Consider the following 53,628-nt stretch of genomic DNA (forward strand, 5'->3'; position numbering starts at 1 on the left):
AACCTGTTGTTCCCCAAAAATGCCACATTCTCCCTGGCCTGCCTGCCATTTCACTGTTTCCTCCAACTAGAATGCTTTTCTCTATTCCCAATTCTTTACGGCATCGACTTAGGGGTGGAATTGCTAGGGAGATGGTAATTCTATGCTTAAATTTTTGAGGAAACAACAAAATGTTTCTACAGTGGTTGCACCCTTTTACATTCTCACCAGCAAATATACAGGGTTTCAACTTCTCCACATCCTCGCCAACCTAGGCTTATTTTCTGGGCTTTGCTTTCTTTTTTTTTTTTTTTTTTTTTTTTTTAATGGCCGACCTAGGGAGTGTGATGTAGTATTGCATTGTGATTTTGATTTGCGTTTCCCTAATGACTAACCTAGATAACTTTTCAAAATACCTACCTTTCTCCCATCCATGGACTTGTTTTTGACCTATTGTGTTGCAACAGCCTACTTCATAGTGTAATTATTAGGATTAAGGGAGTGAATAGATAAATCCACACAGGAAGATTCAACTGAAGCATCTCCATGTCTTGGAAGACTTCCACAGCCTTCCCAGACAAAGTTCAGTGTTTCCTCCTATGACAAAGGTATATATATATTTTTTTAAGATTTTATTTATTTATTTGACAGAGACACAGCGAGAGAGGGAACACAAGCAGGGGGAGAGAGAGAAGCAGGAATCCCGCTGAGCAGGGAGGCAGTCCTGAGACCCTGAGACCATGACCTGAGCCGAAGGTAGTCGGTTAACCAACTGAGCCACCCAGGCGCCCCGACAAAGGTATATTTTTGTTAACACTTCCCAGGAGGTTCTAATATGCAGTCATGGTTAAAAACCACCAGGCTGGGGCACCATTCCCCAAACTGGACAGATCACGGGAGTCATCTGGGGCACCAATTAAAAGGGTGGATTTCCGGGGCGCCTGGGTGGCTCAGTCGTTAAGCGTCTGCCTTCGGCTCAGGTCATGGTCCCAGGGTCCTGGGATCGAGCCCCGCATCAGGCTCCCCGCTCCGCGGGAAGCCTGCTTCTCCCTCTCCCACTCCCCCTGCTTGTGTTCCCTCTCTCGCTGTGTCTCTCTCTGTCAAATAAATAAATAAAATCTTTGAAAAAAAATAAAAGGGTGGATTTCCTGGCCTGGCACCAGATTCTGGAAACAGTATTTCCAGAAGAGAGGCCTGGAAATCCATATTTTAAAAGAAGTGCCCACAGGTGATTCCTATGACCAGGCCAGTTTAGGAAACACTGGGCTATTGGATAATTAAAGAACAGTAAACACGGAGGGCAGTTTAAAACGATAACCTGGTTTGCAAATTAGGATCCTCTTGCATCCTGGCTCTGGAAAGATAAAGATTACCCATATCTGGCTGATAACCACTGTAGGGTTGCTGCCCTGAGACTAGCTCCCCACCGACATCCACGATGCTGAAAATTGTCCATCTTTAACCCTTCCCAATTAGGAGTGCCCTCAGAGTCTGCAAAGTCTAGACTTCAGTATGCATCCCAGAGAGAGTCTGACCTGCCCCCTCCATATGCCTAATCCTTGATGGTGCCTCTTCCTCTTTGGTGGAATCATAATATTCTTACTATGTGCAGGAAGTGTTCCAAATGCTGGATTATCACTAATCCTCACAGCATCTCTGAAAAAGAGAGTAGTGTCTCCATTTTATAGATATGGCTCGGAGACATGAAGGAGCTTACCCAAGGTCACACACCTAATATGTGGCTAAGCATGGATTCAAACCCATGTGATTACAAAACTGGGGCATGCGCCACTCTGGTGCACTTCTTCTCAAAGATTACTACTATATCCCCAGTTATAGTTCACCAGACAATGTTGCTTGCCCCTGGGGCTTTCCAGCGATACCCAGTGATTTCAGAACTGCAGCTTCGAAATAGTTGGAACCTTCCTGCCCAAAGGAATCCAGAGAGAGTATCCAGGGCACTTTGGGAAAGGGCAGCTCAGTTATAGGGAAGCAAAGGCAGTGGTGAGAACAACCAACCCTGAGCACAGATGGCCACACTTCCCTATCCCACCCCCATCACTACATCCTCCTAGAACTGAATGAAGCCGGAAGGGGATATCACCTCAGCTCTGGGCAGCAGGAAAGAAGTTGACCTCTGGGAAGGAGATAGCAGGGGAGGGGTTATGGCAAGGGGAAAAATGGGAGGGGGCACCCCTTCCCCAGCAGAAACAAAAGACAGAAAAGTTTCCAGCCATGTCAGGCTAGTCTTGTGACTATAACAGGCTGGTTAGGGGATCCAGGATGTGCAGGGCTCTGGAATTTCATGATGTTTCAGGATGAGTATCCAGGTAGTCCATGGAAAAGCCATTAGTAGACTTCAGTTGTCCCTGAAGGAAGGCCGTGGGCCATGGAGGACCTCAGGATTGAGGCTAAATGAACCCCTATTAGGAAAAGTACCAAGCAAGACTGCAGCAGGCTGCCCCCACAGAGATGCTTCCTTCACAGGCTCCTCCACAGGCCCCTGTCGGTGAGCAACACCTCCCCCTTCCCCCAAATCCTTCACCCCCACTGAAAAATCTCATATTCTAAGTGAAAATACTGTGGTTGCTATACAAACACCACTTGATGACACACCATCTAGCTCCTCTCCCACCAGTTTTCTACCCCAAAGTCCTCCTATATAGAAAATTCTGAAGCCACCACTAGCCTCACTGTCTTCTAGGGACCGGGGAGAGGGGTGCTGTGAGTGTGTTAGAGTGTTGCAAGGGAGAAATCCCTCTCCCATAGAGACTTCTGAGCTGACCTGGTGTCTGCTGTGGCTGAAGGAAAAAAAGAAAGGACACTGGGGTGAAAGACAGTGACAGAGAAGTGCTACAGAATGCCACAGGCCTGGGGAAAGACTTCCTGGAGAAGGGACTAGCAATGACGTAATCATCTTCCATCTTCAGGATGGACATTACAGACGACGAGGAAGCCCAGATCTGAAAAAAAGAGTTCCCCTTGTGGAGGTGGGAACGAGACCTGGCAACCAAAGTCTCAAGGCAGCGCCTTCAGAGAGGGAAAAATGTGTCTAAGTGTAGGAGAGCTCTCTCGGCTAACAAGCTTTAGGAGTGGGCACGTCCTGAGGCAGTAGGAGGCCCATGTGAACTTTGGAGATTCTTGTCTGCTGTGATGCTCACCGTCTCCTTGAGAGTCTCTGAGCGTCCACCCCCAGCTGAGTCCCTCCTTCTAAAGCATCTGGCTGGCTTGCTACCTGCTGCTAGTTCCTGTCTTTTCATCTGTGACCTCTGCTCCCTGCATCCGTGCTTCTCTCTTCACAGATTGTAGCTATTTCTGCTCTTTCAGTAGGGAAGGGCTGGGTGTCTTCCCCTTCCCAAGGTCACAGCTGGCTGGGCTGGAAGGAAATCTGCTCCCTCCAGCCCCTCTCGATGCCTGACCCTAGGGATCAGCACAACACACGGCAAACTACCTGGATGAGTCTTATCTATCTCATCCATTACTCATTCAATGTATTTTCTGAGTCCTACTAAGGGCCAGGAACTGAGAATACACGAGTGATCAAAATGGACCCAGAGCTCACAGTCTTGTCCCAGTGGTCCCGGGGCTTCAGAAGACCCCAAAACCAAAGTCTTCTGTATTTATATACTCAGAGAAATACTTGCAATACCTAAAACCAACAAAGGACTCATATTTGAAATATTTAAAGGACTCCTACAAAGCCGTAAGACAGAAAGCCAAATACAAAACGGACCCCAAAAAGTGGACAAAACACTTGAACAGATATCCAAATGACAAAGGATATGAAAAGGTGCTTAATTAACCTCATTGGTTATCAGGGAAATGTAAATTTAAACTGCAATGAGATGCCACTATATACCCACCTGAATGGCTAAAATTTTTAAATCTTTTTTTTTTAAAGATTTTATTTATTTATTTGAGAGAGAGAGAATGAGAGATAGAGAGCACGAGAGGGAAGAGGGTCAGAGGGAGAAGCGGACTCCCTGCCGAGCAGGGAGCCCGATGTGGGACTCGATCCCGGAACTCCAGGATCGTGACCTGAGCCGAAGGCAGTCGCTTAACCAACTGAGCCACCCAGGCGCCCTAAATCTTTTTAGATTGACTAAACAAAGTGTTGCCGAAAATGTGAAGTAATTGGAACTCTAAGACATGCTGGCAGGAGTGTAATTAACATGAGCAGTTGAAAAAATTATTTAGCAGCATTTACTAACACTAAACATAGGATTATTCCATGACCTAGTAATTCTGTTCCTAGGTATATATCCAACAGAAATATGAACAGAAATGTACCAAAGGACACGAACAAAATAGTTACAGCAGCGTTATTCATAATAACTCCAAACTGGAAACAACTCCAATGTCCAACAACCGAATAACAGGGGCAGCTCGGTGGCTCAGTCGGTTAAGCATCTGACTATTGATCTCAGCTCAGGTCTTGAACTCAGGGTCGTGAGTTCAAGCCCGGCGCTGGGCTCCACAAGCATGGAGCCTACTTAAAAAACAAACAAACAAACAAAAACCCCCCACAAAATAACAGATAAATTATAGTATGTTCATTTAATGCCATACAGTAAAGCAATGCAAATGAATGAGCCACTGCTACCACAATGTGTTATGCATGAATTTCACAAATATAATATTGAGGGCATCCAGACACAAAATAATACCTACACAAATGGTTCCATTTATATAAAGTTCAAAACCAGGCAAAACTATTCTATGGTGTTAGAGGTTACCTTTGGTAAAGAAGGTGGGGTAGTGGCTGGGAAGGAAAGTGAGGAGGGCTTCTGGGATTCCAGTAACGATTTAATTCTTGGTTTGGGTCGCAGTTATATGGGTATGTTGACTATCATAATTTGTTGACTTGTACACTTAGGCTTTGTGCATTTTCACACATGTCTGGTATACTTTGATTAAAAACAACAACAAAACCCACAGGAGAAGCGAACTGTTTTCAGGTGGGTAAAAAATGGAAAGTGGGGAGGGAATAGGGGGAGCTCAAGATTTTGCATAGGCGGCTGAGCTGTGGCACCGATTTAAAGCAGCAGAGAAGGCTGTTGAACGGGACAGGATGGGAACTGTCTCCAGCCCCTGACTGAAAAGTCCCCAGATACATCAGCCTTAATTTCCCACCTAATCCTACACCCCCTATTCAAAAAGGGATCCTTTTGTATAGAGCCCACTGTTTCCTAGTCTAGCAGCTACTTTTGTCTCCAGGCAAAGAGACCCAGGGTTTGAAGCCAAAATTGGGGTTCTTTTTTTTTTGAGAGAAAGCGAGCAGGAGCGGGGGAGGGGCAGAGGGACAGGGAGAAGAAAAGTCCCCACTGAGCAGGGAGCCTTCGAGGGGCTCTATCCCAGGACCCTGGGATCATGACCTGAGCTGAAGGCAGACTTTTAACCTAGTGAGCCACCCAGGCGCCCCCAAAATTGGAGTTCTAATACACTAACATTTCCTATAGAGATCCTGTGACACTGCAGGCCCTTGATGCAAATGTCCTAGCAGCTAAACTGAAATAATCCTAAGTACTAGAGTGGGAGGTGGGGGGCCAGGTTGCTCATGTTTGTCCCCCCGTCCAAAGGAATGACCTGCTCAGGTTGCTGCGTGTGTGTTCTTGTGTGTCTGAGAGAGGAAAGGACAGCCAACAGTACTATGTTCTCCTCTCTCCAGGCCCATCTCTGCTCCCAAACCCATCCAGTGGTCTGGAGTCACCTAGAATGACCCCTGAGCCACCTTTCCCGTGGAAAAGGGCAGGAAGGAACCACTGGTCACAGGTTCCACTGACAAGAGGGGAAAACCTGGGGGGTGGCAGTTCCTTTCTGGGGTAGGTCACACCCCCTGCACAAAAACATCCCGAAGAGAGCTGGTACTGAGTTTGCGTTGGAGAGGTGGAGATACCCCAGGGAGGAAGTGGCAAAGGCGAGATGGGAACACCCCTCTTTGATGCCACAAGGTGCGTCAGGGAAAGTTGGATTTCGTTTAGCCCGGGATGGAGACTTCTCTCCCCTGTGCTGCCACCAAGATCAGTGGGTCAGAGGAAGCCACGCTCCCCTCGCCCCCGGCACCTCCCTCAGGTGGTGCCCGTGGGACCCCAGGCGCGAGTCTGACCTCTTTTCCCTCCCGCCCGCCCATCCCCACCCCTTCCAAAACTGGGACGTTATTAAGGCCGGTTCCGTCAGGGCTGAGCCATTTGCTTAGAGGAACGCGGGATCCGGAGGCAGCGCGAGGTGCCGAGCCAACAAGAGAGGGGCTGTGTCCAAGAACGAGGTGGGGACGGTTCTCTCCGGGTGCCGAGCGCGGAAAGGAGCACGGGGATGGCTGCTTGAGCCCGCGGGGTCAGAGCCGGCTGGCTCCGCACCGACGCTTCCCGGTCTTCCCGAAGGCCACAGGCTGGAGAAAACACTCAAGATGCGCGAGGAAACGCGCACAGGCGCACACGCCTTGGAAGGGCGTAGGGGGGCTCCCGGCGGGGCGGCCCCGGAGGAGGTTGCCCTGCGCCGCGAGCGCCGGGCAGCGGGAACCTCGGGTCGCCGGCCGCCGGGCGAGGGGACCCGCGAGCTCGCGGCACCGGCCGCCGGCCCGCAGCTCCCGTCACTCCTCGCACCGCGTTTCGCCGGCGCCCCGCCTCCCGGGCACAAAGCGAAGGAAAGGGGCCGCGCCGAGGCTGAGCCCGCCCCCTGCCCGGCCTCCGATTGGTCGCTGCCGTTGTCCATCCCGAACCTATTTTTGATGGGGGGGGGTGCCACCCAGTCTGCCCCAGATCACGTTTAGCACTAGCAGCCAACCAGTCGGGCCCGAGTCCGCGGGCAAGAAGCGATTGGGGGCGAGTGAGTTCAGCCCCGCGGTCCCCCCGTCCGGGTCCCCCCCCGCCCGGGCCCGAGGCGGTATATCCTGCCCTCCCCGGCCACCTACCCCTCGTGGAAGCGGACCGGCGGCCTCGCTGTAACGCAGAGGCGAAATGTAGCGAGCCGGGGGTCGCGGCTGGACGCTCGCCTTGGCCGGGGGTGCGGGGGAGGGGGGCACGCCGGGGGCCGAGGAGGACTGCCGAGGAGGAGTGATGAGAAGAGGGGGAACCCTGCACCCCCCGAGACCACGGGTCCCTGCTGCCACTCGCCAGGCGCCCCCCTTCCTCCCAAGCGAGAGGCAGGTCAGTCCTGGTGGGTCTGGGGCGGTGGGTGGCGGAGGGCGGGAGCCCTGGCGCGCAGCGCATTTGCTGAGTCTGAATGCGGGAGAGGCGGGGGCGGCCACCCAGTTACTTCTCCCCCTCCCTGGGTTTGCAGATTCTAAAACGGGTCTTTTTTGTTCCCTCCTCAGGGCATCCTGGTTCACTTTTGCTCCTTTCATCCGAGGGCCTTAGGCCCGTCCGAAGTCTCTTTAGTGGAAGGAGTGGGGTGAGGGACTGGCTTCTCTTCCTGGGAGCCCCCCTTCAGTTTAGGTAGCCTGCCAGGAAGACAGGAGGAGGAGGGAGGGTCAAGTTCTAGCACACACTGCTGGCGTAGGAGCAGTGGACTCTCTCCTGCCCTGAGGGCAATTTCTGGATCTCTAGTGAGGGTCTTTGAGGGAACCATGGGACTGTGTTTAAGGAGATTGGAAAAGGGAATCTGGATGTGTGACTTGAGCCCATAGAAAGAGAAAACAATTCCCATGGGTCAGTTACTGGACTTTGAATCACCCTTTCCCAAACTGGAGTTGACTAATTGTGTGTGTCTAGAATACTTAAGTCCTTGGTCATCCTACCTAGGGAAATTCGCTTTGAATTTATTTTTCCTTGTACGAACTGTTTTGGTGAAATGGGATAGAGTGGGATCACGGCCTGGGGATTCCTTAAACAAGAAAAGCGGGGCCCTTGCTGCTAGAGGCTTGCATTTGGGAGCAAGTGCATTTTGGCTTATGCTGCTTTTTATTTTGCTTTGCTTTGTTTTAGTTTTTTTTTTTAGTTGCTGCTTTTGTTGTTTGTTTTTGTTTTTTAGAATTCCACTATATCCAACTCTCAGTAACCCTGGGGAACAGGGCGAACCTAGGGAACTGAAATGTTCTCATAATAACCAATAGTTTTACCTTCTTCTCCTTCAAACTGAGATAACTCTCTTGTCCTATCTGACAAACCCACAGGGCCAAGAGCAGGGGGAGAGAAGTAGAGACAGAAGCCTGGATCCCAGTCAGCGTCTGAGCTTTTTGTAACACTGCTGACTCTCAAGGGCAGGAGTGGGTAGGCCTCTGGCTCTTGGCCTTGGTCTGGCAGCCTTGCCCCATGGCCCAGGGAGTCCTTCTAGTTTTGTTTTGGTTTGTTTTTTTTTCCCCCTCTCGGGGGCTAGGGCATTTGGGGGTCTGGAGACTTTCATTTAATGATCAGATTCTCCCTGTTTATTTGTCTTGCCCAGCTGTCTTGTGACTATAAACAATCACTTTCTGCAGTGGAGTATGAGTGCTGTGTGGCAGGGAGCTTGCGACTGAATTTGTAACTGACCTCACTGGGAGACCACACTTAAATAACCCGGGGTTTTTCATGAGCGTTCAAGAAGGGATCTCCCCCAGGACATCCGTGTCCACCCCTGGTCACTGAGAAGACAACGTCAAGGTCTCCTGCGCCACGTGGTCCCACTCCCCAGGCTGGCCCCATCTCGTGGCTGTTGACTACCGTGGTGATCCCCATGGGGCGGTGAGCTGCCGGGCGGCAGGACGGCAGGGGTCGCGCCTGGTGGGCCTCCAGAGGTCACAGGGCAGGAATGGGCAGTTGTGGTGAAAAGAAGGAGGAAACGAGCAAACCCTTTATGCCTGCCTTGTGGGAAAGTTGTGCCGGTATGAGCTGTCCTTGGCCATGTCATAACATTCTCTTTTTTGTCTTCTTCCTTCCACATCAGGTGTTCCACACAGATTCCCGTGACTTGAAGGACCAGGGATTTGGGGCAGGACAAGGTCTTCCCAGGAAGGAAGGAGATCTCTGGAGGAAAGGGGAAGGACGTCAGACAGTGCGCCGGGACGAGCGCAGCCGGAGGAGCTGTGGGAAGCTGAAGGAGCCCAGCCGGGGGCACAGGCCGGAGCAGCAGCCCTAGGCCGAGGCTGCCTTCCGCAGGATTTGAACTCAAGCTACTTTTCATGAAAGAAGGGCCACCTCAGAGGGCGCCACGGACTTGGCTGGGCACTTCTACTCTGGATGCCCCCTGCTCTGAGGACCCTGCTGCTCAGAACCAAAGAATATTAAGAGGCCAGATACGTTTCCCCCCGGCCCCGAGCTGGCCGGCCGGAGTCAGGCCTCTGCTCGCCTAGTGGCTGGCCGCGGAGTCTGGTGGGGAGTCTCTAGCTTCCCTCCAGCTCGCGGCTTTCGTGCTTGATGGGGCTGCCTGTCGGGGGACCAGCGTTTGCCGCACCTGGTAGGGGCGGAGAGCCGTGGGAAGAGGTCCCGCGGCGCCCAAGCCTGGGTTCACCCCAAGACTAAGTGCTTTCCCGACTTAGAGAGGGAGAGAGAGAAAGCAAGAAGAAAAAAAGAGAGGGAGAGAGAAAGGAAAGTTCCCCTTCCCCTCCTCCCTTCCCGTCATGTCCTCTAAGCCAGAGCCGAAGGACGCCCACCAGCTCAACGGGACTGGCCCTACTCCCTCGCCCTGCTCTTCAGATGGCCCCGGGCGAGAGCCCTTGGCCGGGACCTCAGAGTTCCTGGGGCCTGATGGGGCCGGGGTGGAGGTGGTGGTGATTGAGTCCCGGGCCAACGCCAAGGGGGTCCGGGAGGAGGACGCCCTGCTGGAGAACGGGAGTCAGAGCAATGAAAGTGATGACGTCAGCACGGACCGGGGGCCCGCACCGCCCTCCCCGCTCAAGGAGACCTCCTTTTCCATTGGGCTGCAAGTGCTGTTCCCCTTCCTCCTGGCAGGCTTTGGGACTGTGGCTGCTGGCATGGTGCTGGACATCGTGCAGGTAGGACCTGGGGAGGGCCGCTCTTGACCATGAGCCCGGGGCTACCTTTTCCTCCCGCGAAACCGACTCTTGGAGCTTTCTCTCCACCTCCCTGTGAGAAGCAGCTGCTGCTTCTTAGAACCGTTTCCCTTTGGATCACGTCCTCGACTTCTTCTCGGTCTAGTTACTTTCTATGGAAGCCTCAAGGAAGCCCAGTAGCCCTGAGGAGGTGGTCAGGGCAGCATTGCTTAACAGAAGCAGAATCTGTTCCAGAGCTCAGGCTTGGAGGAGGAGAGATGGAATGAGGTTGTTGCCTGCCATCCCTCCTGGGCGTTCCTCCTGAGCCCAGCTCTGTAGGGGAGACACTTAGATGGGACTCCTCTTTATGCTTTATTTTCCCTTCACTTGGGGTTTGAAGGATACCCACAATAGAAAGCTCAGTTTCAAGTCTCCCCTCCATTCCCCTGCTGGGCAGGAATTTGTTCGGCTGCCAAGAGGGTCTCAAATTAAGTGGGAAGGTTCTTAAAAGCATTCTCTGTTGCTTATCTGCTTGGAACCTTGGCACGATCTCCTTGGGGAACAGGGGTGGGCACCTGCCATCTGATGCATGATTTGGGCAGGAAGTGGGGTGGGGGGTTGGCATGGCAAGACCTGGAAGTGCTGACTATGGGGTGTAAATGGGGACAGAATGTAACCAGGCCTGGGCAGAACTCTTTCTCCTCTTGGCTTCTTACCTGTCTTTCATGAACCTGCGCTGGGCAAAGAGGGCTCTTTGCGAGGCTACTGGGTAGAGTTAAGGATGGGAATTGGCAGGACCTGGAAGCTGAGAGCCAGGGATATGCTATGTAACCTACTGCACGTTAGGACTCACCCAGAACCTTCAGGTCCAAGAGGTCCCAGTCTTGTTTCTTGGGAAAAGTTTTTTGAAGTGCAGGAAGACAAGCCCAGTGGAGTTAGACCGGAGGCGCTAGGTTTATCGAAGTAAATCATTAGCAGGTATCAAAGTCCTGCTGTGTGCTGAGCTCTGTCCTAGGTACTTGGAGAAATACAAAGACCAGAGGAGATCTGGCCTTGGCCCTGGGGACCTCGCAGTTTGTCCCTAACCATGGAATCTCCCAGGAGGACATGGAACTCAGCATCCCCTCCCCAGTGCCAAGCCAGTTCTACAAAGGACGCATGCGGTGATGCAGAGAGGCCTGCTGGTGGGATGGAGGTTACTATGCCAGTGTCCCAGGGAACTGAGGGTGGTCAGTTGTAGGTGGTTCCGTCAGCGGTGTCCACCTGGACCACTTTGACTTGAGCCCTTAGGAGAAGCTTGCTTGCTAATGAGGATGGTGTTTATGTCATGCCAGAGCGCCTTGCACTGCCTTCCCTCTCCCCTACCCTACTGTCTTCTGGGTTGTTCCTCATGGAGGTTGGGAAGCCAGCCTGGAGCTGGGAAGGTAGGCTTTGGACTCCTCCCCCTAGTGGCTGCTTCACCTCTGAGGGCCGTGAGGGGGCCTAGTGACAGGAGGAGAAGTAAGACTCTTCCATCTCTTCCCGGTGGCCTTGATTCTCATTCTTAAGAGTTCTGGGGTTCTGGTTTGGTACTTACAAAGAGGTAGAGAGCCAGGTTCCAGTTGTTTTATTTTCTGGATACTAATAACAGTAATAATAAACAGCATTTGTTGGGCCCTTCTGGAGGTGGGCCCATGAGGTGGAAACCATAATCCTCTCCATTTTGTCGATAGGAAGCCTTTGGCTTAGAGGGATTAGGTAACTTGTCCCTGGTCATCTTGACTCAGAGCCCGTGCCGTTAACCTCTATGGCCTACACCATGTCCATGGTTCACCAGTTGGTTAAAGACTTCGGCAGGAGTCTGCTCTCTCTGTGTCTTCCCTTGAAGAACAGGGTGGATCAGAATCCAGAACAATTGGAGTTATACTCTAAAGTGGACAAGAACAAAGGTCCTTAGCAGTCCCCCACCCCCACCCCTTTCCCCCCATACTCGGAGAATTCCAGAGCTGGAAGAGGCTTCTGACATCTTGCCCCACCCCCACCCCGCACCCCTGAGCCTGAGACATTGGTAGGGACCTTTGGAGCCTGCCCAGCATGCCCACAGAGGGCCAGCAATTGCCCTCTGTGTGGCACTTAGACTCACCCCAGAGCTAGGGTCCACGGATGTGGGTGACAATGGCTGGTTTGTCCTTGTCCCCCTCCCCCAACCTTCCTGCCACAGCTGGGCTGAAGCAGGCCCTGCAGATGGCTACAGAGATACCAGGGTAGGAGGAGGGTGCAGAAAGACCAGGCCATGGGACTGCGGGGAGATTCTGAGTCCACATCCGGGGAAGCAAAGGTCGGGGGGCCGGGGGAGGGGTGGCTGACAGTCTCAGATTCAGGAAGAGCAGGATGATTTCTAGGGCTTCACACTTGCATCCTCCCTCCATAAGCTAAGCGGGCCTTCGGTGGGACAGAATCTGGGAGTGCCTAAAAGACTGGGGCCATCTGGAGGAGATGGCTATAGGGTGTCCCCAGCGTCTCAGAGCAAATGAACAGAAGTCTGAGTTGGTGCGGATGTCTCCTTGGTCCAGGGCCCGCCCCCCCCATCTTTCCCTACTACTGCAGAAGACTCAGTCTCTTTCTGGAAGGTCATTTCTGTTGCCTCTTATCTGCCCTCTCACCCAGTCAACGCACGCAGCCAGCCTCGGCAGTGAGATAAGGGGCTGCTGTACTGGCCAAAAGTAGGAAAAGGATAAAGGGCCAGCCACCTGCTCCGAAATCCCACCGTGGCTGCGAGTTGCCGTGATATTTAGGAAGGCAAGCAGGATTGGGCCCCATGTTGGGACTGGAGGGGGTTGAATATGGTTGGATGGGGATCTGCCACAGGTGCTCTGGGCCCCGCCCCCCCAAGTCTGGTCCTAGGCCATTGCATGCTGGCTGGGAGGGCCCGCCTGCCCCCGAAGTCACTCCCCTTTGCTGTCGGCCTTTTGAGGGATAGGGGAGACAGGAGGTGGTGGACCAACCTTCCCTGGAATTCCCAACTGTGTTAAGACAGGTATTATTTTAACTCACTACTCACTTGCTGAGGATCCCAAGGAAAGGAGACAACCCCCTCACCCAAATACCTCCTCCTCCGGCTTCTCCGCCCTGCTGTGTATATGGAAGAGCCTACCAAGATGAAAGTGTGGGGGAGGGGAAAGAGGCATCCTCCCCGGCTGGCCTGCTCCCAGGGCTGCTGGTGCTCCTGGGCGGGACTCTCGGATCCTGTCCTTGACCACTTCCTTTCTCACACTTCGTACAGCCCTGAATACCCAGGCGCTGCCCTGAGGCCCGACACCTCGGACGCCTGCAGAGGGGGGAAAGGCTCAGACAGGTGATCAGACTCAGTCCTCACCCCGAAAGCTCAACTGCAGCCCAGCTTCTGGGGTCCTCCCACAACCTGGGGCTCAGAGCTTACCTATAGGGATTTTCGTCTTCTTAATGTCTTGATTCCAACTTTTCCTGGCTGTGACTTTCCTCCCTGCTTCTACCGTCTGGAGGCGGGGAGGTGTGGTGGGGAAGGGAGCTCAGGGCAGAATACTTGAAAGCGGGCGGGAGTCAGTCTGTGAGGCTGGAGGAGGTAAGGGATGGAAGAGGCAATAGGGAAGGACGGGGGAGAGGTACCGGCTAGGCCGCTGAGGTACGAGATTTAGGGTGATCGCTTTGAATCAGGATTACTTTGGGGTGTGGGGGGAGCAGTCTCATTTCTCACCTCCCGGGATAGCAGAGCCCAGTGAGCCCCCAACCGCAGCCCCTGTCAAGGACGGAGAAAGACAGGGGAGAGGAGCTGCATTTCTGAAAAGCAGTGCTGTCTGTGGACGCCCTCCCCCTGCCGAGTGGGGCACTGCTTCCCTTTTTTATCCCCAGCAGAGCAGGAAGGCGTGGGTGCAGGCTTGGCTGACAGGTCTGACTTCAGGAGCAGGCGGGCACTCCCAGCCAAGATGAACAGGATGGGCCTGAATTAGGCCAAAGGAAGAAAGAGAGACCGCCTGAGCTGCCTCTTTGAGAAGGTTCTGTGGGTGAAGAAAGTATGTGTGTTAGGAATTGGCTACTCTGAGCCACGTGCCAGCTCAGGGCGTTGCTGGGCTGCTGGTCAGGTGGTGTGAGATCCCAGGCTGAATTCTGTGTGGGCTGGAAAGACTTCTGCACAGGGGCTGGTACTGTGGCGGCTTGCTCCCCTTGCCTGTCTCTCAGCTCATCACCTCTGAAACCCTATACCTTCTCGGTCCTGCTAACGAGTGTGCTGGGAGGCAGAGGGCCCTGGGAGGGCTGAGAGGGGCTTAGCTGCGCTTCCTACATTCTTTTTCTTAAATAATCACAAAGACAAACAGTGTTCCTTACAAACAATTTAGACGGTATTCCATGCATACACTTAACATACCTCTTTCCAGGCTCCTTGACTCCGGGAGCTCATATACATTACCTACGCTGAGCCAAGGGAGGGGCAGATGGTCTGCAGTGAGGAGGGGATATGAGGCTGTGCTCTGAGAGAAGCTTTGAAAGCCCCCAGTCAGCCACCCTCATGAGGGGAGGGGAGCTAAGGGGAAGTCTTCCCCTCCTTGGAGCTGTTTGTCCAGTTTAGGGGAGAAAGGATGAGGCACAGCCCCATATGGCTGGGCCTGCAGGGAACTGGAACCCCAGTGGTAGGCACCAGCCGTGTCCGAGAGGAAAAGTGCCCGAGTTCCTCCAGGCTGGATGGGGCTCGCTGGGGCCGCCTGCTCTCGGGGCACCTCAAGAGTGACAAGGGGTTCGCATCCTTCCAGCGTTTGCGAGGGCCTGCCTCTTCCTGCGGGTACCTCTAAGCTCAGCAACTTGCTAGGAAAGAGGGAGGCAGGGCAGGGGGGACTCTTTCCCATCCGTAGTCTTAGAGAGGGGCTCCCCTAAAGAGAGCCCTGCGCTCTCCGCCTGTGAGGGGCCAGACCAGGAGCTCAGGTAAGCGTGTGCTCTAGCCCTAAGGAGATGCGCCCTTCCCCCAGAGTCCTGGTACGGTCTTCTCCCCACCACACGCGCACACAAACAAAACGCATTTCTCTTTTTCTGACAGGAAAAGAGAAATCCTTACCTTACAGGCCCTCCTGGTGTCCAGCCTCCCCAGGTCTCGGGCCCTAGCCCTGGCCCCCTCTGATACTCCTTGCTCATCTTGTATTACTACTGCTGCTATTATCATTATTATTATTATTATTATGTTAAAAAAACATATAACAAAATTTATCACCTTACCCATTTTTAAATGTACAGTTCAGTAGTGTTAAGTATATTACATTGTTGTGCAACATTTCTGAAACTTTTCATCTTGCAAAACAAACCCTAAGCACGAAATCCCTTTCCAGCCCCTGGCAACCGACCATTCTACTTTTTATTTCTATGAACTGGACTACTTTAGATACCTTATATAAGTGAAATCATACAGTATTTGTCTTCTTGTGACTGGCTTCTTTCACTTTAGTATAATGTCCTTAAGGTTTATCCATGTTGTAGCACAGGTCAGAATGTCCTTCCTTGTGAGGGCCGAGTACTGTTCCACTGGACATATACACCTTTCGTGTGTCCATTCATCCATCAGTGGACACCTCGGTTGCTTATACTTCTCGGCCATTGTGAATAATGCTGCTAGGAACGTGGGTGAGCAAATATCTCTTCAAGACTCTGCTTTCGCTTCTTTGGGATATATACCCAGCAGTGAGATTACTGGCTCATGTGGTAGTTCTATTTTTAGTTTTGGGGGGACCCTCCCCACCGTTTTCCCTAGGCAGTGGAGCATTCCATGGCCCCACCAACAGTGCACAAGGGTTCGGGTGTCTCCACACCCTTTGCCGACACTCGTTGCTTTCTGGGGTATCTCCGCAGTAGCCATCCTGGTGGGCATAAGGTGATAAATCTCACTGCGGGTTTGATTTGCAGCCGTCCTTCTTAACTATGGAATATCAGTGCCGGAACTGCCTTTAGAGACCCTCCGACGTGGCCCCTGAATTGTACATTTTACAGTCGGGAGCTTGAGGCCCCCCGTAGTGTGTCTGGGGTCCCCAGGCAGGTCCGTGTGGGCCGACGCTGGGGAGGTAGCATGAGGCCCATCCCTGTGGTCTCTGTAGGAGACCCAAGGCTCTCGGTCCGGTGTCCTCACACCTACAGCGCTCTGCCTCCTGACCATGACCCTCTGGTCAACCTCCATACGCCCGCCTGGCCGCCTGCCCCCTCCTCCCTCTCCAGACCATTCCTAAAACAAATAAAGAACAAATAAAGGAACCCATGTGGCAGTCAGCACCGGGCAGGGAGACGCAAACCCAGGCTTTTTTTGCCAGTCTTCAATTTCACTTGCAATTAAAGTAGCTTTCACATAGCCAATCCTGGCTCCTTGGTTTTTTCCCCCTTAGCACAAACAAGCATAGTGCCTTCTGAAACTCATTTTCCTCATTCACAAAATGGGGATTAAAAATAGCCCCCATCTGAGTGGACTGTTGATCGGTCGAAATGAGGAACTGTACAACGTAGAGTGCTTATAAGCAGCCTAGCAGGCAGTCGGCACCGAACAGCTCTTGGCTGAAGGAGCTGGTAGGAGAGCCAAGCCTGACAGGCCCGGGACTAGAACCCATGTCTCCTGACTCCTAGTCCAGTGCTCTTCCTGCAGGGAACATATCCTGCAGTGAGTATAGATCCCCCTCGCCTCTCCTGAGAGCTTGGGGGAGGTATGTGGGGTGAGGGACTGCAGAGGAGACATAAAAAGCCTCTTGCGAACCAGCACGCAGAGGTTTGGGGGCCCCAGTGTTAATTCAGAGCCTGTTGAGGAGGAGAGTTGCTGTGGCTGAGGCCCAAAGCCCTTGGACACAGAAACCAAACAAACTAATCTCCTCAGCCCCAGCCCCATGGAGCCCAGCTCTCAACAGCTGAGACAACACCACCCAAGGTTGAGGCCACGGAGAAACTGGACTGAAGGCAGAGAGGTTGGGGTTTGCTATTTGAGGGGGGATCACAAAGGAGTTCTGGCGTGTAAGCCAGCCTGGGGTGACAGCCGTGTGGGCCCTCACCTCCTGTCCCTCACCTCCAGAAAGCGGGCGGGGGAGTGAAGCCAGGCTGAGGTCTCCTGCCTGGATGAGCCCCTCCATGTCTCCCCGTTTCTGGGTGGCAGGAAGGGGGGGCTGTGTTGTTGGAGCACCATGGTCTTGGTTTGGGTCCAGGGTTCTTGGAGAAAAGGCGGCTGGCGTGCTCACACCCTGCTGATTGCACTTCCTCCTCAAGCCTCTGATCCCAGACTCTCTGTTCAACCTGATGCCAGCCGTTTGGGGCACTGAAATTCCTGGGTTCTGTTTTCACCTTGTAGCACTGGGAAGTCTTCCAGAAGGTGACAGAGGTCTTCATCCTGGTGCCTGCGCTGCTGGGGCTTAAGGGGAACCTGGAAATGACCCTGGCATCGAGGCTGTCCACTGCAGTGAGTGTCCTGGCGGGGAAGCATGGGACACACAGAAGACTTGGGGCAGCACAGAGCCGGACTGAGAGATCACTGCAGGCCTTTCCCAAGCGCCCAGGCCTGGAGTGTAGGGCTGGGGTGGGAAGGTGTAGGGAAATCCCAGCCTGGGTGTCCTGCTCCTGGACAGGGGCTCCCTGCCCAGAGTGGTTCCCAGGCTCGGTTTCTGGATGTCCCAGCCGTCCCTGGACCGTTGCCTCACCCCCTGCTCCGCAACCCGCCTCGTGACTGTTTGTGCAGCTTTGACAGGCAAGCATCATGCTGGTCCCTCCACCTGCACAGACGGGGGCCGCCTCTGATCTCCAGCCCTACTCCGCAGCTGGGCAGGAGCAGAGCCAGGCCTTCCCAACCCCCATCCATCCCCTCCCCCTTCCCTCATGGCAGCTTACTCTTCACTAAGGGAATAGACAGCGAGAGGGCTGCTTATCACTCTCCCTGCCCACAGCCCCGTAGATCAGCCATGATGGCCCAGAGACTGAACCGGATATAGGGCCATGGGGTGGGAGGTGGGAAGCAATAAAACTCAGGAGGCCAGGGGAGCCATCCCTATGGCCCGTGTGGCTACAAGTCTAGAGACGGCAGCAGAGGGAGTGGCAGCCTGTCCAGCCTGCCCACCCTGCCTGACTTCCGGCCTACTCCCATGCCACCTCATTCTTCCCAAACCCTTTTGCAGCCTCAGTCCCACACCAGCAGCTGACCTTTCCTGCCCTAGAATGGCAAGCTGGCTTCAGAGCCAGTGATCGGGTCCCTCTGACCCATGTGGAAATGGGCTTCCGCATTTCCGGCACACAGGATGGAATTTGCCTCTGCTCAGCAGTTGTCCTGAGGAGAAGAGAGGGGGCTGGCTTGGGAGCCCCCTTTCTGCCCCCGCCCAGCTGCAGGAGCTCAGGCTCTTTAGCTCCTTCCTTCTTCCGGCCCCCGTGATGCTGCTTCACTTTCCCTGGGGGTTATGTTCCGGTTATGTTCCGGTCCCAGCGTCTTAGACCCCATTCACTGCCTCCTGATCCAGGCAGGGTCCTAACAGATGGAGCCACAGGCCTTTCCCAGCCTGGAGCTCCAGCCCCCGCCTCCCCTCCTTCTCCCAGGCCAACATTGGGCACATGGACACACCCAAGGAGCTCTGGCGGATGATCACTGGGAACATGGCCCTCATCCAGGTAAGAAAGCAGAGACTAGAGAGGGTGGGCTAAGCTTCCCCCTTAGTCAGGAATCTGAAAGGCTGAGTTCAGCCCCAGCCAGCTTGTGAGTGAGGCGCCAGCATCCTGCTGAGCTGGCCTCTCCTGAAGCAGCTCTAGGAGGTAACCAAGTTTCCCAGGCAAGCGGCCAAGACGGGGAGGGCCCCAGCAGGTCCCATGTCAGTTCTCGGCTTGCGGGGGTCCACTGGGCTCGAGTGCCCACAAATCGGACTCGGGAGTGCAGGATTGTCCTCGTCCACCGTTGTCCCATCCCCATGTGAGGCGACACGGGTTCCAGACTGGGAGTCTTCCCCCTCGAGTCCCAGGCCTTGTCTCCTGACTGAAGGCTCAGGCTCTGCTGATTCTCACCCCAGTCCCCAGAGGGGATGACTGGCTCCTTCAGCCAGTAACGTGTCCTGGGCTCCTGCGGGGTGTGCTGCCCAGGACCAGTGTCTGGTGTGAAACTAAATAAATAAAGACATCATTCCAGCCTGGGGGGACTGCACAGTCCAGCGCAGCCTGCCTCCTGGGGCTGCACAGAGCCAGGAAGAGGGCCGGCCCAGCGCTCGGGCCACCCGCGCTAGGAACCCTGCTGCCCCTGGCTCTCTTGAGTTAACCACTCCCGCCTCAGGTGCAGGCCACAGTCGTGGGCTTCCTGGCATCCATCGCAGCCGTTGTCTTTGGCTGGATCCCTGATGGCCACTTCAGTATCCCGCACGCCTTCCTGCTCTGTGCCGGCAGCGTGGCCACGGCCTTCATTGCCTCCCTGGTGTTGGGTAAGGAAGGGAGAGAGGGGCGGGGGAGGAGGGAGGGCCGGGCCTGGCACCTGCAATCTCCTTTTGTTCGTTGATACCCCTTTTATCTCTTCTCGCACCACCTGGCCCCTCCCCTTCCTCCCCAGGTATGATCATGATTGGAGTCATCATTGGCTCTCGAAAGATTGGCATCAACCCAGACAACGTGGCCACGCCCATTGCCGCCAGCCTGGGTGACCTCATCACCTTGGCACTGCTCTCAGGCATCAGCTGGGGACTCTACCTGGAGCGGGGTGAGGCTGAGGCCACTGAGGGTGTGACCAGGGTGGACCCCCGGGTGGGATTTGGGAGAGACAGCAGTGGGTTTGCAAAGGTGTAAGGATTTCCCCTATGTTCTTAACCGTGTGGTTGGAGCGCAGTTTTGTACTAACTCCCCCCTCCCCCCCCCCCCCCCCCCCCCCCCGCCCCATGCCCCGAGCTTGGCTCAAAGTCACGCAAGGCAGCAGGGGCACAGGGGAAAGTATCTGAGAAATATATTCCTGCCTGGTCCTGTGGACTCCTACTTGCCTTGGAGGAGTAAAGGTGAAAGGCTGAAGGAGAGGAGCTGAAGCCTGGAATCTGCTTGCAGCATGGGTGGGGGAGTGGGGGAGACAGGGATTTCTGGGGCTCCAAGCAAGGAACATTAGAAGCTGGTCTCTTGCCCCTGATTAGCCCCAGGCCTGGGAAGCTCTCAGCTTGGTGTCCTCATCTACACAAAGGACAAGGCTGCCCGCCCCCCCTCTCCTGGGCTTGCAGGGAGGATGGATGATCCAGGCACCTGGTGTGGGGTTCCTGCTGATCTACCAGCGCCGTGGCTGGGGCCGAGCCAGGGGAGGCCGGAGCCGGGCGCCGCAGCGCTCACCTTCCTCTCGCCTCTGCCTCCGTCAGATGACTGGCAATACATCTACCCCCTGGTGTGTGCCTTCTTCGTGGCCCTGTTGCCTGTCTGGGTGGTGCTGGCCCGACGGAGCCCAGCCACAAGGGAGGTGTTGTACTCGGGCTGGGAGCCTGTCATCATTGCCATGGCCATCAGCAGGTAGGCTTGGGCTTTTGGGACACACCCTCACCCCCTTCTCACCCCGCCACAGCCTCCCTGTTGAGCCCTGGAGACAGGAAATGTGGTACAGAGCCTAGAAATGCCTTCCAGAGTGTATCGGCTCCATGTCCTTCTGTCACATGTGACAGAAACCATCTGACGTGGGTTTCCTTAAAAAGCAGAGTGCACTGGCTTAGGGCACGAAAATGGCAGAGCTGGATTCAGGGGCATCAGGGCTGCGATGTTCTGTATCTCTCTTTGGCTCTGCCTTTCCCTATGATGGCCTGTGGCTCCAGGTTCATACTAACTCCAGTGGGAAGAAGTTCACAGTTCCACAGAGTCCCACCAGAGAATTTCACTGGCTCTCATCCATTCACAGGGCTATCCCTGACTCACTGTGGCCTCAGGGAAGTGATGCTCTGATTGGACGGGGCTGGGGCCTAGCCATCCTTGGAGCAATGTCACCTGAACCATAGTGACTGAGTTTGAGAGAGGTAGTTCCTGGGGAAGAGGCCGGTGCTGTTACCACAAGGGGAAATAAAAACTGAGTGGGCAGAACAGCGGTCCTCGTGGGCTGCTCACCCTGGGCTCCTCTAGCCAACCTGGGGGGGGCGGGGGTGGGCAGGTACAGGAGGCAGGGGCCTGACCCCGTGCCACCAGCTTGCTCTGGGGGGCGCTGTGCCAAGTCTCAATATTATAAACAGCAACTGGTTCTGGCAAAGGAGGCAAGGACTAGGAGACAAGGGAGCCCTGGGAGCCCCTTGCTCCCCAAGGCCAGATGGGCCTGTCATCCCCGGAACTGAAATACAACCTGTCGGTGATCTTTGTGTCACTTTGTCTTTGCCTGTGTAGTGTGGGAGGCCTCATTTTGGACAAGACTGTCTCAGACCCCAACTTCGCAGGGATGGCTGTCTTCACGCCTGTGATTAATGGTGAGGTCTTGGCATCAGCTGCCGGGGGAAAGGAGAGGGGCAGGAGGAAAGGACGTGGGGCCTTTGTATCAGTCAGGACTCCGGCAGCAAGAGCATCCGGCTCAGACCGTTCAGGACTCTATCAAGGGGGCTGCTCACAGAGCGGGGAGCCGGGGATGGACCCAGAGATTAGCAACAACCAGAAGCCCTTGTCCTCCAGGGTCAAGAGGAGAAAATAATGTTAGAGGAGCCTAGAGAGAACACTCCTCTGCCCCCGACAGGGGCAAGCCACTGCCAAAAAGAGAGGGATAAGGAAAAAAAATACCTGAGCTCTCTCTCCTTCCACCCTCTCTGAGTGTGTCCTGCTGGCTCCTGTTGAAACCCAATGAGAAGCAGCCAGCAACGGAGCGTGGGTGATGCCCAGCCTCTCAGAGCTCAAGGCAAGGCTGAGAAGAGCAGGGAAGAGGCCGGGGGTGGGAGGGTAAACAACAACAAGCACCGTTCCTAGGAGAGGCACCAGAGGCCAGAGCTCAAACCCGACACTTGATCTTGGTTCCTAGAACCAGCACAGGAGCCTGGGTCTGCTCAGAGCTGTGGAGAGGGGCTGGGCAGGGCACGGCCTTGTCGCCCCGGCTGTGTGGGGCTGCACGTGCACAGGCTGCCTAAGTGTGCAGATCTGCCCGTGCCCCTTCCTGAACTCTCAGCACCCTAGGGGCACGTGGGTTGGCCAACGTCTCCGCAGAGGGGAGGATAGAAGCAACCTGGAAGACTTCCCGGAACGGGGGTGGGGGGGTGTCTTTGTCTTCCTTCTTGGCGTCTCACTCTCCTCCTGGGCACTGGTGAATGTGTCATGCCCTCCCCACGCCTCACTCTGCCCCCGCCTCAGCGCTTCTGTCTCTCTGCAGGTGTCGGGGGCAATCTGGTGGCAGTGCAGGCCAGCCGCATCTCCACCTTCCTGCACATGAATGGGATGCCAGGGGAGAACTCTGAGCAAGCCCCTCGCCGCTGCCCCAGTCCTTGTACCACCTTCTTCAGTCCTGGTAATGACAGAGTCCCGGCCTCCTGGTCCGTTCCAGCCCCGGAGGGAGGGGGCCAACAATGAGGGAACCTCCCCTCCGAAACATGTGGGCCCTGGCTGGGCAGCTTCGCCCTCTCTGCTGGGCCTCACCAGCTCTCTGGAGAACAGATCCCAGGCAGGAAGACTGTCCTTTCCGCGGGCGCCATGGGGGCTGGGGACCTTGGGGGGGAGCGGTAGAGACCATCAGCCACCTGCCATCCTGGGGTGTAGCGGGGCACCTCCGGCCTGAAAGGCCTTCTGGGGCCAGGGCTCCTCCTCCTCACTCCCCCCCCCCCGCCGCCCCCCGCTCTCTCCCCTGGTCCCAGATGTGAATTCTCGCTCGGCCCGAGTCCTCTTCCTACTTGTGGTTCCGGGACACCTGGTGTTCCTCTACACCATCAGCTGTATGCAGGGCGGGCACACCACGCTCACGTTCGTCTTCATCATCTTCTACATGACAGCCGCACTGCTCCAGGTACGGGCGGGCAGGAGCGCGGGGAGGGCCCGCCGCACCCTCTGCCGCCTCTCGTTCTGGGACTGGGTGGCCCAGAGACACAGGACAGGGGCCCCGGAGAACAGGCCGTGGTTCCGGCAGAATCGCCAACATGCTGTGTGACTCTGGCCCAGTTGCTTTACTTCTCTGAGCCTCCGGGATACATTTGCCAATTGAGAGGCATGGCCCCAACGTGGTGGTTTGTAGGCAGGTGGTGGTTGTAGGGTGCTGGGCAGGTGGGCCTGGGGTACCTTCATCTTCTTATTTTGAAAGAATTATACATTCACAAGAAGTTGCATAATTTATGTACACAGAGGCCCCATGTACTCTTCAGCCGGTTTCCCCCACCGGTAACATCTCCCATAACTCAGTACAGTCACAAAACCAACCAGTCAGCGTCGGAACTATCCACGGGGCTGACTCCGATTACACCGGTTTTACACACACCCGTGTGCGTGTGCGTGTGTATGTAATTCTGTGCAGTTCTGTCCCGTGTCGATCCGTCCATCCAGCACCACGGTCAAGACACAGCACTGTCCCCTGCCCACCAGCCCTCCTCCCGCGCTCCCCGTGGAGCCACACTCGCCCTGTCAGACATTGTCAATTGCCATAGACTTGACTTTTGAGTGGTAATGACAGTCCCATCGTTCAAAACTTTTTTAAAGGTTCACAGTGAAAGCTCTTCTTTCCCGCCCTCGTTCTGCCAGCCAGCGTCTTCCCTCCCGGCCGTCCACGTAGTCCATGTCCTGTATATCTTTCAAGCCTCTTCTATATTTATTCAAGCAAACGTATAATTCTTCTTGTTTTCCTTTTTTTTAACATGCATGTAGCATACTCCACGCACTGTCCACACCCTGTGTTTTCACAGCACAGTTTATCTTCGAGATCATTCCATGTCAATACATAAAGAGAAGAGCACCCTGATTCGTTATGGTTGCGTTCTTCTACCCTGTAGATGTACATAATTTCATTTAACCAGTGCCTTCTGGGTGACCGCTCGTCCTCCAGCCTCTCACCTTAAAACCTTAAAAAGCCTGTGTGTTGGGACATCTTGGGGAGGGCTGGGCCGAGAACCAGCCACATGCTCTTGCCCTGCTGCCGCACTGCCCAGCACGGAGGAGTTAAGTGCCCTCGGTGGGGAAAGCGGGGGCGGAGATGCCGGGGGCCTGCGGCTGGGGCTTAGCCCTGGGCTCCCACTCTCACCTCTGCGGTCTTCCCTAGACCTGTGGCGGACCAGGGCAGGGCACTGAGTGCCCTGGAGAGGTTCTTCCTGATCGCTTTGCTCCCTCCGGCTCAGCCATGTGTCCTTGGGACGAGGCTGCAGTGAGGGGAGGGCTGCTGCCATGCTCTTCCTGGAGCATGGCCCAAAGTCGTCCGGGCCACACTCTTTATATGGGACTCTGCTGCAGCTGCTGGAAAGGGTGCAAAGCGATGGGGGGCTGGCCCTCATGCAGAGCCGGGGGCAGGCCTTGGGAGCACCAGGCAGCTGCGTGCAAGGCAGGGGCAGCATGAAGGGTGCTGGAACCAGAGCCTCTGGCGGCCTCGGGGAGAAGACAGGAGAACCACCAAGCTGGCCTAAAATTAGGTATCGGTTCTGGCTTCAGGTTCCCCCAAGGTCTCCATTTCCTGCATCTGAGCCTCTTCAGGCAGAATTTACATACCACAGTTTTTGCAAAGCACAGTCAAGAGTAAAACCTCCCTCCCAAATGACTGTGTTGGAGATTTACCGGTAGAAAGCATTTCATTCTCACGCAGATGCGGTCATTTAGGGAGCCCACATGTCAGGAATGGTGCTGAGCGTAGAGAAGATGCAGGCCTGCCCACTCTCCCCTGGTATTCCAGATCAAGTGCTTTGCCAACTTCAAAGTGTATGTGAGTCTTGCTAAAGTGCAGATTCTGATTTGGGAGATCAAGAGCAGGACTTGAGGTTCTGCATTTCCTTTTTTTCTTTTTTTTTTTTAACAATTTCATTCATTTATTTGAGAGGGTGAGCATGAGCTGGGGAGGCGCAGAGGGAGAGGGAGAAGCAGACTCCCCATCCAGCAGGGAGCCCAACACGGGGCTCGATCTCGGGACTCCAGGATCATGACCTGAGCCGAAGGCAGAGGTCCAACCGACCGATCCACCCAGGCGCCCCGAGATTCTGCATTTCTAACGCACTTCCAGCTGTTGTTGATGCCACTGGTCCTGTGCCCACTAGCAAAGGGCTAATCGGGATCATTCTTGATCTGTAGACATGGAAGGGAAGCAAGGGCACAGATAAAGCAGCAGATAATCCAAAACGTCTTTTGCGTTGATATGTACTCTCTGCTTTCTACTCGGCTGACTTACTCGTAATTCTATTTTGCTAGGGCTCATGTTAAACTAGACTTGCATTGTTTGAGCCCACAACAGCAGAATGGAAAGGGTCAGGAGGAAGCTAGCTTGGGATAATCGACTGTTACTCAGACAACTGTGCCGGCAGCAGCCTCAAACACTGTCCTTATTCCGCTCTGCTCCGAGGAGAAACCCTTGTGTGAAAAGCAAGCTCCAGGCCCCAGCCCCCTGCCAGGCTCCCGGAGAGGCCCACACGGCAGGCACTGGAGTGACCCAAGAATAGGATGACCCAGAATTAGAGGCAAGAGGGCTGAATTGCTGCAATAAGTAGGACTTAGATGAAGTAGTCCCCCGTTTGGTCAATTTGGGAGCAGAATGTGATGCTGATGGGGGAGGTCCTGGGGAGTAGCAGCATCATGCCCCGCAAAGGGCTCATGGGACGCTGATGGTCTGCTGCAGGCGGTGACTGTGCAGTAGAGGAACATAAAGCGGTGGCTGGGGTGGCAAGATGAACCATCGCAGCATATTCCCCAGGGATACGATGAATGTGCTCTATCCTGTGGCCTCTGGCTCCCCCTGGAGAGAGGGAAGGCTATAGGCCGGGCCCTCCTGTCTCCGCAGGTGCTGATTCTCCTGTACATCGCAGACTGGATGGTGCACTGGATGTGGGGCCGGGGCCTGGACCCGGACAACTTCTCCATCCCGTACTTGACCGCTCTGGGGGACCTGCTTGGCACTGGGCTCCTAGCACTCAGCTTCCATGTCCTCTGGCTCATTGGGGACCGAGACACAGATGTCGGGGACTAGCCTGGTCACTCAACCTTTCCCCCTACCCCCTGCACTTTTGTTCGAATTTTTTCTTTTGTTCTCCTTCCCCCACCCCACTCCACACTCCCACCTCTTTCTACGACTTCACTTTGATACCGAATTCTCATTATTTTCAATGGGAATTTTTATACATTGAGCCAAGTTTGTATAGCAAGAACTCCCGACAGGACAGATGGACTGAGATAAGCAGTACAAGTAGATTCTTTGAGACAATCACCAAGTGCAATTTCATGGTGGGTGCCTCCAGGTGAGGGGGATTGGGGCAGGGGTTTCCATCTAGGATCTGCGGACGTTTGGTTTAGCTTTAGCAAACTCAGTCATGGCCCTAATGAGAAACCCTTTGTGAGTGGGCTCTGGTTTTTTGGGTTTGTTTTGGTTTCCTCTCTCTCTCTCTCTCTCTTTTTTTTTTCTTTTTGATTGAACAGAGAGATGAGTATCATTCCCCTCCCCCATCCCCCTAAAACACACACACTTTTTTCTAAAAATGGACCAACTTCAAAGCACTAGTAAAAAGATAGCTGCTTCTGGCCCCTTGTAACTCTAGCCCTATCTTCGGCCCTTCGTCCCAAAAAGAGTGAGGGGGACTAACCATTCAAAGTGTATACACATCCCTTACCCAATTGCCTGATAAACACCGCCAGCCCCTCCTTTTGATCTTTTTCCCATTGATCGTCACATCTGGGAAGAAATGAGCAGGAGCCTGGTCTCTGTTGACCCATGTCCACCAACAGGTTTAACAAGATCTACATCCTCCCTGGGCCCAGAGGACCGATTGTTTATCTCTGTTCAATCTTCGTGTCTCATTGCCTCTCAACACCACCTTTCCCAGAGCTTGCCAGGTTGGGTTCCGAGACTAGGGACAGCGAGCGAGTACGTGGAGGATGGTTGGGAGACAGAGGGCAACCAGGGCTGTTTCACTGCCACCAAGGACATTTTATGTGGCCACTTTAGTCTCCGTCACTTCCTGAGATCATTCCTGCCGCCGCGCTGTGGAGGGCAGGTTTCCTCTCTCTTGGCTTCTGCCCTCATTCACCCATTCAACAAATACACCACCTCCCCAAGAGGAGCTCTTGTGCAGGCACGGTCTGAAGCTTACACTGAGCAATAGTGACTGGGTGCCCACCGCGTGGTAGGTACTGTGCCAGTGGCCAGGGAAACAGCTCTCAGTTCAGCTCATTCTCCAGATACAAAGGTCTTGCGCCCCTTCCGACCCGACGGAGAAAGTTGCCTGGCTAAAAGTGTTTGCGGTCTGTTATCAGGCCAGGTTCTGCCTCTGAATCTCACCTCTGTGCGGTGCCGACCCCAGCGAGAGCCCCCAGCCCCGTCGCTCCACCAGCAGCTCACTTCCCTGAACTACCCTTCCTCACCTTTTCTTCCCTCCATCTCTCCCCACCGGCCAGCCGAAAGAGGGTTCAGACCCAGTAGGCTGGACGTCTCCAGCTGCTGTGCTCTTCTCTGCCCAGTGCAAGCTTCAGGGAACACTGGAGCCTCTGCATCCAGCACCCCCCCCCCCCCCATTGCTCTGACCAGATCAGAAATCTGTCCACACTCGCATGTGTGCCAATCTGAGTGTTCAGATGCAGGTTTTTTCCTAGCCTCTCCACGCACGGCCTCCCCATTGACCCTCCTCTCTGTAGTGGAAAGGGCCCATCTCCAGGGGCAGGCTAGGCAGGGACCCTTGCTCCTCCCAGCCCCACGCCTCATCCTGAGACCTTGGCTGGGACCTCCAGAGACTCCACCCACACCACCTTCTGGAGCCTTCGAATTGGAAGGAATGGTAGAGGCTATGTAGTTGGGGCTGGGGCTGGCAGAGTTCATTAACACCAGCCCAGGCTTGTTTCTGCTCTTCCCTCAGGCCCTCTTCCAGCTTGCCCTCTACCTGCAAACACATCTGCACACACACACTCTTGTACAGGCACCGAAACCAGCGCCCCTGCCTCTGAGGCTGTGCCCCCTTGTGTTCCCCTGGAGACCTGGAGCCTCCTCCGTTGCTGAAAAAACAGGAAGGTGGGCGTGCCCCAAGCCCCGAGTGTGTGAGCAGAGGGAGGACCACGGGGTGAGAGGGAGAGAAAATGAAGTAGACTTTCACGGAAGATTCATTTCCTTTCCCCTCTCCCCGACTGCACAGACTGCATGTACTTTTGGCCTGGCTGCAAGGAGCAACATTGGTTTACTCTTGTATCCTTAAAAAGTTACAGAACTGTGTCTTAAGAGAATTATTTATAGTTACTATAACTGAATTGACAAATGTCAACGTAACTGATAAATTATATTTGGTAAAATAAAGAGGACGTTTATTTAGGTGGTTGCTGGTTCCTGTGTGTCTCACCCGAAAGCAGTGGTTCTGCATCCCCTCTGGAGTCCCACCTCCTCCTCACTCAGAAGTGGAACGGGGCCAGAGCATGACCAAAAAGGAAACAGCTCTTAAATAGAGATGTGTGATAAAAACAACAACAACAACAACACACATCAGTCATTTCTTGAGAAACAATGAGTGGTGTTCTGGGACATAGGCCAGAAGCCAGTGCAGTGTCCTTGCCTTCCGCACATTGAGCCCGCCTTGGTCAGGGTACCATGCTGCGGGGCACAAGCATCTGTGGGGTAAGATTCCTTCCCTGCAGAGGCTTACCATCTGGCTGGGTTAAAATTATAACAGCTCTGATTTGTCGAGTACTTACAGGGACATGCTTCACTGTGCTCAGCCCTGTAAGCCCTTAGAAATTTACAATGACTTACAAAAGGTTTGGAGTCAGACGGGCGGTTCAGATCCCAGATCTTCTGCTTGCCCTCGTGTGATGTTAGGGAATCCTGTACCCTCTCTGAGCCTGGCTTTCCTTATCTGCACTCATACGTCTTTCCTACAATTGCTAGGAGACTTCAGCGAGGTAATGCACATAAAGCACCAAGCTCTGTGCCTAGCACCCACCAAACCCCGAGATACTAGTCCATATTTAAAGGGTGAGGGGATCGGTCAATGACAAAGCAATGTCAGTATGATGACCATAGGGGTACACGGAGGGTGGCTAGGGGAGCAGGCAGATGGGAAAGACACCTAACCCAGTCTTGAGGGTCAGGGAAGTCTGGGAAAAAGCCAAGGGGAATAGGAGTTAGCAGAGAGTGGGAAGAGGAAGGCATCTTGCAGAGGAAACAATATGCTAAGCAGGGAAAGGAGCCTGGAGCTTTGGGGAACCACAGGGAGTCCCATGTGCCTGGAGTTGGGAGGGCAGTGGGTGACAACGTGGCCTCATGAGACACAGGTTTGTGACAAAGCTGTGTTCCTGAGATGTCAGAAATGGAAGAGCAGGGCCCTAGTGCAGCGCCCCCAGGTCTGACTCCAAAGCCCCTGCCGGGAACCCCTGCCCACACAGGACACTTCCGCCACAGGACGTGTGAAGGCCTCGACCAGCCTACAGTAAATGCTGGGCATTACTCATCTCAGTCAGCAGCCTTTTTTTTTTTTTTTTTCAGCTTTATGGAGGTATAATGGACAAATAAACTTGTAAAGTATTTAAAATAGAACTTGATGATTTGATATATGTATATGTTGTGAAAGGATCCCCCCCATCAAGTTAATGAACACATCCATCACTTTACATATTTACCCTCTTTTGTTTGTTTGTGTTTTTTCTGGTGAGAACATTTAAGAAATCAGTGTTTTATAACAGGCCTGGGCTCTTGGACTAACTCTTCAAAGAAGCAATATGTTAGTAAGATTTATTAGGGCTAACAAAAAGAGGATAATTGCTAAATTATTATTTATATAATGTTTTCATACACAGTATATTATACTATATCATATACTTTTAAATAATAATGGCCTCATTTGCAACTTCAATATTCTTTCTAATAACTCTGCAAAATTGATGTTATCACCCTTTTACGAGAGAGAAACTGAGTCTCAGAGGAGTTAAGTGTCTTGCCCAAGGGCATACATTCCCACCCAGGTTTCTCTCAGCCCAGTGCCTCCCCACCATGCCTGGAGCCAGAGGAGATAGCTGGCCAAGGTGCCTTATATAGAGAACACACAGGCATTGCTGAAATGATCAGAAATATGGTGCCTGTTATCTCAATTTTGCCCATGAGACACCTTACATTACCGCACAATGTTAATTGTCTACTGAAATAGATAATATCTTCCAGTGGACATTTAAAAACATGCCTCCCAGGCGCCAGTCTCTCCCTGATGGTATCTTTGCAACATAATTATAGGCAACAGCACCAGCCCCAAGATCCGCCAGAGCCAGGGACAGTCTCCTAAAATCTGCTCTCCTTCAGCTAAAATCCAGAAACCGACTAATGGACAGTATCGTGCTGCTTTACCACACCATACTGCATTTTAGTACATTATCTAGATAGTCTTTTCATGTGGCTCCCAAGAAAACGACTGGCTTCGGGAAATTAAAAACAAGCAAACAAACAGATTGAAAGAAAACAGAAATTGCAGAAAAGTGAGAACAGTTTGGCCAGCCAAAAAAGATTGTTTTAACCATACTTTGAAAGACTTTATGGCAATATTCATGTTCAGTTAAGTGTGGGGGGACTAATACTGCCGAGCTGTTGGTGACATTTTTTTAAACAGTTAAAAAAAAAACAAACACCTTATTTTGAACATTATAGAAATTATTTTCTCTTAACTCCTATCAAAGGAATGTTGAACAAGTAGATAGAGAACACGGCTTTAAGGGAGTTCCAGACTGCGGTTGGCCCGGAACAACCACGTGTTTTTCTGTCCTTGATTCTGCCACAGACTGTCACGTGTTTCAAGTACATTGCCCAAGTTGTTGACTACCTCACAAATTATTCAGAAATGAAGTGTTTGGTTTTTAGGAGTTAGAAACCTGTGGAAAGAAGTGAAATAAGTCAGTCAGAGAAAGTCAAATATCATGTAATTTCACTCACATGTGGAATTTAAGAAACAAAACAGGTGAACATAGGGGAAGGGAAGGTAAAATGAGATAAAAACAGAGAGGGAGGCAAACCATAAGAGACTCTTAACTGTGGGAACAAACTGAGGGTTGCTGGACGGGAGTTGGTGGGGGTATGGGGTGGCTGAGGGATGGGCATCAAGGGGGGGCACTTGATGTAAAGAGCACTGGGTGTTGGATGGAAGTGATGAGTCACTAAATTCTATCCTGAAACAATAATTACACTATATGTTAACTATCTTGAATTTAAATTTGAAAAAAAAAATATGTAAAATAAAATAAATCTGTAGAAAGAAAAACTAAAGCTTCAAAGAATAAATGCCCGGTCAAATATGAAATATTTACTAAGATTTCCTGATTGCCAGGCCAAAATCCGAACTGTCCTTCTGTCTGGGTTCAGGAAGGCTGGGGTGGAGGAATGTCCCCGAGGCCTGAGGCACTCTTGGGGGAACCACTGCCAAGCTTGGGGTGCAGCAGCTACTGATCCTTCTCTCCGCTAGCTCCCACGCCGTGGAGGACAGAACAAGGCATCCTGTGCCCACCTGTGCTTCTACATTCTGTATGTCTTTTTTTTTTTTTTTGAAGATTTTATTTATTTATTTGAGAGAGAGAGCACGAGCAGGGGGAGAGGGAGGAAACAGACTCCCCACTAAGCAAAGAGCCCGATGTGGGACTCGATCCCAGAACCCTGAGATCGTGATCTGAGCTGAAGGCAGATGCTTAATGACTGAGCCACCCAGGTGCCCCTACATTCGTATGTCTTGCTCTGCTTAGAATCTGGGTTATCTGCTTCCTGTATCAGGAAGCAGTTAAAACTAACTGACCAAAGATGGCAGTCAGAATCCTCTGGGATACCCTACGGCATCATTGGAATTCTCCTGCTCCCACCGGGCGCGATCACCAGGCTGCTTCTCCAAGCAAGGCAGAATCTTATTCTTTGGCCTCAATAAGTAAAATCCCCATGTCCACTTTCAGAATAAGGGAAACTTAGAAAACTCTTCCGGGAAGTCTCCCTAGTCTCCTCATGGAGCTTAATTGTTAAAATAATAATAATAAGGGTGTCTGGGTGGCTCAGTCGTTAAGTTTCTGCCTTCGGCTCAGGTCATGATCCTGGGGTCCAGGGATTGAGCCCCCTGTCGGGGAGCTTCCCTGCTCGGCGGCGGGAAGTCAGCTTCGCCCTCTGCCCCTCCCCCTGCTCATGCGCACATGCGTGCACTCTCTCTCTCTTAAAAATAAATATTTAAAATAATAATAATAACAATTAAGCACAAGCTTTAGAGGTAGACAGACATAGATTTGAATCCCACCTCTTTCAGCTGGTTGTCATAATTAGCCTCTTGTGATCCCCCAATTGTGCCATTTATAGAATAGGACAATAATGCCTTCTTTGTAGGGCCATTGGGCAACAGAGGATTCAATAAGCAGAAGCTTCTATTATTATCATATCATGTTGATTGAATTGGTGGTAGAGCAAAATGAGAAGAGAAATACTCAGAATACAGAGTTTGGAATGATAGGAAGGAACTAGTGAATCAAGAAGTTAACAGACCCAGATCTGTCCTGGGTATTACTCATCAGTGACATGGGTGCAGCTGAAGTGGGAGAAAGCTGTGCAGTGAAGAGGACCCCCTGTCTTCACAGAAACGTCTCCACTGGGTGAACACACCCTGCCCTGAGCCTGGCTTCCTCCTCAGAGGCTCAGAAACTCGCTCCCATCCAGAAATCACGTCAGGGAAGCTGACTTGGACACACAAACTCACTCAGGCCAGTACCTAAGACCAAATGGGCCCAACAGACATGTCAGCCTACCCAGCACATTCGTTCCCTGGGGCAAGCTACGTGGGAAGGCTGGTGGTCAGAAGGCACCCAGGGAGTTTAGAATCCTAACAGAGAAGTTCGTTTTATAACATGAAGATATAATGGTACCAGGTCTTGTTTCAGTCCTGTGGGTCTCCACAATAGGGAAACCTGACAGACAGCCAGATACTCCCTGAAGATTCTGGTGTCTACCAGACAAAGCCCGAAGCGGTGTGGCCAGTATACTCTCAGAGTCTCCTCTCTCTGCCTTGGAGGTTGACCAACCTCCCTTCAGATCAACGCATTCCTTCTTTAGATCTGTGTATACCTCCATTCAGTCTCCTGCCTGAGGACTTCTCATTCATGTTCGTGTTAGAGTTCAACTCTGAGAGAGCTAGGGACACAATGGTATTTCCAAGTGTCGGTGGAGGGGCAAGGGATTGTGGGTGGGCAACTGAGAATGGCCTAGAGGGACAATAATCCCTGCCTGCCTCCCCTCTTGCAGAGCTAAAAGGACATAGAAAATTAGAACAGAATCATCTGTGTTGGAAGGGAACACCTTCATTTTACAGAAGCAACTTCCCCCAGAGCCACATGGACAGTTGGGACCACACCCTCAGTCCTTTAAACAAAAATTTCCCCTCTAGCTTCTGCCCTTTTTCTATCTTCTTTCCCTGGTCCTTATTTGGGGTGGAAGGGAGGGGATCCTTCCAAGGAGGCAAATGTGACAACAAAAGTGTAAAAACTAGAGTTTGATGTTTTCCCTTGATACTCCCAGGTGCAAAGTTAACCCCAGACTCAGGGCACAAGCCCGTGGAGGAGTGAGCAGCACATTGTTCTTTGAGCCTACCAGTCTCTCTCTAGAGGGTTCCCTAGGGGACTCTGGTGTGAAGCCTTCCACCTGAATGCTTAGCTGGGTCACAGGCATCTCACCAAGCTGCTTCCTGTGCCCAAAGCAATCACCAAAAAGTTATGATATTTATTTATTTTTAAGATGTATTTCTTTATTTAAGAGCGAGAGAGTGTGCGCATGCAGGGGGAGGGGCAGAGAAAAAAATCCTCAAGCAGACAACCCGCTGAGCACAGAGCCCTACAAGGGGCTCAATCCCAGGACCCCCGCCCCGCCCCCCCAGATCAGGACCTGAGCTGAAATCAAGAGCCGGCCAGCCACTTAACCAACTGAGCCATCCAGGTGCCCCCAAAGTTATGATTATTTAAAGGAGCATGGAATTTGGGGCTGACGGACAGCCAGAGCCCCATGGCCTCACCCTTCCCTGGGCCTGTCCCTCCCCTCCCTCTGTGTGGCTGGGCCACTTGCTATGTCACTTCAGTCTGCATTTCATGTCACAAAGCATTTTTCCTCTCTATCCTGGCACAGTGGGTGGAGGCTCTGGAGACCACAAAAACTCTTCTTCTTTTTTTTTTTTAGATTTTATTTATTTATTTGTCAGAGAGAGAGAGAGAGAGAGCACAAGCAGGGGGAGCAGCAGAGGGAGAGGGAGAAGCAAGCTCCCCAAAGAGCAAGGACCCAGATGCGGGGCTCAATCCCAGGACTCTGGGATCATGACCTGAGCCAAAGACAGACGCTTAACTGACTGAGGCACCCAGGTGCCCCAACCCTTTGCTCTTCTATTTGAAGTCAAGCTCCCTAGTGCTGGTGCTGGGTCACCTCTTCCATAAGTACTTACTGATTCATGCCGTAGGTGTCACCAGCAAACATATGCAATTAGTGACGGAATATATCCTCTGTGTAGGGCTCTGGCCAAAAAATGTTCTTCCAGAATCTAACCTTAAAGAAACAGACAATCTAGACTGTGTGAGACTGTCTACAAGACAATGGCCTGGATTCTTTAAAAAGAAAATCAATGTAATGAAAAGCAACAAAAGATTACAGATTGACGCCATCTGACAGAACTGTCTGGGATGGTGGAAACCATCACATCTGGACTGTTCACTAGCCACATGTGGCACCTGAGCACCCTGAAATGTGGCCAGGAAGACTGATGAGCTGATTTTTAAATGTATTTAATTTTAATTAATATCAGTGTAAATAACCACACATGGTTACTGGGTCCTATATGGCACAAAGCATAGTTCTACATTAAAAAAAGGTGGCTCAGGTGGTGAAGCGTCTGCCTTCGGCTCAAGTCATAATCCCAGGGTCCTGGGATCGAGCCCACATCGGGGGTCCCTGCTCAGGGGGGGAGCCTGTTTCTCCCTCTGCCTGCCACGCCCCCTGCTTGTGCGCTTTCTCTCTGACAAATAAATAAATAAAATCTTGAGGGAAAAAAAGATGAAAGAAATAAAAGAATAAAAGAACCAAACACAATGCATGAACTTTGTATTCTAGATCAGAGGCAGGAAAAAATATTTCAATGGCTATAGAAATATGTAAAGGCACACTGTGTATGATAATCTTGACCTAAGATTAATTTTCTTAGGTGTGATTTGGTGTTTGGGTTTTATAAGGGATGGTCATTATTAGGAGCTGTGGGCTGAAGTAGTTAGGGATGAAGTGTGTACTACTTACTTTCTAATGGTTCCATACACACAAAGAGACAAAGCAGATGGGGCACAATGTTAGTCACTGAAATCCGGCTGAAGGATGTACTGCTATGCATTGTACTCCGCTTTTAACTTTCCTGTGGGTTTGAACATTTTCAAAATAAAAAGTGAGAAGTAAAAAGAAAAAGGAGGGAGGCAGACAGCTATAAGAAGTATGATAGTAACAAAGCAAGGCTTACCACCTTCCCCAGCTTCCAAACAACTGTGTTCCAAACATGTATATGCAAATCAGTTGCCTGGCACTCTGAATGGGATTTCCCTCCCTCTTATTTATAACTAACTGCCTCTCTGGGAAACTGCAACTTACTGTCAAGAAATACACCCGGCCCCCAACAAAGGAACTGTCACTCCTTGGATAGAAACTCTGTGATTTGGGGGGGACACCAGGAACTTGCTTATCTACCCTCTGAAATCTTTGCTCCTGGGCACCTGGGTGGCTCAGCAGTTAAGTGTCTTCCTTCAGCTCAGGTCATCATGATCCCAGGGTCCTGGGATCGAGGTCAAGTCCCACGTCAGGCTTTCTGCTCAGCAAGGATCCTGTTTCTCCCTCGCCCTCTGCCTGCCGCTCTGCCTGCTTGTGATCTCAGTCTCTCTCTTTCTCTCTCTTTCTGTGTATCAAATAAATAAATAAATAAATAAATAAATAAATAATAAAATCTTTGCTTCTCACATTTCTGATTTGGGAAACTTCAGGAAGTTCCTTTCACAGACAACAGGGCCCAAAACCAAAATTTTCTATTTGAAGTCCTTGTTTACTTTGCAACATGTTGGTGGCTTATAAGTTCTATATTTATAAATTGGTCACAGAGGTAACTACAAGTCAAGCAGATTGTAAATGCTACAGGTTTTGAGGGCTGCAGTAACAAAGGCAATGTTCAGGGATGAGTTGACTCTTAAGTCAGGTCTTTTTTTTTTTTAAGATTTTATTTATTTATTTAAGAGGGAGAGAATGAGAGAGACAGCATTAGAGAGAGGGTCAGAGGGAGAAGCAGACTCCCCGCCGAGCAGGGAGCCCGATGCAGGACTCGATCCTGGGACTCCAGGACCATGACCTGAGCTGAAGGCAGTCGCTTAACCATCTGAGCCACCCAGGTGCCCCTTAAGTCAGCTCTTAACAGCATTTCTCAAAGTGGAATCTGGTCTAGGAATCACGTTAGTACTACACAAAAAGACAGATTCCCCTGGATCATAATGTCCATATTTAACGAGTGCCCCAGGTGATTCTTGTGCACACAGAAGTTTGAGAACTTGAAGTGAGGAAAGAGGTATGTGAAGAGAAGCCTGAAGGGTATTCTGATAGGTAAGGTACCCTGGGCAAAGGTGCAAAGTCAGAAATGAAATTGGGCTTTTAAAGAGCATAAGGAACCTGACCTTTTTGAAGGGGGAAATTCACATTTGAGATCAGGTGAGATAAAGTTGGTTAGGGAGGGTGGGGCCGGTGCATAGAGGGTTTTGGATATCAGCTCAGGGAGGTTGCCAAGTGTTTGGATACTTGCTAGATAGACAGTTGAAGGAACAAACAATGATGTTTTAGGGAAATCATCCTGGTCAGTGTGTAGGATGAATTGAAGATAAAAGAAACTCGAATCAGGGAGACCAATAAACAGGTTATTGAAGATGATCCAGGTGTGAGATAATGAAAGCCTAAACCAGGAAAGGGATACTGAATATGAAGCAGAAAGTGTGGGTGAGAAATGTTTTTGAAAGAAGAATCAGAAGATGTGGTGACTGGCTTTTTTTAAAAGAGGGCTGTAAAACGATGTGTGTAAAAGGAAGTGTTCATAATGCTCTAGGCCTGTGATAGCAAAAAACAAAAATAAATCTAATAATGTGATTTAAAAATGGGCTAAGGATTTGAACAGACATTTCTCCAAAGAAGACATGCAGGCGGCCAACAGGTAGATAAAAGAATGTTCAATGTCACTCATCATCAGGGAAATACAAATCAAAACCACAATGTGATATCATTTCACACCTGTCAAGATGGCTATTATAAAAAAAAAAAGGCAACTCTCAGCAAGGATGTGGAGAAATCGGAACTCTTGCACACTGTTGGTGGGAATGCAAAAGGGTGCAGCCACTCTGGAAAATGGTATGGAAGCTCCTCAAAAAATTAAAAATAGAACCATCATATGATCCAGCAATCCCAGTTCTGGGTAATTATGCAAAAGAATTGAAATCAGGATCTCGAAGAGATATTAGCACTACCACGTTCATTACAACTCAATTCACAAATAACCAAGACATAGAAGCAAACTAAATGTCCATTGACAGACGAATAGATGAAGAAAAGTGGTATATGCCTACAGAGGAATATTATTCAGGCTTCTATAAAAATGGAAATTCTGCAGTAAGCAACCACATGAATGAACCTTAAGGACATTATGCTAAGTGAAATGACCAAATCACAGAAAGACATGATTCCATTTATACGATATCTGAAGTAGACAAATTTAGGGGTGCCTGGGCATCCGACTTTGTTTTGGTTCAGGTCATGATCTCAGGTGATGGGATGGAGCCCCCAGTCCATCTCAGTCAGGAGAGCTCAGCAGGGAGTCTGCTTGAGATTCTCTCTCCACTTCTGCCCAACCCCCACCCCCACCCCCGCTGTGTGCGTGCACACGAGTGCAAGCTCTCTCTCTAAATACATCTTTAAAAAAATAAAATAAAAATATGGGGCACCTGGGTGGCTCAGTTGTTTAAGTGTCTGCCTTCAGCTCAGGTCATGATCTAAGGGTCCTGGGATCAAGTGCTGTATCCGGCTCATAGGGCTCTGTGCTCAGCAGGGAGTCTGCTTCTGCCTCTCACTTTCCCTCTGTGCTCTCTCTCTCAAATAAGTAAATAAAATCTTTTTTAAAAATAAGATAGACAACCTTATAGAATCAAAGAGTGGAATAGTGGTTGGCAAAAAATGGGGGAGGGAGGAATTGGGAGTTACTAATCAATGGGCCTAAGCAAGATGAGTACATTCTAGAGATTGCTGTACGATACAGTACCTCAACTGCACACTTAAACATTTGTATTTTTTTAATTGCATTATGCATTTAAAAATTTGTTAAGAGAGTAGGTCTTACGTTAAATCTTCCTGCCACAGTAAAATAAATTTAAGTCATTTGCAAAACTGTAGTTTAATGATTATTTATGAGCAACAGCCGCATCTGGGAAGATGGCAGCCAGCCTGACCTCCCATACCTGGGTAACAAACATTTTGGGCTGAATACCTTGAGAACCATGCTGATTGTCTTTCCTCGGAGGGTATAAGTTATAGCCTCTCTATCAAGAGACCTGGGCAGAGCTGTGTTTCCCATGGGCTTGCTGTTTTCTCTTCTCTTCCTGACAACAGCCCAGAAAACAGAGCTATTTTGCTTGCCAGGAAACTCATGTCCCCTTAAGTCTTTAACTAAGGTCAGAAAAGTTATAGGCTGGAAAATTTAAGTCATTTGCAAAACGGTACTTTAATGATTATTTATGAGCAACCCCAGCAACAGATGGAGGAGGACTCCCAGTGTACTCCAGTTGATTTCCAGCTCAAATGATAGACTGTAAATAGTGGAAGTGAGAATGAGGAACGGTCTCTTGTTTTCTACCTGTACTACTGTGGCCATTATCAAATGATAATAACTGACATTTAACGGCAGGAGTTTTTCTAAGGGTTAGTCTCTTGATCGAGTGTCCCTGAACCTGACTGATAATGGGTCATATGGTAAATAAAAGGGCTAGCCCTCATATTCATAAGATCCTGGGTTTGTCTATCTAATTGAAGAAATAGCAAATGGAGTTTGCTAGGAGCATGAAGGATGAGGCTTGAGCTTCTATTAGTAGAATAATTTATGGAATCTATGGAATAATTTTTAATCTTAGTTCCATAAAACCTTTAAAGATAATGAGAAATCTATCTGGGGAAGGATTTAGGCAGGTGAAGTCATGTGGAACAAAGAGCCTCCAAAGGATCTTTCTATTCCAGAATTACTTGAAAATAAAATTCGAACCGTGTAAGTTTGAAAGCCTTGAAACTCTGCGTAGATTTTTTATTTTATTTTTTTTAAGATTTTATTTATTTATTCATGAGAGACGGGGGGGGGAGAGAGAGAGAGAGAGAGAAAGAGAAGCAGAGGGAGAAGCAGGCTCCCAAGGAGCAGAGAGCCCGATGCGGGACTCGATTCCAGGACCCCGGGATCACGACCTGAGCCCAAGACAGACGCTTAACCATCCGAGCCACCCAGGCGCCCTCTGCGTAGATTTTTTTAAAAATAGTTCATAAACTACATTTCCCAGGAGGCCTCGCGGGCAAGTTTCTGCACTCTACTAGGTCTCTTCGCCGCGAGGTAAGCTGGGAAATGTAGTGCTCCAAGCCGCCCCGCACGTGACGCGTGCGGAGGAACGGGGACAGGCGGTCCGGGATCCCGGGAATCCACGTGTGAGCCGCTCTTTCCCGCGAATTTGGTTTGTGCCGGGCGGGGAGGACCCCATCATCTGACCCCGACTGTGAAATGAGCTAGCCCCGGGTTCAGTCGCCCGCTGGCACCGCTCCGGGGAAGTCCCGGTGAGCGAGGCACCGCGGCGTCGCGTCCCGTTTCTCGGCAGCGGGGCGGGGTGGGGGAGAAGGTGCAAACAGTCCGGGGGCTCGGAGCTCGCGCCCTGTGCCCCACCCAGGCTGCGGCCGGGCGGGGAGGAAGCGCGTAAAGGTTGAGTGCAGTTTCCCTTTCTGCATTTTCGTCAGAGCAGCCCCAACCGGCGGTGGGCTGCAATGCCGGACTTCAGTTTGTAGGTGCCCCGGAGCCGAAGGGGTTAAAGCAAGCGACTCCCTCCCCCCACGCCCCCACCCCGCCGCCTGCTTCACAAGCCCAGGCGGCCAGCCATGGGCGGCCGCGATCACCTGTTCAAAGTGCTGGTGGTGGGGGACGCCGCGGTGGGCAAGACGTCGCTCGTGCAGCGATACTCCCAGGACAGCTTCAGCAAACACTACAAGTCCACGGTGGGAGGTGAGACGTCGCCGCGAGGGCGGGGTGGACCCCCGCGGGTGGGGAGCCGGGGGTTCCGTGGCCTTGGGTCCTTCCTCGGGTCAGGAAGTAAGTGTCTGGGATCTTGGAGGGAGGACTTGCCGGGTGTTTGATTTGCACGTTTCTCTTGGGTTTTCCCCAATTAGGTTCACCCAGTCCGAGCTGACCGCCTGGAAGGAGATTGGGCCAAGGTGTGAAGAGGAGGAATGGGGAAAGGGAGGTTGAGGAAATACGCAGTTGTTGCGTTTCTCGGGGGAATTGGGAACTCAGGTCTCCTCCTGCAACCTTCCAAGCGGTCACCCGCAAATCTCTGCGATCAGCCGAGGCCGCTGGGACCCCTCGAGGAGGCCTGGTTAGGTGTCAGCCGGGGCTCTTGGCCTGCCTCTCACGGGTAGCTGATGAACAGAAAGGTGTTGTCCGGCCTTAAGGATCCTACCTTTGTTTTGGGGATGCCTGAGTGGGAGAGCCCCTGAGCCACATAATCTGATGCTCACCAAGGCTGATGAGCGGTGTGCATTTTTGTCCATGGATTGCTTAAATAAAGGCAGCTAGAAATTATTCAAGGAATCTGACCTATCTTCCCACTCCCCTTTCTCTCAAGCTTGGGAGGGGAGAAAGGAAGGGAACACCAAGAAGTTCATTCATTTGTTTCTAGGGATGGCCTTGGGCTCAACCTTTTTTTTTCCCCCCAGAAGTAGAAATGTCTTTTTGTTAAGGTCTTTAGTTGGGAAGAGCTGGTGAAGGGGGAGAGTTAACAAACATTAAGAGAACTTTTTTTAAGGAAAAAAACCCTGCACTAATGTAAATTTTGAAGATGGGTGCTGGTGATCGTTGTAGAATTTTTAAAAAATTAACAAGCATTAACATTGCAATGAAAACATCCTCTTGAGAACATCCAGCAGCATTTAGGGTTTGAAGTTTGAAAGACTATTTCCCCACCATTCTGCCCTCCACTCCTAAATAATATGAGGGCTCTTATTTCATGGGTTTGGTTAAAAGTGTTTCACTAATTAGTTTTTAGCAATTGCCCTAGTTTTCCTTTGGTAAGGAATAATGGCTTTGGCTAATTTTTTTTTCAGTGTTTATTCTAAATTTCCCCTAGCTTTCATTTCTGTCACAGATGTGGAAAATGTACTTCCAAATCTGGGAAGTTACTCTGTTTCTCCTTCTCAAAAGGTTTTCCCCCTGGCATACTCTTTCAGGCTTAGCTCCTGGAGTCTCAGCTTCTACAGATTCGCACACAGCTCTCAAGTACCCTCCATACCGTGTCTTCTTCCTTGGAATCCTCTGGGACCTCTTCCCTTGACCCCATCTGTTACCATCCAAAATCATCCCTACAGCCTCGTGGAGCGTGTAGAGTTCCCCCCAGTGTTTTTCTCATTATACAATTGGATTAGAAACCAACAGTGAAATTGAATGTGGAAGATGCAAAATCCACCACACTTACCTCATTTCCCCCTTTTGCCCTATCATCTCTTCCCCCCTAGAAAACCCCCTAGACCTTCCAGAAACTGTTTAACTTGAGATTAGGAGTTGTTTTCATAATTGCTCCCACCCACCTATCCCCAGCCTTAGAGACAAGTAGTATCAAATACATTAGTTTGTCGAGAGAGTAAAAGCTGAAGACCCCTTCAGAGAGTGGTAATGAATGATCTGTGCCGGAGGCACCTGGAGGCATCTGGCTGCCCCAGTCAGAAGACCCATGTGCATCTTGATCTTGGGGTCGTGAGTTCAAGCCCCACGTTGGGGGTAGAGTTCACTTAAAAAATAACAATAATAATAATGATAAAATTAGAAATGTTTTAAAAAAGAAAGAATTGTCTGTTCCACACTTAAAGCGTGCATGTGGGCTCATCTCAACCCATTGAGAGTTTAAAAATAAATAGATACATAGGACTGGAGTTGTGTGTCTCTGGGGTTATAACTGCATATTTGATCTGAGCTTATTCATGGATTTTTTTTAAAGGTAAATTTTATTCAATTGTACATGTATTTTCAGTGGATTTTGCTCTGAAGGTTCTCCAGTGGTCTGACTCCGAGATGGTGCGGCTCCAGCTGTGGGATATTGCAGGTAGGCTGGGAAGATGGGATAAGAACAAGGGAAGAAATTTTGGTTTAATCAGCAAGCTCTCAGAAAAAGTGGGGTAGCAAAACCAGAAGTTTTGTTTTGTTTTTTTTAAGAGTTTATTTATTTACTTATTTCAGAGAGAGAGCAAGAGTGGGGAGAGGTGTGGAGGGGCAGAGAGAAGCAGACTCCCCACTGAGCAAGGAGCCTGATGCAGGGCTCGATCCCAGGACCCTGGGATCATGACCTGAGCCGAAGGCAGACGCTTAACTGACTGAGCCACCCAGGCGCCCCAAAACCAGAAGGCTTTTTCCTGGAGCTGGAATGATTGAGTTGTTCAGAGGACACATAAGCTGAGTGGATGTAGAGAGTTTGTAGATATTTTTTGTAGATGTTTTGCCCTGGATAAATGTAGAGCCCTTTGTCCCTGGGTGGAATGGCTGGCAAGGTGATAGATTGTCCAGACCGTGGGTGGGTGCTCTCACAGCAGAGGGAGGGTGCTTTTTCTAGCGTTTCAGCTGACCTTGGGGAGAAAGAAGATTCCCCAGAAAATAGAAGCAATAATAATAATAGGTGACTTTTACTATGTGCCAAGCACTTTCCTAAGCATTTGAGATTCAGTGACTCGTTAATCCTCATCACAACCTTGTGAGAAAAGCTACTGCTTCTGTCCCCGCTCTACAGATGAGGAGTCTGAAGCACTGAAAGCCTCCCTTGCCCAAAGCCCTACAGATAGTAAATGACAGAGCAGGGATTTGGACTTGGGCGGTCTGGGTGCAGAATCTGGACTCAGCCACAGTGCATACTGCCCTCCCCGACAAGGAAGGTAGAAAGGGCAGGGTGTCGGAGGGGTTATGATACTGGTTCTCAGTATCACTTTCCCAAGGGCTCCCTGCTTTCTTCCCAGGGCAGGAGCGCTTCACCTCCATGACTCGACTGTACTATCGGGACGCCTCAGCTTGTGTTATTATGTTTGATGTTACCAACGCCACGACCTTCAGCAATAGCCAGAGATGGAAGCAGGACTTGGACAGCAAGCTCACCCTGCCTAATGGAGAGCCTGTGCCCTGTCTGCTCTTGGCCAACAAAGTATGTGGTCAGTCTAGGGAAATGGCCCCTGGCTTCTCTCTGTGGTCAGAGAGTAAGCATGTCTAAAACGCTCTCTGATTCTGGGCATCCATTTCCCCTTCTCAAGTTGGCAAACTCATCTCTACCTTCTTTCAAGGGATGCTGGGACTTTCTTTGGGAAGAATGTTGGCCAGGTTTTAGCTGCTGGTGTCCTTAGCCACTGGTGGAAAGGTTTTACATCCGGAAGTATTTGAGCAGTGTTCCTATTCTCCGGAAGTTTATGGTGTTGCCTTTTTATGTACTCTCTTTGCCAGTGTGACCTGTCCCCTTGGGCAGTGAGCAGAGACCAGGTTGACCGGTTCAGTAAAGAGAATGGTTTCACGGGTTGGACAGAAACATCAGTCAAGGAGAACAAAAATATTAATGAGGCCATGAGGTGAGTAGCTCATGTTGTTCTGGGGTTAGGCACACAGATTCACCCACCTGCTGCTGCCACGCCCCTGGGACCTTCTTTTCCTGTTTCTGAGCAAACAAGAGCAGGCTGAGCCACTGGAATGCCAGCTTCTGAAGGTCAGGGATGCTGTCCTTTCTCCTGAGATAATGGGGGGACCAAGGGGCATTTAAACTTCATGGCTTGACTGAATGCCATCTGGTGATAAGACAGACAGAGACAGACAGTGTCCGCCGTGTCTCCCTTTCTTCCCTCCAGTTTATCGGTCTTTTGTTTGTTTGTTTTTTAGAGTCCTTATTGAAAAGATGATGAGCAATTCCAGAGAAGATATGTCTTTATCCACCCAAGGGGACTATATCAATCTACAGACCAAGGCCTCGTCCAGCTGGGCCTGCTGCTAATAGTGTCTGGCTTGTTTTCTCTCCTACGTTTAGGAGGTCTTTTCATCTCTTCCCTTCGGACGCCCACCCAGCAATCTTATTAGTTTTATTAATCTTATTAAGTACGTTTGGACTGTCTCCTGCCAGTTATCCAGGAAGGAGGACCATCGCCACGAAGGAAAGACCTGGGACTTGTGTGCCTTTCTGCATCTCGCAAATTCCTACTTGTTGCCGGCTCCCATGGCTCAGTACCTTCTGTATAAGAAAGATCACCTTATCCCTCATTTTGTGATCCCAGACTCTTGTGGGGAGCATTAGAAATCAGCACCTGTATTTTAAGGATCCTAATTGCCACCTGTTTTTGCGTTTCTTTTTCCATTTGACGGATGTGGATATCTCAGTCTGATCTGACTTCAGATTTCGAGGAAAATGAGAGCAAAGGGCATTTCCCAAATTCATCATAGGTTATTGCTTTCGGATTCTTTCTGTCTTGGACTTTGAATTTAAACCTCTGATTCTGAGATGGGCAAGAAGTGGGGCTGACTATCCATGGGTTCTGGGTCACAGGAGGTAACCCAAAAGTCACTATTTTTGAAGCTTCTAAAGTCATAATTGGCTTTCTCTTGTCTTGGCTTCAGGAATAGTCAAGCTTTTAAACTACCTGTTGTGTGTGATGAGAGCATTTCTTTCCCCAAAGAAACAATTGTCCCATTAGGGTTTTCTAGTATCTCCCTCCTGGTGGGTTTCTGGGTTGATGTCTTGATGCCTAATGCTGCAGGGTGACATCACTTGGCTGTGGTGCCCTGAAATAGGTCTGTTCCTTACCGCCCTGGGAGTCTGAATGGAAGAGGGAGAGGTTAACAGAACAAAATCCTGTGGGGCCACTTGCTTCTGAGCACTTTGGGTGCCTAGCACTTACCAGCCATAGGAAACAAATTTTATGTACAGACCTTTGCCTGAGTGGGGAGAGTAGATAGAGAGAAAATCATTAGGGAATTTAAGTGCTAAATCGGGTAGGGTTTTTCGTATCAAATCACTTCTCGACAGCTTCATTTGTTGAATTCTCACAGGATGGTGATTTATGACCTACCCAAAGTTATGAATATTCTTTGTGAACTCAAAGACCTAGAGTTCTTTGAAAGACACTTATTTTAAATGTGTGTCCTAAGTAAGTGGTTCCCGAATCAACTTATCAGAACCACCTGGGAAGTTTATTAAATTTTTTTTAAAGATTTTATTTATTTATTTGACAGAGAGAGACAAAGCGAGAGAAGGAACCTAAGCAGGGGGAGTGGGAGAGGGAGAAGCAGGCTTCCTGCAGAGCAGGGAGCCCGGTGCCGGGCTCGATCCCAGGACCCTGGGATCATGACCTGAGCCGAAGGCAGATGCTTAACAACTGAGCCACCCAGGCGCCCCTGTTAAAATTTTTTTAAATAAAATGCGTACGTTTTAAGATTTCTGGGTCCCAAACTCAAGCCTCCTGAATCAAAATTTCCAGAGTTGTGGTGTGGGAATATATGGTTGTTGTTTTTCAAAGGTACCCAGGTCATTTGACCAGCCTGGTTTGGAAAACATTGCTGGAGAATTTGGTAAAGATGCAGAGACCCAGGCATTCCCTGAGTAAATGGTCCTGGGTTTCCCTATGCTCTGTTTGCTCTCCAGGTGATTCCACTATACCCCAGACTTTGGAAACTGCTCTCCTAAGCAAATGATTAGAGACCAAATATCAGAAAGAGAACAGGAGCCAGGCCTTCAGTGGTTGGTTGGTTTGTCTGCTTTTAACGCCAGTGACTAACTTTTGCACAGTGTTTTAAGACCTTGAAGTTCTCTTTTGTATTACCCTTTTCAAATAGGTTTTTATTACAATGATTCTGAAGATAAGAGTGGAATAGCAAAGTCCCTTTATGTGAAAAGAAAACTGATTTTTATTTACTGGCTTAAACCTCTGCAAAGTCACAAATAAAGGCAAAATAAGTCTTGTATTTATGGGAGTTATTGGCTTTTAATGTGAGTTTATTAAAATGCTATTTTATACTGATAATTTAAGAGTGTTAGGGAAATGGAGACTTTATTATTTATCTAATTTTTTTAAAGACTTTATTTCTTTATTTGACAGCTCAAGCAGGGGGAGTGGCAGGCAGAGGGAGAAGGAGAAGCAGGCTTCCCGCTGAGCAGGGAGGCCAATGTACAACTCGATCCCAGGACCCTGGGATCATGACCTGAGCCAAAGGCAGATGCTTAACTGACTGAGCCACCCAGGCGCCCGTTTTTTAAATACCTTCTTTTTTTTTTTTTTTAAAGATTTTATTTATTTATTTATTTGAGAGAGAGAGCATGAGAGGGGGGAGAGTCAGAGGGAGAAGCAGACTCCCCGCTGAGCAGGGAGCCCGATGCGGGACTCGATCCCGGCACTCCAGGATCATGACCTGAGCCGAAGGCAGTCGCTTAACCAACTGAGCCACCCAGGCGCCCTTAAATACCTTCTTTAAAAATGAAGGTAAATGTTACTCTATCTATTAATTTACTAGTATCAATTGCCTAATACTAATTCAGTACTTGATACGACATTCCAAATACTGCTTGGAAATGTGACCTTTGTGAAAAATTGAGTATGTTTTCTTTTCCTGTGTGTTGACTCAGGATTTACCTGCCTTTTCAAGCATTGCTAGAGGCTGGCCCTTTTGGATTTTCTCTCCTAAGCGGTGAGCATTATAGGGCTGAAAACTAAAGAAGAAATTGAAATATAACTAATTCCTCTTTATGTCCCTATCCATAAAGAAAAGGGAAAACAATTGAAGATTTAAAAAAAGGGGAAAATATTTACATGATTAGAAATACAATTATACAAAAAATAAGTATATCCTGTCATTTGGATGCTACGTCTTGATACGATTGTTTGGAACATGACTATTGTTGTAGCCTTCCCTAGAGAAGGTTCCACATTTGAGACAAGATGCCCCTCCAGCCACTCAGCTGGTCTTTGGACAAAAAGAAAACATAAGCATTTCCTGCAGAGTGTTTTTAAGAGACCCAAGGAAGGCCTGAGAACAGAGCTGTGGGATTGTGACTGCCCTGGCTTTGGACTTTTTTTTTTTTTTTTTTTAACATTTATTCATTTGCGAGAGCATGAGGGGGGGTGGGGAGAATCCTCAAGCAGACTCCCTGCCGGGCATGGAGACAGATGCGGGGCGTGATCCCAGGACCGCAAGATCATGACCTGAGCTGAAATCAAGAGTCAGATGCTCAACCGACTGAGTCACCCAGGCGCCCCTGCCCTGGTTTTGGACTTTGAACAGAATAGCTGAGTGACCAAACAAGTGGAGAAAAAGAGACCACAGGTCAAGGAAGGCCCCTCCACAGTAAGTGATGATTTACTCTTGTTACCACTAATGAGCCAGCATTACTCCCAAGATGATTTCCCGAATTCATTTGCCTTAGCTATTCTAAGGTATGTTTGGGTTCCTCATTATGTCCTATCATCTCCAGGGGCGCCTTGGTGGCTCAGTCAGTGAAGTGTCTGCTTTCAGCTCAGGTCATGATCCCAGAGTCCTGGGATCAAACCCCACGTTGGGCTCCCTACTATGCAGGGAGTCTGCCTCTCCCCGCCCTCATGCTCTCCCTCTGCTAGTGCTCTTTCGCGCTCTCTCAAATAAATAACTAAAATCTTAAAAAAAAAAAAATTTCTCTGTCCTATCATCTCCAGATTTAACTCTTCTTTAAGTGGTTGGTCTTCTGTCCAGGACACTGTCCCATCTAACATGAGGCTTTTCCTGTCTCTGTCCATTTGTAAGCAGTGGTCTGCTTTTGACATGATCTAAGGCTATGTATGGTTAGAAGGTGTAAATATCTCCATGGTATTCTATGAGATCCATTGACAGTTGCCCAAGGAAACAAACCTCAGTGCCCTTTAACCTCTCCAAGAAGCTTCAGCTACGTAAGTGACTCATTTATGAAAGCCAAGTAATCCCCAAGGGTGCAAGTTGGAACAGGTAGGAAGCCCCTAGAAAGTGATGTGTGTTGAAAAGTACTATGTGTATTCTTGCTTCGGGCATAAATCCCTGAGACTCGAGAATATATCTACATATGGCCTTCACTGGTAGAAAAACTCTGCCTTCTCTCTGGCTTTCAAGCATAATTTGAATCCTCTTGAATTTAATCTGCAGAATTTCAATATATAACGGTATTGCTCTGTATTAGGATTCACCAGGAAAACACAACTAATAGGAGATATGTGCATACGTAAAGGGATTTATTATAAGGAATTGTTTTGTGCGGTTATGGAGACTGGCAAGTCCAACATGTGGACTTGATGTTCCAGTTCGAGTCTCAGGGCCGGTAGGCTGGAGGAGCTGATATTCCAGCTTGAAGGCCATCACCCGGGAGAATTCTCTCTCACTCAGGAGAGGGTCAACCTTTTGTTTTCTTTAAACCCTCAACTGATTGGATGAGGCCCATCCACATTTACGGAGGGTAATCTGCTTTATTCAGTCTACTGATTTCAGTGTTAATCTCATCCAAAAACACCCTCACAGAAACACCCAAAATAATGTTTGGCCAGGTATTTGGGCACTCCATTGCCTTGTCAAATTGAGTATCACCTACACTTCAAAGTACTTCGTTGTGTGATGGTAGTGTTTTGTTTTGTTTAAAGATTTATTTATTTGAGAGAAAGCATACCGGGTGGGGGAGGGGTGGAGAGAGAATCTTAAGCAGACTCCCCGCTGAGTGAGGAGCCCCACATGGGACTCAGTCTCATGAACCTGAGATCATAACCTGAGCCGAAATCCAGAGTCGGACGCTCAACTGACTGAGCCACCCAAGTGCCCCATGATGGTAGTGTTATGATACCTTTTCTTCATACTCAAATTTGATTCACACTCAAAGTCTATGTGATTAGGAATTAACTACACAGTAATGAGAATAAAGAGGAAAGAACCAGTAGGAAGAGCAAGGAGATAAGGTAAGCATTTTATGATTGATCATGATGTGAGGAGGGCAGCCCAGTAGCACTGACTGCTAATATCTAATTTGATACAAACTCTTCCCTCAGATTTGTGAGTTGTGTATGCTTCTTACGCTATCTTTGAAATAAGAAGGCAAACAGTTCTTCACATTTTATGTTTGAGGGAACGATGTCTCAAAATTTGAAAGGCAGCTGGTTGAATTTGTAATAAAGCCAAGACATAACTGCAAGTCTTCAAATTTCCCATCTCCATTCTGTCATTTAGGTTTCTGGGAAACATTTGACCTGAAAAACCTATTTTAGTAAGTAAGCCCAGGGGCGCTTGGCTGGCTCAGTCAGTGTGTAACTCTTGAGTTCAGGGTTGTGGGTTCGAGCCCCGTGTTGGGTGTAGAGATGACTTTAAAATTTTTAAAGAATCTTTAAAGAAGGGAAATCAGTCCAAACATTTAGAGAAACAGAACTGACCCTTTTGAGGTTTGGAACTTCTGGTTTATGTTAGCTTTTGAGACCATGTTCATATATGGAATGGAGACATGCATGTTTCCATATTAAATTTAGGGCCCCAGTAAGTGCAGTTTGAGTAGAATGCAGTGCTCTATATCCTAAGATATTTAATCAACAAGTTCCACTTTTTAAGATATGTCACCCAAATGCAGTGACTGTCATTTAATTTTGAGTATCAGCTATCTTATTTGCAAGTACAGGGATTTTAACCTTTCCATTTTCAACTGTTGCTGCCCAGTAGCTAACATCTGAGTACTGCTATAAGCTAAGTATTTCCCTTAAGCACTTCACATGGATTATTTTTATTTTCACGATGACCCTATGATAGGTATATATATGGAAACGGAGGCACAAAAAATTCAGGCTTTGCCTAAGGTTAGACAGCTAGCAATTGGCAAACTGATTTTTAGCCTCAAGCAGTATGACTCCAGAAAATGACCCTTCACTACAGAATACACTGCATCTCCTTTTTTATGTGTGTGTTTTGGTGATGGCATCCTTGAATTTTTTCCATATAACAAATGCTCAGTACAACAGAAACAAAGACTAATTTATTAAGTGGGTATACAGATTTTTTAATACTTTTATCATGAAAAATTTTAAGTCTCGTGAAGGAAAATGAAGAAGAAAAATCCAATCCACCCATAGTCCCACAACCCAAACAAAATCTCTGTTTACAGAAATCCACCTAACCTTAGCTCTTAACACTCTTTAAAGTAGAGAGGAAGATAGAAGTCTGGAGCAGGAGAAATATACACAAGAAAATGAAATTAAATGTTTAAATTGACTGTGGCCCAATCTTTTTCTGGCTGTGATCTGAGGGCAGAGGAGCATCCTCCTCAAACCATGAACCTGCCTCCAAGGCTACTCAGCCTCTGGGGTTGTAGAAAGATGAACCAGACTCACAGCCCTTCTGTCCCATCCTTTCTTATGAGTATGGCGGAGCAAGAATCAGCAGTTTGGAGGTAGAAGTTAAAAAAGAAGCCTAGGAGAAGTTTTCTTTAACTTCCTGACAGGGTCTTCAAAGACAGGTAGCTTTCTGTGGTCCTGTGGTCAATAGAAGTAGTGTCTGTCTTTAGATCTAGTTGGATGACTTTCATAAGGTCACAGAACTAGAAGTGCCAAGGACAGAGTAAGTGCTCAAAATTTGTTATAAATCTCCCAGCTACTATAGCATAGCCTTGAAGGAAATGGGTCTTTGTTAGGGACAGGGAAGAGTCCTCAGTCGGCCACCCCAGCACTGCCACTTCTTAGCGTCTTAAGCCCTGATGGGAGAAGGAGAAGACTGCTTCCCAAAATAGAACTACAATCCTAGGGAAATTAAGCACTGAGTTTAAAAGGCCCATTAAATCTCAATTTCCAGGGAAAAGGAATGACTGTCTTTTCTGTCTCCTTACCTTTTTTTTTTTTGTTTTCATAGTTTTTCATAGTTTTACGATGTATATTGTCCGTTCAGTGTTGTCTGACGCTGCTTTTAAAGTCTAGCCTATCATATGATGTCTTCAGTTTTCCAACAGACTGGTTGTGGCTGAGACATGTGCCTACAGCAGAGCATGTGGGGATGGACAAGAGGGAACTGACCTTGAAGACTTCATTCCAGGTTCCGGTAGCCAGGGAGACAGTGTTGGAGCTCCTGAGGGCATAATTCAGTACTTGTCCACTAAAAAGTAAACTAGAAGTTCAAATAAATCTTCAGTTACTTTCTTCTTAAGAGAGAGTGTTTGTTGAAATATTTAGTGAATGAACAGGCAAATGGAAGGAAGATGTTAGCTGAAGTTGCAGTGAGGAGAGAGTAGGGTATGACCCTCACCTTGGAAGAGGAAAAGCCTTAATTCAGTGGCCATCTATCAAGTGGCCTTGAACTAAACTAGGAGGGCAAGGCCTGGAAGACCTGCCCTGAACTTTCCACCTGCCTGGACATGTTTACTATGGCCAGTTCCTTTCATTACCTAAGATATGAGTAACAAGAATATCTCTGCCTCATCTCACAATACTAAATAAAGGTATTTTCTAAAATAACAGCAATCTGCCCTAATAAAACAACCTTCAACAAAGTCACGGGTGCCTGGGTGGCTCAGTTGGTTAAGCGACTGCCTTCGGCTCAGGTCATGATCCTGGAGTCCCGGGATCGAGTCCCACATCGGGCTCCCTGCTCGGCGGGGAGTCTGCTTCTCCCTCTGACCCTCTTCCCTCTCGTGCTCGCTCTCTCTCATTCTCTCTCTCTCAAATAAATAAATAAAATCTTAAAAAAAAAAAAAAACAAAGTCACTCATGATCATTACACCACCCCAGTCTCTGCATTGGGATTTTTAACAATCATATGCTTGACAATATACTTAGTCAAAATATATTCAGACACTGATTAAGGATGCTTACTACCAAAAAAAAAAAAACAGAAGTGTTGGCAAGAATGTGGAGAAACTGGAGCCCTTGTGCAGAGTTGGTGGGAATGAAAACAGTGCAGTTGCTGTGGAAAATAGTATGGAGATTCCTCAAAAAAACACAATATGACCATATGGTTAGCAATTCGACTTCTGGGTATATACCCCAAAGAACTGAAAGCAGGGGCTCAAAGAGATATTTGTACACCCATGTTCACAGCAGCATTATTCACAATAGTGAAAATTTGGAAGCAACCCAAGTGTCCACTGACAGTTGAATTGGTAAACAAAAATGTGGCTTATACATACATTGAAATATTATTTAGCCTTTTTTTTAAAGATTTTATTTTTTATTTGACACAGACACAGCAAGAGAGGGAACACAAGCAGGAGGAGTGGGAGAGGGAGAAGCAGCCTCTCTGCGGAGCAGGGGGCCCAATGTAGGGCTCGATCTCAGGACCCTGGGACCATGACCTGAGCTGAAGGCAGATGCTTAATGCCTGAAACACCCAGGCGCAACTATTCAGCCTTTAAAAAGTAAAACATTTTGATACATGCTAAAACATGAATGAACCTGGGAGACATTATGCTAAGTGAAATCTGTCAGCACAAAAGGATAAATACTATACGATTCCAGTTATATGAGGTTTCTAGAGTAGTCAAATTCATAAAAAAAAGAAAGTAAAATGATGGGTGCCAAAGTCTGGGGAGAGAGGGAATGGGGAATTAGTGTTTAATGGTACAGGGCCTCAGGAAGATGAAAATGTTCTGGAGAGAGATGGTGGTGAGAGTTGTACAACAATGTAAATGTACTTAATGCCACTGAACTATACACTTAAAAATAGTTAAAATGGTGAATTTAATGTTTGCACTTTTTTACTGCACACACACACACACAAATTCAGGGAAGAAAGGGTAGAGTGACCTGGCTAAAGGGAGAATATAACTTGTTTAATGCTTCACTGGTAGACTGTGCCTTTCTCTTCCCTTAGAGAAGCCAGATTTTATAAGGGGAGATTTTCAGGAGGCAGACAGTGAGTGCTAGGTTTGTTTGTTTATAGAGTGTATCTTCAGTTGGTTATTAACAGGCTGCTTTGGCAGGCACTGAAATTTATTTTACAATGGTGGAGTAAACCTTAGTCGTTCCCATAGGATCCTCAGCTCTACCTCTGAGAATTTTAGGCGTCCAACAAACGTTCATGAGTTTAAATGGAATGATCTGAGCGGCCTTAGGTTGTCTTGAGTCTTGAGCCAACCCCACCCACTCCCACCCGAGGATCAAGTCATTTTTCAAAAACTGATTTTAACAAATACGTAGATATCGCTTACCCTGCACCGGTGACCGTCCTAGGGGCTTTTCATATTTCAGCTCATTTAATTCTAATAGTCCTATGAGGTAAGTATTTTTGTTCCCCATTTTACACTTGAGAAAACTGAGGCACAATGAGGTAAAGTTCTACAACTACTTAAGTTGTGGACCTGAGGTTCAAACCAAAACACGCTGTGGCCCCAGAGCACATGCTTCTAATCATTAAGCTCCTGAAGTAATGTCGGAGACTGGGACTCTAATGACCCTG

General features: G+C 49.7%; 2 protein-coding genes and 1 long non-coding RNA gene across 11 annotated transcripts; 2 read left to right on the forward strand and 1 right to left on the reverse strand.

Moving 5' to 3' along the window:
- The first annotated feature begins 6,718 nt into the window (after positions 1–6,718).
- SLC41A1 (solute carrier family 41 member 1) lies at positions 6,719–28,253 on the forward strand. Of its 2 annotated transcripts, XM_027611018.2 has the most exons (11): positions 6,719–7,124; positions 8,839–9,886; positions 17,199–17,306; positions 18,428–18,499; positions 19,149–19,293; positions 19,419–19,565; positions 20,200–20,347; positions 21,200–21,279; positions 22,164–22,298; positions 22,642–22,790; positions 25,746–28,253. In XM_027611018.2, the coding sequence occupies exons 2-11, from the start codon at positions 9,512–9,514 to the stop codon at positions 25,929–25,931; spliced, it is 1,545 nt and encodes a 514-aa protein (XP_027466819.1). In that variant the 5' UTR covers positions 6,719–7,124; positions 8,839–9,511; the 3' UTR covers positions 25,932–28,253. The 2 variants fall into 2 exon arrangements, with proteins under 2 accessions (XP_027466819.1, XP_027466820.1); XM_027611019.2 differs by lacking the exon at positions 17,199–17,306.
- LOC113932240 lies at positions 11,802–13,913 on the reverse strand. The gene is made up of 3 exons (XR_003522996.2): positions 13,596–13,913; positions 13,302–13,454; positions 11,802–13,190 (listed from the first exon to the last, which is right to left on the reverse strand). It is a non-coding gene; the product is annotated as an uncharacterized LOC113932240 (long non-coding RNA).
- Positions 28,254–39,590: 11,337 nt separating the features above from the next.
- Positions 39,591–46,194, forward strand: RAB29 (RAB29, member RAS oncogene family). Of its 8 annotated transcripts, none has more exons than XM_027613618.1 (6): positions 39,591–39,682; positions 40,001–40,308; positions 42,239–42,310; positions 43,212–43,393; positions 43,687–43,808; positions 44,113–46,194. In XM_027613618.1, the coding sequence occupies exons 2-6, from the start codon at positions 40,098–40,100 to the stop codon at positions 44,222–44,224; spliced, it is 699 nt and encodes a 232-aa protein (XP_027469419.1). In that variant the 5' UTR covers positions 39,591–39,682; positions 40,001–40,097; the 3' UTR covers positions 44,225–46,194. The 8 variants fall into 8 exon arrangements, with proteins under 8 accessions (XP_027469419.1, XP_027469422.1, XP_027469417.1 ...); XM_027613621.1 differs by adding an exon at positions 40,386–40,430 and having other exon boundaries at positions 39,598–40,221; XM_027613616.1 differs by having other exon boundaries at positions 39,598–39,782; positions 39,960–40,308.
- The last annotated feature ends 7,434 nt before the right edge of the window (positions 46,195–53,628 follow it).

This window comes from Zalophus californianus, chromosome 10, assembly GCF_009762305.2.
Source record: "Zalophus californianus isolate mZalCal1 chromosome 10, mZalCal1.pri.v2, whole genome shotgun sequence".
NCBI classification, from domain to species: domain Eukaryota; kingdom Metazoa; phylum Chordata; class Mammalia; order Carnivora; family Otariidae; genus Zalophus; species Zalophus californianus.

What these genes read in the sequence shown, in the direction of transcription:
- RAB29 (XM_027613618.1), top strand. Translation starts at nt 40,098, where the DNA reads ATGGGCGGCCGCGATCACCTGTTCAAAGTGCTGGTGGTGGGGGACGCC. An exon ending in GTCCTTCCTCGGGTCAGGAA is followed by an intron (nt 40,309 to 42,238) that starts GTAAGTGTCTGG and finishes ATGTATTTTCAG; the next exon opens with TGGATTTTGCTCTGAAGGTT. An exon ending in GTCTGCTCTTGGCCAACAAA is followed by an intron (nt 43,394 to 43,686) that starts GTATGTGGTCAG and finishes TCTCTTTGCCAG; the next exon opens with TGTGACCTGTCCCCTTGGGC.
- SLC41A1 (XM_027611018.2), top strand. Translation starts at nt 9,512, where the DNA reads ATGTCCTCTAAGCCAGAGCCGAAGGACGCCCACCAGCTCAACGGGACT. An exon ending in CATCGAGGCTGTCCACTGCA is followed by an intron (nt 17,307 to 18,427) that starts GTGAGTGTCCTG and finishes TCCTTCTCCCAG; the next exon opens with GCCAACATTGGGCACATGGA. An exon ending in TGACAGCCGCACTGCTCCAG is followed by an intron (nt 22,791 to 25,745) that starts GTACGGGCGGGC and finishes CTGTCTCCGCAG; the next exon opens with GTGCTGATTCTCCTGTACAT.